General features: G+C 44.7%; 2 protein-coding genes across 2 annotated transcripts in view; both read left to right on the top strand.

The window, feature by feature from the left end:
• The first annotated feature begins 14954 nt into the window (after positions 1-14954).
• Positions 14955-60056, top strand: Soat1 (sterol O-acyltransferase 1). Its single transcript, XM_032915171.1, has 16 exons — positions 14955-15100; positions 22452-22562; positions 30214-30272; positions 42638-42789; positions 45362-45421; positions 47327-47434; positions 48476-48758; positions 49453-49531; positions 50262-50343; positions 50675-50720; positions 52113-52242; positions 53737-53834; positions 54053-54151; positions 55679-55814; positions 56253-56398; positions 57326-60056. Exons 2-16 carry the CDS (start codon positions 22460-22462, stop codon positions 57380-57382), a joined length of 1638 nt encoding a protein of 545 aa, XP_032771062.1. The 5' UTR covers positions 14955-15100; positions 22452-22459; the 3' UTR covers positions 57383-60056.
• Positions 60057-68279: 8223 nt separating this feature from the next.
• Positions 68280-70958, top strand: part of Axdnd1 (axonemal dynein light chain domain containing 1) — a 72571-nt gene continuing 69892 nt past the window's right edge. The window contains exons 1-3 of the mRNA XM_032915601.1: positions 68280-68514; positions 69567-69742; positions 70384-70487. Coding sequence (XP_032771492.1) covers positions 68421-68514; positions 69567-69742; positions 70384-70487 — 374 coding nt within the window. The 5' untranslated portion in view covers positions 68280-68420. The remainder of the gene's footprint in view (positions 68515-69566; positions 69743-70383; positions 70488-70958) is intronic.

Here is a 70958-nt window from a genome sequence, read left to right as displayed (position 1 = left end):
TCTCTGTTTTAACATCTACTGCAAATAGAAGCTTCTCAGAGGAGGATAGAAAGGTGCATTCATCTGTGGGTACAAATCCATTGCTAGTATTAGTGTTAAGGAGTGGGGGACCATGGCTGTCTTGTGTTTGTGTTCAAGAGAGCCAATCGAGGCCAGCTCATTTTACGAGGTCCCCTTCAGCCTCCATCTTCCTGCATTTTCTGACTCTTCTTATTATATCCCTGCCTTTGGCACTTTACCCATGCTCCTGGTTTGCCCAGGACTATTCCAGTCTTATCCGTGAGGGTCCTATATCCCGAGAAGCCCCCTGCAAACTTCAGCTGTTAAGACTTAGATAGGATGTGTCCCAGGAAAGGCTCATGTGCTGAGAAGCGACTGGACCATGAGGGCATTTAATTCATCAATGGGTTATCCATTAATAGATTTATAGCTGAATGAGCTATGAGGAGATGGGGCTGATCATTGAAGTCAGTCACTGAAAGTATCCCTTGGAAATGTATTGCCCTGGGATCTTCCCATTTCTATAAATCCTGCCATCAACAGGAGAACAGCTCTGCTCCGCCGGACCCCGGTGGTGAAGCACTAATGGCTAGGATGCCCCCAGTGGCCCAGAAACAATGGAGCCAGCTGTAGACCGGCATCTCTGAAAATACAAGTCAAAATAAATCCTTCAACCTTTAATCCGTTTCCTGGGGGTATTTGTCACAGCTACAAAGGTGACCAGCAAGCCAGTTAACTCTAAGTCAGGACATTTGACCACACTAACTGCCCTCCAAGCCAGGAGTGCTACTGCGAGCTTCTTCGGCTCTTTGAACTCTCACCCTTTATCTGACACCTGGCGTGTTTTACTTTACATGGGGGCCATTGGCATATAAGAAACGTTTCAAGATTTGCTTCTAACACTGCTTAAGGGCAGAATGGTGTCTTTCATCATCTCTTATTCCAGACAACGTTAAACTGACGTGGGGTATGTAAAAGTCACTCAGGAGGTGGAATGAAAGAGCTCATTTGAGGAAAAGAAAAATAACCCTCACCTGTTGGAGTTTGTCATCGGAGGGATTTCCACATCGAGTCACAAAACTGGCAACTAGGAGGTGCACACCAGACTACTTCTGCACTTAAGACTGTTTTGCTGACTTCTGGTTACCTTTTAAAATCTCATCTCTCACTCCTCCACCATGTTTCCTAAACCAGAATTGACGCAAGAATGTCCAGGAGGTAAGAGAGAGAGCGCACAACGTATTTTCCCAGAGATTAAGTCTTTATTAAGAGGTTGGTTTTTAGCATGGGTGAGTGGGATGTGTGACCTTTGGAATAATTACTGTGCTTTGTCGGGTTTCTTCATCTGGAATAATGCGGCAGAACACCTGAAAGTTCTGGAGTGTGTGCATGTGTGTGTGTGTGTGTGTGTGTGTGTGTGTGTGTGTTTGTCTGTGTCTGTGTGTGTGTGTGTGTGTGTGTGTGTGTGTGTGTGTGTCTGTGTGTGTGTGTGTGTGTGTGTCTGTGTGTGTGTGTCTGTGTCTGTGTGTGTGTCTGTGTCTGTGTGTGTGTCTGTGTCTGTGTGTGTCTGTGTGTCTGTGTCTGTGTGTCTGCGTGTCTGTGTGTCTGTGTCTGTGTCTGTGTGTCTGCGTGTCTGTGTGTGTCTGCGTCTGTGTGTATGTGTGTCTGTGTACAGGCAAGGCTCTCGAAGGATAAACTTTGGCATGCTGGAATTATTTTTTTCTTTTTTTGGTTTTTCAAGACAGAGTTTCAATGTGTAGTTCTGGCTGTCCTGGAACTTGCCCTGTAGAGCAGGCTGGCCTCACAGAGCTCCTCCTGCCTAGAAAGATGGGTTAGTGGTTAAGAGTATTTGTTGATTGCTTATTTATTTAGTGGTTTTTATGTGAATGGGTGCTTTGCCTGCACGTATACCTCCACATATGTGTCCCTGGAGCCCATGGAGACCAGAAGACTCTGACTGACCTCCTAGGAGCTGAGTTATAGAAAGTCGTGAGCTGCCATGTGGGTGCTACATGTTGGATCAGGGTTCTTTGGGATAGCGAGAGACCACTGAGTGGTCTCTCCAGCCCAGCCCTTGTTGCTCTTCCAGAGGACCCAGGTTAATCAACCCCAGTAGCCTAGTAGGAAATCTTCATCAAAATAACTTTTCTGAGGGGGTAGTTTGAAGACAGGCTTTGTTCTCTAGCCTACTCTTGCTTTGCACTTACTGTGGAGTTTGTGGTAGCCTTGAACTTTGGAAAACCTCTTATCTAAACCTCCTGGGTGCTGGGATCACAGGTATGGACCAACATGGCAACCAAGATTTAATCAAATATATAATTAAAAAAATTTGTGTGTGTGCATGTGCATAGGCTCACCCATGTGTGCCAGGGGTCTATGTCAGTCTGGGGGTCACTCAAGCTCTGGTTCTCTTGTTTGTATAGCAATTCCTTTACCCACTGACCCTTCGGATTTCTAATAGATGGTCATTGACTATACTATTAGTACTCAGAATTGCCACTTGGATTTCTGGTGGTAACTAGCTTCCTTTTAAATATTTGTTATTTTATGTATGTGGTTGTTAGGCCTGTGCATGTGTGTAGTGCCCAATGAGGCCAGAAGGTGGCATTCCCTGAAACTGGAGTTACAGATGGTTGTGAGCCACTGTGTGGATTCTGGGAATGGAACCCAGATGCTCTGAATGAACAGCCAGCGTTCTTAGCCTCAGAGCCATCTCCCCTGCCCCTTTACTGGTCACTTGACTCCAGTGGAGCTGAAAAGTAGGTCATAGGTTCTAGCGAACAGACGCTCTGTTAGAAGATGGTTTTGCAGACTGGCTTTTGTCTTTGGGGATGAAGTTTAATGTCTCCCCACCTTACACTCCAAAAGTCATCCCAAGACACATGTGTTGTTATCCCAGTGTCTCGCTCTGACTACGGGCTCTCTCACCTATATCAGTCCTTCATTGTGTGCCAAAGAGTACAGTAGGTCCAGTGTTACACATTGGGTAACTGTTCTCTGTTGCATATGCATCGTGTGTCTTGAGGATACAAAACTTGAATTTCAACAGCTATCATTCTTATTTGTTGGATTTCTTAAATATACCACATCTAGAAAGCTTCACTTTTTTTTTTTTTTTTTTTTTTGAGACAGGGTCCCATGTAGCCAGACTGAGTTTGAACTTTCCACATCTAGCTGAAGATGACTTTGTACTCATCTGGCTCTACCTCCCAGTCCTGGATTACAGATATGTGCTACCACACCAAGCTTAGAGAACTTTCTGAGGTGTACTTCCCACTTCCTATATGTGTGATTTAGTGACATTCAAAACCGGTTTATTGAGGACCTGCCTACCATTATTGTGATTGATACCATACAGGGAGGGCAGTATGGGTGAGAGCATGCATTTTGAGAGAGAGGGAAAGGGAGAGGGAGAGGGAGGGGGGGAAGGGGGGGGGAAGGGGGGAGGGAGGGGGAGAAGGAGAGGGAGAGGGAGAGGGAGAGGGAGATACATATGTGCTGTAGTGCACCTGTCAAAGTTCAACTTATCCATCTTGATTCTCTCCTTTCACTTTCTTGAGACGGGATCTCTCTTGTTTATGTCATGCTGTGACCAGACTCCAGGGTAGCTGGTCCTTGAGCTTCCGAGTGACTCTACTGCCCCCACCTCCCATCTTGAGGGAGGAGGGTAAAGGATACAGATGCATATTGCTGTGTTGGGATTTTTTTTGTTTGTTTGTTGTTTTGAGACAGGGTCTCACTATGTAGCTCTGGTTGTCCTGAAACTCATTCTGTAAACCAGCCTGTCCTTAAACACACAGAGATCCTCCTGCCTCGGCCTCCCCAGTGCTGGGGCAAAAGGCTTGCATTACCACTCCTGGCTGGGATATATATAATCGTAGACGTGTGAGAGAGAGGTGGGTTTTTGTTTGTTTGTTTGTTTGTTTGTTTGTTTGCTTTGTTTCGTTTTTTTCCCCTTGCGTGCCACAGCATGTATGTAGAGGTCAGAAGATAACTCTGTGGAATTGGTTCCCTCTTTCCAGTTTTACTGGGGCTCCAGAAATCTCAGGTCACCAGGCTGGTGGGGAAAAGTGCCTTTAACCATGGAGCTGAGGAAGCAAATAAATATTACATAGTTTTAGCCCTTATGGTGCTTAGGGTTGAACACAGTGCTTTGCACGTACTAAGCACACATTCGTCCACAGGGTTCCACAAGCCAAGGAGATGGGACACACACTTTTGATCACAGCACTCAGGAAGCAGAGGCAGACAGATCTCTGGAGTTTGAGGCCAATCTGGCCTACAGAGTGAATTCCAGGACAGCTAGGGCTACATAGAAAAACTCTGTCTCAAAACCAAAAGCAACTAACCAAATAAATGTAGATTTTCAAGGTAGAGAGGTGGCTCAGCAGTTAAATGTACTTACTGCTCTTACAGAGGATCTGGGTTTTTTTTTTTTTTTTTTTAAGATTTATTTATTTAATGTATATGACTACACTGTGTCAGACACACCAGAAGAGGGCATCAGATCCCATTACAGATGGTTGTGAGCCACCATGTGGTTGCTGGGAATTGCACTCAGGACCTCTGGAAGAGCAGTCAGTGCTCTTAACCACTGAGCCATCTCTCCAGTCCCCCTGGGTTTGTTTTCTAATGCCACAGATGGCTCACAAACATTCATAATTCTAGTCCTATGGGATTCAGGGCCTTCTCCTGACCTCCTCGGGGACACCAGGCATATCTGTGGTGCACACACATACATGTAAGCAAAAGCACTCGTGCACATAAGCCAGAGTACATAAATCTAACATTTTTCAAGACCACCGTTTCCTGCTTTGCTTGTTTTGTTTCATTTTGAAGACAGGGTTTATCTGTGTTTCTATGGCTGTCCTAGAATTCGATCTGTAGACCAGACCAGCCTCACACTCAGAGATCTGCTTACTTCTGCCTCCCGAGTGCTGGGATTACAGACATGCACCACCATCACTGGCTAGGTTCATGGGGCTTTACGTATATTCCGAGTTTTGGAATTTCACTTGCAGTCATTTTAGAAGAGTTTCATCCTTCCGTGGAGTAATGGTATCTGTGAGCAGCGATCTTCTGTTTCCTCCCAGTTCTGGGCAACTACAGATCTGCTTTCTGTCTCCGGTAGCCTGGTTAACTTTTCCGAATATTTTTTGTAAACGACTCATAGAACATGTGGTTCTTAGCGGCAGCCCTTTCCCTGATTAGCACGGCATGAAGGTTCACCCGTGGTGGAGCATGCGACAGCTCACAGTTCCTGTCATTGCTGAGTGGTATGGACGCCGCTCATGTGTCTGCTCCTCAGCTTGACATGGTGAGCAGTTCCCACTTCCTGCCGATGTGCACCACACAGCTGCGGACATCCTGGTCCTGAGGTTTCAGGGTCTTTGTTTCCAGTTCTCCTGGGTCTTCCCAGGAGCAGAACGGCTGAGCCCCATTGGCTCACCTATTGCCCAGGACACGTGCGCTGCTCTTGCGGTTTCTCCTTAAAGTCTATTTTGTCTGACGACCCATCTCCCTACAGCTACTCCGGCTTACAGTCTCTTGTTGTAGTCTGTATTTATTTCTATCCTTTGAAAGGCCTGTGTGTCTTTGAATTTCATCTACGTTTCCTGAAGATAATGCGCAGTTAGGTCTCGTTATGTCGTCTGATCATGTCTGGTTTAATCTCTCTCATTTTCAGGTGTGGCGGCAATCAGCGGCAAGTATCTTTATCCTGAGTTATCCGGATGGCTTGCTTTCTCCCCGTCTCCGCTCTTGAGCTATTGAAGCTATGTTTTGAAATTTTTATTTTTTTTTTAACCATCTCATCTATAGATACGCGATGGGAGAGGTCCACACTCTTGATTTTTTTTTTTTTTAAATAGCTGTTATGCGCTGTTATGCGTGGGTATGAATGCAGTCACATTGAGGTCACAGGTCACTGGGGAGTCTGCCTTTCTTTTCGTTGTAGGCTCTGGAGATTGAACTCAAGTCATCAGAAAGCAGCTGTACCTGCAGAACTAGCTTTTTTTTCCCTTCTTTTAAATGTTTTATTACATGATCTCCCCAGCCCTCTGTGTGTGTGTGTGTGTGTGTGTGTGTGTGTGTGTGTGTGTGTGTGTGTGTGTGTGTACACTGATCCAATGCTCACTTTAACAGCCACAGGCACCAAGTAAGCACATGGTATACATATATATACATATATACACACAAAACAATTATACAGACAGACAGATAAAATGAAATAATATTTTTTTTAAAGCTATGGTGGGCCTGGAGGGATGGCTCAGTGGTTAAAAGTGCTTGTTCCCCTTCCAGAGGACCCAAGTTCCATTCCCAGCACTCCTTGTACAGCTGGCAGTTGCCTGTAGCTTCGGGCTTAGGGACTCTGAGGTCCTCTTTGGCACTGGCATACACATTGTATTCATTCACAGAGATACACACCAACATACATAAATAAAAATAAATCTTAAAAAAACAATTGTCTTTAGATCTGTTACTATTTTTTCTTTGTACGAATGTTTTGCCAGGGGTGTGTGTGTGTGTGTGTGCATCATGTGTGTGCCTGAGAAAGTTGGAAGAGGGTACCAGATCCTCTGGGGATAGTGTTACATAAGTTGCAAGCTGTCATGCAGGTGCTGGGAATAAAGCCTTGATGTTCTGCGGGAGCACAAATGCTTTTAACCACTGAGCCATCTCCCCACCACAGTGAGAATCTTTTTTTTTCTTTTTTGTTAGTGAAAAGCATCATCGGTCCTTTAAACTTTCTCACACTGAAAGCACATCTGTGGTACCTCTCCCATGTGAATTCTTTGAAGGGAATAAGAATGAGGAATGGTTTTCCAGCACTGCTTATGAACAAAGGGCTTCTCATGACTCTGAATTCTTTGGCGTATTTGTGGGGGACCAGAATAAGTTATTATGGGGTATCCACTAGAGAAGAATGCTGGTACATGGGTTTAAGCCAATAGAAAGTCTTTATCAGTCAGCTTGCTACTACACTGGGTGTTTGGGATCTCAGCATAGCCACGAGTCTTTCTCAGGGTGAGCTTTTAAGGACAAAAACCATGTCATGGGTTGACATGATTCGGTTAACATGAACAGTTAGCCTGAAGTGGAACTACAGAAACCAAAAAGCAAGCTTAGTTCACTTAGAAACTTTCCCAGAACTATGGATTGTGATGGATTAGGCCTTTGTTTTAGCTTCGGTAGTTAGTGCTGTCTATGTGCTGAGTTTTACAGCCTGCATGGTAGGTAGTTACAGCATGGAGTCAGTTGTGCTAAGGTCTCAGGGCCTACTAAGGACTTGGGACCTGTTACAAAGTGAAGGCCTTTCCTTCCCATGTTGATTATTGATGAAAGACCTCTCTATACTAGGAAGTCGTTCATGTCTTTGAAAGGAATAAGAGAAAATGAAAGCTTCCACACAAGGCATGATGTACATGGTGTTTTTCTCACTGTAAGTCTTTTCTTGACTCTGATCAGTACAGAAATACACAAAGGCTTCATCAGGGTGGGGTGTGTGTGTGTGTGTGTGTGTGTGTGTGTGTGTGTGTTGTGTTGTGTGCCTGCACATGAGTATGTGTGTGTGCCATGAGTATACCTGGTGAGTGTGTAGGCCAGAAGGTGTGAGCTCCCCTGGAACTGGAGTTTAAGGTGTTTGTGAGCTGCCATATGGGCACTGAGAACCTAACCGGGTCTTCTGCAAGGGCAGCCTGTGCCCTTGACCAGAATGCCATCCTCCGAGCCTTGCCATTTCCTTCTGTGGATTTAGTTTCTCTCTAGTGCCACATACTGTCAGCCTAAAGACCTCTACTTGTGAGGTGAATCTGTTAGCAATAGCATCGTCTCAGTTTTGGATAATCTGGCAATGCCCATACCTTTGAAGTTTTGTTTTTTTTTCCTGACTATAAAAGTTTTGGTTTACAGGTGTTCTCTCCACTCTCCTGCAACTCAAATATGCCACCTGATGGGTTTCTGGTCCTGCCGTTTCTGACGAGCTGTTAGCTACTCATCTTTTTAGAGCTCCCACCACTTGTAAGGGTTTTGCCTTACAAGGCTGACACTGTGACTGTGCCGTGTCTCAGTGTTAAGTGTGTCCTACTCAGTGTCTCAGTGTTAAGTGTGTCCTACTCAGATCTTGGCTCTTTAGGTGCCTATTCCTAATCAGACCTGCACCTTTCCAGCAATTTGTCTTTTTGGACTTAAGTTGTTTTTTTTTTTTTTTTTTTTTTTTTTTTTTGTTTTTTAATTTCCTTTTTCTTTTCATCGCTCCTCTGGGACTCTAATACATGTATGTTTGGGTAACTTAATGGAAGGGACTTTCTTTCTTCTCATAAGCCAGTGGGGATTTTTCAATCCCATGAAGATTACAGATTCTATTATTAGATGAATAAGAGTAGCTTATTGGGAAAAAGAAAACCTCAAACAGTATATCAAATTATAAGGCCGGGGGGGAAAAATGTACCAGAAATGGTATCATTCCGAGGTGACCATTTTTAACACTGTAGTATTTGTTTTCCCTCTTTGCATCCTTTATGTCTTAGATATGCACAAATGTTGACATTTTTTCACTGATTTTTCCCATCATTTTCGTGTGTGTGTGTGTGTGTGTGTGTGTGTGTGTAGTATTGTGTGGCGTGATTGATAGAGCGTGAGTGTGTGTATGTGGAGGTCAGAGGTTAATGTCAGGGACCATCCTCTGAACTTTAATAAGGCAGGGTCTCTCAATGACATCCAGAGTTTCTAAATGTGGCTAGTCTGGCTTGCTTTGGGGACCCCTTATCTTTGTCTTCTGAGGGTGGAATTACAGGAGGAAGGTTTGAGTGGTAAATGTTCAATAAGAGACATTGCCTCAGCCCTGAGGATTTTTCTTGGCTTTTTATTTGTTCCTTGTTTATTTGTTGAACAGGCTTTCTCTGTAATCCTGAACTGGCTATGTAGACTGGGCTAGCCTCAAACTCAGAGATCTACTTTGTCTCTGCCTCCTGAGTTGCTGGGATTAAAGGCCTGAGTTGCATGGGATTACCATGCCTGGCTTTCTTGACCTTTTGAAAGATTTTTTTTTTTTTTTTTTTTTTTCCGGGGCTGGGGATTTTAACTTTTAATTATGTGAATGCATAAGTGCTTGCTGTGAGTGGCTGTGTGCACACGAGTGCAGGTGTCCACAGAGGCCGGAAGGCGTCAGATCCCAAAGAGCTGGAATTTCGGTTACTATGAACCATCATCCAACATGGGTGCTGGGAAACAAACTCGAGAGTTTGGTGAGAGCAGCGCTGCGTTTAATGGAGGCGTCTCTCCAGTCACAGATGATAAAATGATAAACTCAGGTTTAGGTCGATAGGAAAGCAGAATTCAGAGACGCCCTATAGCCCCTCCTCCCCACTCACAAGTACAGCCTCCTCCTTATCAAAATCCCCCCTAGTGGTACACCGTGTCACGTGATGCACAGACACACCCTTACCACCAACATATGCTGTTCATGGTAGCTCCATTCCCTGCTGGAATTTTCTACACCCCCCCTCAACCCCCAAACACAGGGTTTCTCTGTGTAGCCTTGGCTGTCCTGGAACCCACTTTGTGAATCAGGCTGGCCTAGAATTCAGAGATCTTCCCGCCTCTGCCACCTGAGAGCTGGGACTAAAGGCCGGGCTAGAGACTGATGACTCTTCTACCTTCTACGTTAAGTCACCTCTTTGTAGAACACAAGTGACGCAGAACTGTCAAGATGACAAAATCACCAAGAGAGGGAAGGAGTGAAACCTGTGTCTGACCTGCATTCCGGGTCCTCTGCCCTCCGTTGGTTCATCAACGCATTAACAAAGACTTAGTTTTTAAGGTGAAATACCAATGCTTTATGTTTTTTATTTATTTATTTATTTTTTACTTATTTGATAATAGGGTCTCACCCTGTAGCCCAGGCTAAATTGGAATGAGCCCGTTATCTGCTTTGGACTTCCAGCTCAGCCTGGAGAGCTGCTGGCAGTACAGGTGTGAACTACCCACCACACCCAGCTTATTCATTCATTCAGCATTTAGTGTGGGACACGCAGGTATTGGTAGGTGTTTCCAAACACTGTAAACAAGACAGAACTGCAGTCCTGCAGGAACTTTCAGGGTCAAAGAGTGTATGTGAGTATTTATGTCTACAGTCTGGAGGCCTTGGCTATCACATTTTATCTTTCTGCTTGGGTTATTTGGAGACTGGTTCTCACTCTAGCCCAGGCTGGTCTGGAACTCATTAGGTAGCCCAGTCTGGCCTCCAATTCATGGCAATCCTCAGTGACAGGCTTGGCCTGGGAGAACCGTTTACTTCTCATTTGGTGTCATTAAGGGAGATGTGTTCTTCTGAAGAACTAAGACGTTCAGTTCAGTTCTTTGTTGTTTTGTTCTGTCTGTCTGTCTGTCTGACTTTTTTTTGAGACAGGGTTCTCCCACTTCCTGGCTGGCCTGGAATTCCCTATGCAGACCAGGGTCTTGAATCCCCTGCCTCTGCATCCTGAACACCAGGATTAAAGCAGGCATCAACCTGCCCTGCTTATGTTCACATAATTTTAAAGTCCCAATTCTATTTTGGCTTTCTGTAAAACCTAGCATGTTCTGGTAAAGGGGCTCAGAGCCCAGGCTCAGCCATTGCTCTCCTCTTCCACATAAAAATTGAATTGCATCTCTAATTAAAATGTTATCTGGGGGTTGGGGATTTAGCTTAGTGGTAGAGCGCCCCTAGCAAGCGCAAAGGCCCTCCCCAGCTCAGGAAAAAAAAAGTTTAAAAAAATGTTATCTGATTTTTATATTTGCTCTTTACCTTCCTTCCTTCCTTCCTTCCTTCCTTCCTTCCTTCCTTCCTTCCTTCCTTCCTTCCTTTTTTCTATATAGTGTCCCGGCTCTTTTTTTTTTTTCTTTTTCTTTTTTTTTCTGGGGACCGAACCTTTGTGCTTGCTAGGCAAGCACTCTACCACTGAGCTAAATCTCCAACCCCCTTCCTTCCTTTTGGTTCTGGGGACTGAAGCCAGGGCCTTGAGTTTATTAGGCAAGCCCTCGCGTGAACCAAATCCCTAAGCTCTGTGCTTTTCTGTATTTGATTTTATTGCCTGTATTAAATATGCATTATTGATATAACCAGACAAAACCTAAGGCTAGTTTGATTGCCTTCTGTTCAGTTCCTTCAGATCTCAGGAGAGTGGGGTCATGTGGCTTAAACATTAACCTGGGTGAAGCCTTTCTTGTTCCTTCTCCAGGATGTATATTCTCACCTCTGTTAGCATTGAACCCTGCCACCTGCTTTCTAAGGCAAATTCTGAATACATCATTAGCTCCCACAACCGGAATACTATTTTATTCTGTCTTTTAAGATGGTTCAAATATTAGCTTCCCCATTCTTTGAGGCAGGGTCTCATGGCAGCTAGACTGGTCTCAAAGTCCCTGTGTTGCAGGGGATAACTTTGAATTTCTCATCTTCCTTCCTCCACCCCAATGCTGGGCGTGAGCACCATCTTGACTGGGTGACATGGTGCTGGAGATCCAACTCAGGATGTTTTATATGCTGGGTGGTCATGCTGCCAACTGAACTGTCTCCCCAGCCCTCTCCCCGTTCATCTGTCTCCTCATTCTTTCTCTCCCACTTGGCTATTACCTAAGCTGGCTCTTTAGCATCTCACCTATATTTCACATCACCCTTCTAATTAGCCTACCCACCTCCAACTGCACCTCTGTCCAGTAAGGGCTTCTAAGTCATGAGTTTCTCCTACTTGGCATCTATCGCTGGCTCCCCGGTCTATGGGATTCTGAATGAGGATGGCTCAGACACGCTGGCTTGCTAATTCAGCGTTATCTCTTCTTGTGTCTCAGGAAGTGCCCTGTAGTTAAGGATACCCTGCTACCTCTGTGCTCCTTGGACCTGGCTCTTTTTTTTTTTGTCTTCTGAATTTAGACCTTGTTTTCCCTTTCTTTTGAAAATTCCTCCTTCCTTTCTGTGACAACCCTTCCACTAGTTAGGAAGTTAAGCTCAGGATGCCTCTTCTCCATTCTCCCTCCCCTCTATCCTAGTTTGTCTGGTCTTACTACATCCAGAAGAGCAGCAACAGAGACAATGGGTGCTAACAGAAAGCTTTGAAAACATGGACTTATTAAATACAATGACCCTATGAGGTGGGTACTGCCTTACACATCTTTTTCTTGTAACATTTGTCCCACAGTTTTCAAATGGCTTGGTTAGCTCTCTTCCCCGTAGACGGTCTCAACTGGCTGCAAGTTCTGTAAATGTTTTGTTGGCTTTTGCTTTTGTTTTAATTTGGGTGTTTTGTTTTGTTTCGGATTATGATGAAATGAGCATTTAACTAAGCCCCAATGTCAGGATTAGGTGATGTGAGATTTTTATGGGTCAGTTTGGAGGGTACTTGGATTCTAGCCAGAGGCTCTGGAGTGCCTCTCCTCACCTCTGCACTAGATGATATTGACACCCTCCTTGTTGCTCAAAGAAATGACCTGTAGTTACCTTGTGTCCATGTTTCTTCACTTCTGCACCTCAGGGAAGTACCCTGAACTCTCTCACCTTTGATTTCTACAGTAAGCACCCTAATCCAGGTAACGACTATGATCTACCCCATGTGCTTGGCCAAGAACATCTCTATTATCTTGTTTCTCGTTGTTCCGCTTCTACCATTCTGCAGAGTTCATTCTCTATATTCTTTATAAAATAGGAAAGAAAAAAAAAAAAAAAAAAAAAAAAGGAAAGCCCTAGTTGAAAACAAACAAGAAAACACACACAAACAAACAACAAGCCCAGGTTGGCTGAGGTGGTCCGGGCCTTCAGTACCTGCTGAGGCAGGTGGATGAATGAGTTAGTGAGGCTGCGGTTCAATTCCTTCCCTTCCCCCAAGAACTCTTTATCTTCTTTCCTTTGAACTTATGAATAAGAATCCAAACAACAGGATTGGGCTCCTGCTCAAGGTCCCAACCTCTGTGTCCTTCCCCCTCCCCCCAAGTGTGCTCCAGGTTCCTCAGACCAGCCAAAGTCCTTCAGTATCAGGCTCATCCCATTCATTGTCTCCTGTCTAGAATGTTCTTCCTTCCTATGGCTGGGATTACTAATTCTTCCTTAATTTAGGTCTTAGTTCAGACCACCTCAGAAAATCAACCTTTCCTTTGTCTTTACAAAACTTAAGTGGTTAATCGTATGTAATTCGTGTCATCCAACTCTCTGTACTACTTTATGAAAACCTGGGAAACCTTTAAAATTAATTATGGCATTGTTTCACATCTTTTCCTGACCACTCTGTATTTTTTTCCTAACACTTAAAGCTCCTTGCAATTGTCTTCTTTTTCTTCCCCACTAGAAACACAGACTTGCAACACACTTGCAATTGCAGCGGCTGGTTCAGTCTTTAATTCATGGTTGTGCCTTGGATGCATGCCTTGAAGTTAATGGGGCATTCAAGTCATTTAAAAATTGTCCTTGGGACTAAATAATCAAAAGATGATTTGGATAGATTTAGGACGTAGATAAAAGAGTTTAGGCCTTGGACTTCTCAAAAGCAAAGATTTGAGTGGATTTGGGGTAAAGGTGAGTGAATGAGAAAGCTCAAAGAAACAAAGACTGAAGACACTGTCAGCCTGCAAAAATTGAACTTCTGATTCTCCTGCTTCACCTTCTGTCTGTCTGTCTGTCTGTCTGTCTATCATCTATCTGTCTGTCTGTTTATCATCTATCTGTCTATCATCTGTGTATGTATCTATCTATCTATTATCTATCTATCTATCTATTATCTATCTATCTATCTATCTATCTATCTATCTATCTATCTATCTATCTATCTATCTCCACAGGGTCTTTTTACAAAGCCATGACTGTCTTGGAACTCACTATGTGGACTAGGCTGGCCTCCAACTCAGAGATCCTCCAGCCTCTGCCTCCCGGGTGCTAGGATTAAACGTGTGTGTCACCAAGCTCAGGAGTGGTATTCCCAGCTCTGTATTTTTTTTTTTTTTTTAAACAGAGTAAATGAAAGCGAGCAGGCAAGCGTCTCTATCAGAGTCCCAACAGAAGTGAATTCCTTAGTCCCAAATGTTTTAACTGGTGAGATATTAAGAGGAAGCAAAGGCAGTTGAGCACTTCCAAATGCTATCACCAAGCTGTTGACAGAACCATTAATCACAGTTGTCCCAGAGAGGGCGAAATCTGGGCACACCCATGCAGAGCCAAGCTCTGAGGTGAGTAGCATTGCCTGCTATGGGCCAGCAGGTAAACTCCTTTTGTGAAAGTTCTGCAGAGTAGGCAATCCTTGCAAGCCTCAGGCATTGTTTAGGGTATCTGACTTGGAAAGGAATGGTTAACTGGACAGATTAGAGATTGACCGAAAGATTAATGGAGCCAGTTTAGCTGACATTTTTTTTTTTTTTGCAGGCGGACAGTGTCTCTCCGTTTAGCTTTTCTCTTTCACTCACCTTTACCCTAAATTCACATCTTTGCTTTTGAGAAGTCCAAGGCCTAAACCGCTTTATCTATGTCCTAAATCTCTCTGTATCATTTTTTTTTGATTATTTAGTCCCAAGGATGCTTTTTAAATTACTTGATTGTCCCATAACTTCAAGTGACTCACTTTTGTCTTATCTAAGCTGTGTGTTGTTGAAGGACAGACTGAGTCAAGTAGAATTTAGACCACAAAACGACTTTATAACAGGTTTTCGGCCACAGCTCCTGTCTGGTTCCTTAACGGTCAGTGTCAGACTCTCCTTGTCCATGCTACCTCTCCTGGTTGCCTTTTCAAACTCTCAGGAAGTTGACTCGCCACACTGGAGGAGAGTTGGGGTGGAGCCAAGAAAGCCAGGTAGCTGGAGAAGCCCAGCGGGTACCCTAGAGCCCGGAGAGGGCGTGGCAGTGGGCGTTGCCAGGCGCCGCAGGACCACCAATGGCATCCGGGAGCTCGGGGCGATGCGCGTGACGCAGCCGCGGGCTGGGAGGTTGGGGCGGAGAACGGGGGTGGGGGCCTGCGCTTTATCTTCCTCCGTAGCGCGGCTGGCGGCGTTGCGGGCCGGCGAAGGGACACCCTAACGCAGCGACCCTCCCGCGGCCGCCCAGCCTACCGCCTAGACCGCTGCAGCTGTCCTCCGGTCGCAGGTAAGCCCGAGCTTCCGCTCCCCTCCTCCTTTCCTGACCAGGTCCACCCTGAGCCCAAGAGGAAGGGGACTGCGGTGGCGGCGCCGCTCCGGTCTGCTGGCCTAGCCTGGGCCGGACTGTCCCGCCCAGACGCTGCCTACTGCCAGGGGAGGGTCCCGCCGAGTTTAGAAGGGAGAGCGGGAAAGTTACCCGCAGCCATCCGATGCATCGGATGACGGGCAGCCTTTTCATTACCAGTGATGGCTTGCAGTCCCCTCCGAATCATGTGGCGTCTCGGAAGCCAGTCAGTAGCGAAGAAAGTTGAGAATTAGAAGTCATCGCATTCTTTGAAAAGCGACATCAAAAAATGCGCTCTGGAAGTCAGTTTTTTTCTGATGTGGGCGGGGGAGGTGTATATATATGAGGGGAAAGATGGCATTACCAGACACCAGACTCCATATGGGCCAGGGGCGCCGAAACCTGTCGGCAAGCTGATATTCTGTTTTTAAGTAGCAGGAGGGAATTAAATTTCTGTCTTTGATCTTAAGTGCTAGTAGGCATGTAACTTAAGATATATATCAGCGGTTATTTGGGAGAAAATACTGTAAGCTCCATTTTCTGCATTTTGTATAGAACTCTAAAACTCCTTGGTCACTATAAGATGTAAGTAGTTGCCACTGTACCCCCCCCCAAACTTCTTGCCTTCTTCAAGAATGCAGAATCCAACTTGAATATTTTCTTTTCTTTTGTTTGCTTTCAACTGGGAAATATAGATGACTTGTTTTTAAAAAACTAGTTCAGGCAGCACGGGAGTGAGGCTTGCAAAGAACTCCGATGCTGTGAAGGGCTAGCGGAGTAAACGTGGAGGAGCACACGGCTTAGCCTGTCACGTGCTTGGAACCGGTCAGGGGTTTCACGTTCTTTGAGGACTCAGACCAAGCTACTGGGCGCCTGAGCGCCTATTATCTTCAAGCCTAGGCTGGTTTTCCAGGCTTCAGCTTCCTTTCTTGTCCTTGAAAAGCTTTCTCTTATCTCCTGGACCTTTTCCCCCCGGGCCTTATCCCCCTCCTCCCCTCTCCCCTACCCCCCCACCCCACCCAAGCATTCCTCAAACCAAAGATCACTTCCCTGTGGGAACCACTGGTCAGTATAAACCTATTAGCACTCTGTAAGTCTCCTTACCAGCAGTTAATCATCGGTTGTAAGTAGATGCTTTAATTCTTTTATAGTGGATTTCACGAGGTTGGTCTATCTTTTCCGTGTCTTCTCAGTGTCAGGCCCAGTACCTTGTAGGAATAGAACTAAAGAGTTGGAGGAACTTTGAGAAAAAAGACATTATCTTTAGGCATTAGCCTAGGAGTGCCTGTTTCCTATGGAAGTTCCATTTGTCAGACAGGACTCTTGGGATTTTTTTTTCCATGTTGGATAACAAGTTATATTTAAATCACTTGTAAGTAAACGCAAATATAAATAAAATTTGCCCAAGTTCTTATATTCTTCAGTCTTTTTTTTTCCTTTTTCTTTTCTTTTTTTTTTTTTTTTTTTGGAGCTGGGGACCGAACCCAGGGCCTTGTGCTTGCTAGGCAAGTGCTCTACCACTGAGCTAAATCCCCAACCCCTTCTTCAGTCTTGTTAATTGACCCAGTTCTGTTAGCTACGTGAAAAAGTTGTAAGGTTGCCTGGTGGTGGCGCAGGGTCGCAGAGGCAATCAGATCAGAGTTCTAGGCCAGCCTGGTCTGTAGAATGAGTTCTAGGAGAGCCAAGGCTATACAGAGAAACCTTGTCTTGAAAAATAAAAACAAAAACAAAACAACCCTCAATTGCCCCCCCAACAAAGCACCTCCTAAAAAACCATTTTTGGAGGGAAGAAAACACATTATGCTTTGGATTGTTAATTCCGCCCCCTTTCCTCCCTCCCCCTCTTTCCTTCCCTTCCCTTTGACAGGATCTCATGTAGCCCAGGCTATTCTAACACTGCGGAGCTGAGAATGATCTTAAACTCCTGCTTCTCCTTCCTCAACACCCCCACACCCCCAATGCTAGGATTCTTGGTGTGTCCCACTGTTTTGGGGTTGGATTGTCCACTCTATCCACAGTGCTTTTTCTTCTCCGCTGAGCCTCAGGATGAGTGAGGTAGGAATTATTCACCTGTAGTGGGTACCCAGTATTTATTTGTGGTAGAGCTTTATACGTTCTTTGGAAATCTTTGTTAATGAGAAAACTGCTGGGAAGCTAAAGTTGACACTTCTTTGGGACATGATTCTTTCGTTTCTCTAATTTTTTTTTTTTTTTTTTTTTTTGCTTTCTGGAGACAAGATGCTTACCACAGAACATTACACAACTTCCCTGTACAGATTGGTTTCTTACATTCCTGTCTAATCAGTGCGTTACATTTTAATACTATTGTGTGTGTGTATGAGTGTGTTTCTGCAGCTCCTAGGGTGGGGATGGTATACACATGCCACTGTAGTGAGTATGAGGCGCAGAGGACGACTTGGTGGAGTTGGTTTTCTCCTTCTGCCTTACGCGGCTTCCAACCATTCAATTTGGGATGGCAGGCTTTTGTGGCAAGCATTTTCACCCACTAAGCCAGCTGGCCAACCCCTCTGGTCAACTGTGTCACCTAAAAAGGAGGATAGTTCTGCTTTACAAGCCTGTATCTTAGCAAATGGAGTGGAAATGTGTGTGGTGGTTCAGGTCTATGATCCCAGCACTTTGAGGAAGAGTGAGGCAAATCTGAGTTCTAGGGCAACCAGGGCTACACAGTGAGACCTTGTCTCAAAAAACAAACTACAGAGAAACCCCCAAACAGACAGAGAAATCAACAGTAAATAAGACAATCAAATGTGAAAGGAGTTAGCGGCCCAGCTCCCCTGGAGCCCAGCACTATGGAGGGTCATTATTTTCCTTGACTGCCTGGCCTCAGTCCTATGATCTGTTTTCAGTTCCTCAATACATTTTGCAACCTACTCTAACACATTTGCTCTTCCTGAAACCAACTGTGCACGTAAGTCACCCACTTAGTATGTCACCACATTGTGAAATAACTGTTCCAAGCACCACCTTCTTGTTTTCTTTAATAATCCTTATTATTAAAAAAAAAAAAAAAACTCTTGCAAATAAATAAAAACATCACACACCTCTCTTTTTGTGCTTGCTTTTTGAGTTTTCCATGGTGCTGACCCTGGATAATCCCCACCCCCTCAGCATCCTGCGCTCCTTTTTCTCCCTTAATCTCTTTGCTGTTAAAGTTTTAAATGCCCCATAATACTGGGGAAAGCACTTAAGCATTCTAAGATGGTGTGCTAGTATCTACTGCTTTCCACGTTAACTGAGTGCTATGTAAATAGTAGCCTCGTTATTTCCCGGGTGACCTTAGTTGTCAGTGCACCGGTGCGCTGCAGATCCCTATCTTCCGTCCAGACCGGTGTGTTCAGCTGCCATTTTATACCTTGTCTGGCCAACGGGCACATAGTACCGGCTTTCTCTAAGTTTTCCTCCTCCCTGTAATTAGCATAATGGTATCCCTACCTAGCCTTTCTGAGTTAGCGTAGTCACCTGGGATCTGTGAACAACTGCCCTCTGTGTAGCCAGCCACACATCTCAGAGGCTTCTCGAGTTAATCATTTGTAAACTTATCTGATCTCCCTTATCTCTTTCCTCGTTATTTATTTTTCCAATAAACACGTGCCATGTGAGTCTTCAGGCCTTATGGCTTTGTATGTGAGCTCATTGTTGGCACTGCTGATCTCGCTTTGACTCTCCCGTCCCTTTGATGCTGAGTTAATTTTCCTCACGATGAATATTAAGTCCTTCTTTGAGAACATTTTTTTTTTTTAAAGAAAAAAACTTGGGAGGCTGAACTGAGGGCCTCCCACGTGCCAGGCGGATGAACCCGCTATTGAAGTAAACACTGAGCTCCCACTTCTCACACAAGTAATTCCAGTGCTGTGTTTGAGAGGGAGAAGAAAATCAGTAAGACTAGAGGTGGGTAGGGGGATAGTGTGATTAGGAGACTACCACAGAGGGTTGTGGAGGGGTGTGTGTGTGTGTGTGTGTGTGTGTGTGTGTGTGTGTGTGTGTGTGTGTGTGTGTGTGTGAGAGAGAGAGAGAGAGAGAGAGAGAGATCCCCAAACTCACGGCGGCTTTCCTGCCTCAGCCTCCCAGGCGCTGGGATACAGGCATGGGTCACCATGCCCAGCCTTGTGTAGTGCTTTTGACTTAAGTAGCAAATGCGTGAAGCAATTAGAATGGCTGTTGTCCTATTAACTGGGATGGAGATGACAGAGGTAGAAATGGACTGGACCTCAGTAGTTCAAGCTGGGCGTGATGGTGTACGACCATCCTAGTCCTTGGGAGGATTGCCTCACACACACGACCAAGGCAGCTCTTACAAAGGAAAGCATTCAACTGGGGATGGCTTACAGGTTCAGAGGTTCAGTGTGTTATCATGGTGGGAAACATACAGACAGGCAGACAGACATGGTCCTAGAGAAGGTGCTGAGAGTTCTCCGTCTTGATCTGCAGGCAGCAGGAGACTGTACCACACTGGGCATAGCTTGAGCATAGGAGACCTTACAAGCCCACCTCCACAGCTACACACTTCCTCCAAGAAGGCCACACCTCCTAGTATTTCCCTCCCTATGGGCTAAGCATTCAAACACACTGTGAGGGCCACACCTATTCAAACCACCACCGCTTCCTTCAGAGGAATCCTCAGCATACCTGCTTATCACTGCTCTCATCATTTCTGTGGGATGAGTGATGCTCTGTGGCTTCCTCTCAGACTGTTACATAGATGACTTTTAAATCTCCATCAGTAGCTAAGACCAAATTGTTCCTTCTAAGTTCCTCCTTTGCTCATGTGCATGTGTGTGTGTATTTTTAGATTCATTGTATGTTTGAGTGTTTTGCCTATGCATGTGTGAATCGTATGAATGCTTCCTGCCCACGGGGTCAGAAGAGGGCATTAGATCCCCCAAAACCACAGTTACAGATGGTTGTGAGCCACCATGTAGGTGCTGGGTAAGAGCAGGTCCTTTGTACGAGCCATCTCTGGAGGCCCATATCCAGCTTCTGATGAGCGCTGGGGATCTGAACTCAGGTTCCCATACATGGCACAGGAAGCACTTTACCCCTCCATCCCAGTTTTAGGTCTTTGATACATTTTGAGTTATGTTTCGCCTAGAATGTGAGATGAGGGTCTGTCTGCCTTAGCTTAGCCTTTGTCTTTCTCCTTATTCTATCTTTGAAAAATGTCGGTTGACTTCACTCCGTTCTGTCAGTCATCACTGACAAGAGGGATGCACATGACATTGTTACCAAAGACGCAAGTAACGGACTCTGACTCAGCTCTTAGCCTTATAGCTTGTAATTCAGTTTCCACTGAAAAGATGCGGAATCTGGCCAACTGGATTCTGCTGTCAACAGTGTCAGCACAGAGCAGGGTCTGTGCTGCTCTCTCTCTCTCTCGCCCTCCCTACCTCCCTCCCTCCCTCTGTGTGTGTGTGTGTGTGTGTGTGTGTGTGTGTGTGTGTGTGTGTGTGTGTGTGTGTAAGCGTCAGAATAGGGTGTCCAGTTCCCTGGGACCATAGTTGCAGGCTACCTGATGGGGGCTGGGAGCTGGGGAGCTGGGTGGTGGGGTATTCTGGGAACCAACGTGTGTTGTCTGGAAGAGCAGTAAGAACGGTTAGCTAGCCTCTGAGCCTCCTCTCTAGCTGAGAGAGTTTCTGTTTTAACTCTTCCTCACACATGCAGTGTTCTACTTCAAGGCTCAATCAATGAATGCCTTTTCTCTTGAAACCATTATCTTGATTACTGATCCAGCCTCTCTTAGAACTCTAAATGTTTGCAGTTATTTCCACTGACTCGGTTGTGGTTTCGTGTGTGACTGTTCCTAAGAGACGTAAAATTAGCACCTGCCTCCAAACTGGAATAGTACCCACAGCCCAAGGACTGAGTCACTCATGCTAGCTCATCTCTACAGGGATGGCTTAAGTAGCTGCTAAGCAAATCAAGATAGACCTGCGTGCCCTCCTCCTTACCCTGCCTGCCCTCCTCTTTACCCTGCGTTCCCTCCTCCTTACCCTGCGTCTGTTGTAAAGTCTACAGCAGTGCATGAAAACCTGGCTGGAGGGCAGTGCCCACCGTTAAGGCAGTAGAGGCGACCGAGGATCACACATTGCAACTCTCAGGCAGTCACCGTGGGTGGACGGCACTGCAGGTGACCACAGACTCAGCTCCTCAAAGGACGACCCGTATACCAAGGGGGGACTTTCCTTGTATGTGTATTTTGCTATTGCCCTTCCCAGTCTGCTGCCTTGGAAGACACTTCAGCCATGGGGGCTGCAGTCTGGCATGCAGAACAGTCAGATGGTGGCTGGGGAAAGGTGGGGGACCTCAGGCTAGGTCTGTTACTCGTCTTTGTCTTCTGCTGGTTTTTTGTTTGTTTGTTTGTTTTTGTTTTTGTTTTTGTTTTTGTTTTTGTTTTGTTTTGTTTTGTTTTTAAATTGTTGTTTTGAAGCAGGATCTCTAAATGACTGTCCTGGAATTTGGGATAGACCCGGCTGGTCTCAAATTCACACGAAAACCTCCTGCTGGGATTAAAGGCCTAGGCCCACCGTGTCAGCTCTTCTACTGATCTTGGGTTTTTATCTGCTCAATGCTTTGCTCAGTTACCTTTTCCTTTGATTGGGGCTGTGTCTAAAAGAAGGGCCCTCGGAACTAGCCAACTCTTTGATGGGGGCTGACTTTTTCAAACTTGTTGCAATATCTTGTGCTTGAAAAGTCTTAAAACTGATTAAGATGGGGTTGGTGGGGCTGGAGAGATGGCTCAGTGGTTAAGAGCACTGGATGCTCTTCCAGAGGTCCCGAGTTCAATTCCCAGCAACACATGGTGGTTACAACCATCTGTAATGAGATCTGATGCCCTCTTCTGGTGTGTCTGAGGACAGCAATAGTGTATTCATATAAATAAATAAGTCTTAAAAAAAACTTATTAAGATAAAAATCAAAGAAAGACAACACATTATTATTAGTTTCCGCCTCCTTTAAACATAGTAGTGATATGAGATTCACTAGCCAAATGAACTTTTTCTCCAGCTTTTAATTTTTAAATTAAGGTTCTCCTTTTGTGATACTATGGTTCAAATCCAGGGTGTCGCCATGTATATTAGGCAAGTGCTATTATACCTGTGAGCTTTGGTCCCCATTTTATTCAAGATTTTAATCAATACATAATTACTAGGCACGCTTGTGCTGTGCAGGATGTTTTCCTGTGCACTGATCAGTTGGGACAGATAGCCTGTCCATGAATTGCTCCTTCATGGCGGGAACACTCAGCATCTTTATTCCTGGCTTTGTTCTTTCCTAGGAAGCTCCATGGTGGGAGAAGAAATGTCGCTGAGAAACCGGCTGTCAAGATCTGCTGAGAATCCTGAGCAAGATGAAGCCCAGAAAAATCTCTTGGACACACACAGAAATGGTAAGGGTTTTAGTGTTTCTGAGGTAAATTAGTGAACTAGAGAGCAAGGTTACCATTTAGGACAGGGCTTGTAATTTGTTATTACAAATTCCTTTTGGTGCTTTTGTATATCTGGTCATGAATAAGATCATATTAATTAATTTCCTGAGGAGCTGGAGAGAGAGATGGCTCAGTGGTTAAGAGCAGTTGTTTTTGGTGAGGTCCCAAGTTCGAATCCCAGCACCCATGTACATGGTGGTTAATAACTATAACTCCAGTTCCAAGGAATCTGCTGCCTTCATCTGGCCTCTGAGAGCACTGCATACATGTGGCACACAGACACAGACAAAACCTTGCATAAAATAAGAGTAAATAAATAAATAAAAATTAATTCAAACATTTCTACTGTGTTTTAGATATCACCCATTCATTCAGCCAGCACAGCCTACCAGGGATTATTGAAATGTCCTGCTGGATCCTTGATTACAGAAGTGATCAATACATATTATGTGTTTGTCATTTATGGAGCCTCAAGTTACATGAATGGCATAGCCCTCAAAATCATGAGTCTGGGATATAATTTACCGATGCCTTGGGTTTGTTCCCTAGCATAACCAAACCAAACTAGAACAAAACAAAACAAAACGGGGAAAAAAAATCACTGTCTTAGTTAGCATTTCATTGGTATAAACAGACACCACGACCACGGTTACTCTTATAAGGACAACATTTAAATGGGGGCTGGCTTACAGGGTCAGAGGTTCAGTCCATTATCATCAAGGTGGGAGCACGGCAGCCTCCAGACAGGCATTGGTCAGGAGTTGTTGACAGTTCTACACCTTTGTTTGCAGGCCATTATAGGACACTGGCTTCCAGACAGCCAGGATGTGGGTCTTAAAGGCCACACCCATAGTGACACACCTATTCCAACAAGGCCATATCTATTCCAACAAGGCCACATCTCCTAATAATGCCACTCCCTGGGCCAAGCATATACAAACCACCACAGTCACATGACTGAATTTCTATAGCTAAGTGTAATCTCATAATGTTACTAATTCTTATATGTAATGAATGACATTGAATAGGGAGCAATGTCTGAACTGATGTATAAATATCAGGAGAGGGAAAAATTGGGGCGTTCAGTTTTTGCTTAATACATGAAGAGTGAACTATAGCTCTTGTTAAGGCTGAGGGTTATGGGTAAGATTTGGCTTTGCAACCCCGTGACGCCAATCTATTGCATCAGGATATTTATTTCCGCAATGACATTTGTATAGTTTTGCTTCCAGTGGGGATTTGAAACTAGACACTTGTTTGGTTAACAAATAGGGAAGGATTTCCAGAGACCAGTTGTTTTTGGCGTCCTCAGACGTCTCTTCATAAAGAGGCTCTCTTTAACCTTTCCTACTTTTCCTATCAGCAGCCAGATTGCGCCAGGACTCTGAAGGAGTCTGTTTAGTTTATTGACAGACTCTCAGTCAGTTATTTATGACATATTGCATGTGGCTGAATTCTAATATGCTCTAGAGAGTGAGGTCTATGAGAAGGGGATGAGGCAGCCCCGGAGAGAAGCACCCTCTTTCCTTCCATTATTCACGGTCTTGCTGTGGTCTGGGGTGTCTCCTTTGCCTGGATTTAAACAAATTAGTTTTCCACTTATTTTTTTTTTTTTAATGATACTTCTTAGAGACTGAGAAAGGATTATTGAAATCTGTCGTCATTATCACATATTATTGTTCTCTTTATATTTTGCTTTTAAAAAGCCGTTTGGTTTTGTCAAGAGGGTTTTTCTATGTCGCTTTGCTTCAGTATCCCAAGTGTAGGGATTAGAGAGGGACGTTCAGCACCAAGCCCAGTTTTTATGCAGGGCGTCCTGTTTGCTAGGCAAACATTCCATTGAGCTAGAGTCCCCGCCATGAGTTGTAATAATTCTAGGTTTTACTACAGCTGTTAAAAAAAATTACATTGTTTTGCTTAAATTCAGAAGTGTGTCACTCTCCTGGTCTTCATGCAGGTAATGCTGATTGGAAAACAAAATGTTTCCCCGCTTTAATGTTCTGTGGAGTCCGGATGAGTAAACTGTGACCTTTCAATTGCAAGGGCGTTGGAGGCTGTCAGTGTGGCTGAAGAGCCAGGCCAGCCTACGAGCTTGTAGCTTCCTCTCATATGTGTTGAATAAACATTTCATTTTAATAGGGTGCCTGGTGGATCATATATAGGTAAATATTTGAGATACAGCGTATATACATTCTAAAATGTGAGAAAATAGCTTTTCTTCATTTAGATGCCCACCCCTCCCCCCACCCCTCCCTTTTGTTTTCCGAGGCAGGCTGAGCCCAGGCTGGGCTGGAACTTGTTCTGTAGTTAAAACTGCCCTTGAACTTTTGAGTCTCCGGTTTCTGCCTCCCAGTGCTGGGATCATGGCTGTGGACCGCCACTTCCAGCTTGAGACACAGCTTTTAGCGGGCACATATCGTGGGCTGTGAGTGAGAATCACCTCTGAATGAAGAAACTATTCAGTCCAGCAGCCTGAGGTGGGAGTCAGAATCTCTCCAGGGAGGCCCCACGTTGTGAAATATGAAAGACACCGCTATTGGTACCGATTGCTTTTTGTGGTCAGATACCACCGCTCTGAGGAACTTTGACGCCTAACTTCATTATACTTCACCAATAAAATCCCACATGCCTTTAAATCCCAGCGCTCGGGGTAGAAGCAGATGGGTGTCTGTGAACCCACATTGAGCCCATGTCTCAAAAACAAACAAAAAAGATAATAATTGGCGTGCGGGGGGTGGGGCTGGGGGTGGGGCTGTAGAGATGGCTTAGAGTTTAATTAACAGCACTCATGCTCTCAGCCCCCACTAATGACTTGCAACCATCCTAACTCCAGTTCTAGAGAATCCCAGGCACCAGGCATGCACATAGTGCACAGACATACATGCAGGCAAAACATTCATACATATAGGAAACTAAATCTAGGGGCTGGAGAGATGGCTCAGCGGTTTAGAGCATTGGCCGCTCTTTCAGAGGACCCTGGTTCAATTCCCAGCAACCACATGACAGCTCATAACTGTAACTCCTGTCTGTTCCAGGGGAATCCAATTCCCTAATACAGACATATTCAGTCAAAACACCATTGTACCTAAAATAAGAATAAATACATTATTTTTAAAAAAACTAAAAAAAAAAAAAAATACTTGTATGCATATGTGGCAGAGACAGGGAAGCCGGCCAGGGATACATAGTGGGACTGTGTGTCAAAAGCAAGCACTCAAAGTGGAGAGAGCCGCTGAGGCAGAGGCTGGGACATACCTGAGTGTGGCGTGGGCTTCCAGGAGTGCCTCAGGACCCTTATCTCGAGGCACTGAGGTCCTTAGAGTTTGGCCACTTTCCCCTCCTCTTTTCCAGTAAATGAGATCATGGGGTTTCCGGAGGTGCCTTGAGTACAATTACAGTCTGATAAGTAAAACCACGGGCCAAGACCTGTTTTTACTGTGAACAAACTTCATAGTCTTGTGTTTTTGAGATTGCCAGAAAATTGTAGATTTATATCTAGGAAAGGAGTTTATGTTCTTAGGCCTGGTCTGGTGCTGTTTGAATGGCTTTTCTTGGTTTCTCCGAGACAAGGTTTCTCTGTGGCCCTTGCTGTCCTGGAATTCTGTGTAGAGCCTTGTAGATCTGCCTCTGCCTTCTAGGCACTGGGACTGAAGCCAGTGTGTGACCAGCTGCCTCTTCGGACATTTCTGATTGGAAATGTCTCTTCAAGGGATGTATTCCCTCTGTCAAGCAATCTTTACTGAAGTGTTTAATTTTGCTGGGGTATTTTTTTAAGACGTATTTTATTTATTTGTTTTTGTGTATAAGGTTATGTGCATGTGCTAGTGCAGCTACTACAGAGGTAGAGGCAGGAGAGGCAGCAGGTCAAGGCTGGTTTTATTTACATAGCAAGTTTGAGGTTACCCTCAGATAACTGAGACCTTGTTAGAAAATCAACATATCACACACACACACACACACACACACACACACACACACACACACACACACACACCCCCTCTCCTTACTCTGAACATTCCTAAGCTTAACTATTCTGTGGATTTAGAGGTGACTTTCCTATTTTCTCTTTAAAGAGTTATTTATTTTTGTTTTGTGTGCACTGGTGTTTTGCCTGGGTTAGGATGCCAAATCCCCTGAAACTGGAGTTACAGACCGTTGTGAATTCCATGTGGCTTCTTAGAATGGAACCTCCGGAAGAGTAGTCAGTCAGTACCCTTAACCCCTGAGCCGTCTCTCCAGCCCTCCACAGATAGCTTTCAAATGACTCTTATTTTCATCTCTTTCTGGCAAGCAGATAACGCTAGGATGAGAGTAGTCTGTTTTAGGAAAAAGAAATGGGAAGGTTAGGAAATGCTTACGTACATGAGTGTTTTGTTTGCCTGCATATCTGTGTACACGTGTGTATCCACAGAGGTCAGGAGAGGACACTGGAGCTACAGATGGTTGTGAGTTACCATGTAGGGGCTAGGAATTGAACCCGGGTCTTCTACGGAGTGCTCCTAGCCACGTAACCTTCTTCCCAGCAATAGTCAGAATTTTAAAGTCAGTCCGGGCCTTTAGTCAGCAACAAAACCTTGCTGGCCACTGCCTGAGCATTAGCTAATCTGTACTTGCTGCAAGCAGACAGTGTTCTTCATAAAACCCGAAACCTACAAAATCACTTGTCACCATGTAGCACTCACTCTGCGGCCACCAGGAAGAGCACTTTTGCTTCGAGCTTGAGTTTTTGAGTGGTCCCAATGCTGTGTGGTTGGGAACGTCACAAGAAGTGGCTTTCCTTAGGTTCAATCATGCACTGGCCATGTGACAATGAGCATGACACTTCTTTGAGTCAGTTCAGTTTGAAAACAAAAATGGGACAAACTCCTGCTTTTTTCCACTGGGTTTTGGTTAAATTATTGATGTGTGATACATTCTTTATAGGTTATCAGTGAAGTAATTGATTATGTGTATGGATCAGGTCTTGACAGTGTTTGCAGTGATTAGATCAGGGTAATGGCATATTTGTCACCTTATAGTTGTGCTTTCTATAGATTGCTGGTGAGTTTCAATGTAAAGGGTGGCACCACACAGTAGGATAGGGAGAAAGGTAAAATATCTTCACAGGACTTGCTAAAGGAAAACAGTGCAAGATAGTTGGGTCACAAGGGCTAAATGGATTGCTAGAAGGAGCTATTGCTTATTTTAAAGTATGGCATCTCAAGTCAGGATTTTATTTTTGTAATTTGCTATTATGTCTAAACCAAATATGCTGTTATATATCTTCTTTTTCAGTTTTTAAAGTTAATTTTTAAATTAAGACACAAAGAATGGGCCTGCTTTTCCTTTGCTCTTTTATTATTATTTATTGTGTGTGCATGATGTACATGTGCCACAGCATGTGTGGAGGTCAGAGGTCAGCCACAGCATGTGTGGAGGTCAGAGGTCAGCTTTGGGCGTTGGAACTTAGTTCCACTCTGGGTTCCAGGTACTGAAGACAGATGGTTGAGCTATCTCACAGCACATATTACCTTGAGAACGGTGTCTTACTCTGTAGTCCAGGTTGGCCTTGAACTCTAGGTAAGCTTCGGTCATCTCCCCACTGCCCCAACATTACTGTGCTGTGGCGTGTGTGTGTGTGTGTGTGTGTGTGTGTGTGTGTGTGTGTGTGTGTGTGTGGGCTCGGAAGACAAGTTTTGGGAGTCAGAGCTCTCCTCCTACCAGGTGGATTCTGGGAAGTCGGGTCTTCAGTCTTGGCAGGAAGCGTCTTTACCATCCCCAGCCCAGGTGTTTTTTGTTCTGTGTCTTTAGTTGGGTTGGTTGGTTGGTTGGTTGGTTGGTTGGTTTTCAGGGCAGGATCTCTCTGTGTAGACCTGGAACTCACTTTGTAGACAGCTGGCCTTTAACTCAGAGATTTGCCTGCCTCTGCCTTCCAAGGTTTGGGGATCTAAGGGGTGCGCCACCACTGGGCCCCCCAGTTCAGTTTTAACAATAGATTTCCTCTTAAGATGGCACCCACCCCAGCTCTCTCACTCGGAGCAGCTGAGAAGGTCCCGACAGAGATGTCACAGTTTCAGCGCGACCAGAGATGGTTTAAGGCTTGTGGGAGTTGGCTCTGGCCTGTGGGCAGACTGTCTGTTTCTTCTCACCAGGCTTCCTGGTTTACTCTCTTGATGAGGTAGGTGTGGTGAACCGTGAGGTGTCCCCTGTCCTGTTACTCCTCGTGTGACTCTCATGCTTGAAGGGTTTCAGAAACGCTTCCTTTTTGGAGCAGAGTCTGTGGTTTTTATTTTGACACTTGTACTGTGTGGTAGAGGCAGTTTCCAGTTTGCCAACTTACCTAGAAGTCTTAGTTTGTAACGTTTTAAAAACCCTTATTTAGCAGGGTGTGGTGTTAGCACCTGTAATCCTACAATTTGTGAGCTGTATGCAGGCAGATCAGGAGTTCATGGCCAGCCTGGGCTATGTGAGATACTGTTTGAAAACAAAACAAAACAAAGCTTAACTTGGCAAGTGTTGGTAATCCAAACTGAGGCAGAAGGATTACTGTGAGTTTGAGGCCAACCTGGGCTATATAATTAGTGAGTACAACTCTGGACAACACTGATTTACCATGCAACTGCTAGCCTAGAAACTAAGTATATATCTGACTTTTGGCTAAAAGAATATTAAATAAAATATCGTAAAGCAGTGTGAGCTTGACATTTGACCAAGGTTAAAGTCCCAGGAATCTAACAAGTCTTCCTACTATTTTGATTTTTTTTCTGGAAATATTATTTTAGCATATGCTTAACAATTTTTCTTTATTATTTGAGATTCTGTGTGTGTGTAATTAAACATTATAAAATATACAAAATACACATACATAAAATGTATGCATGTGTGTACATAAATTGTTTATAAATGAATTGTTTATAAGGCATTACTAATGTCTAATATTTCTTTCCTGAGCCCCTTTGTTTCAGCCCTGATAGTTTGTAACCAGGAGGAACTTCTTCCCCTTTGTTCTCAGAACTCTCTCTGTTAGAACTGTAGACGGCCTTGGCTGAGTCTGTGACCTTCCGGGAGGAATTGTATTTATCTGTTGGAAGTCTAGGAACGAGCCTTGAGTTTGGTGTTAAACAAACGCACTCTGAGGTTTGTGAGATAACAAAAGTTTAGGTTGCAAAATCCACTGAAGTGTTGCAAGTTTTCAGGGGAGACTGTCCTGGTCTTTTGAAGGAGAGACAGACACATTGCCCTTTTGCTACCTTCTGCTTGTGTCCTGAGAGCTAGCTCGGGTCCTTTGCAAGAGCAGCAGCCAGCACTCAACCACAGAGCCTTAAACCCTCCAGCCCCAGCAATGAGCCTCAAAAGCAAGTTTTTTCATTCTTAATATTTTATTCAGGATCTTCATAGTCTCAAGTGAAGGCCTGTTCTGGGACCTAATTTCTCACCTTGCCAGAAATGGACGCATAACAGTACACTAAGTCCTAGACCGCCCTGCTTCCTATCTGAAGGGCTCTGTTGTGTTTGCACCATGATGTTTGCACTGGCCTTTCTGTTTGCTTGCTTTCAACTTAATGGTTTACTGCTGCTGGGTAATCAACTTAAGGCTTGGTTTTAAACATCCAATTATTTCTATTTCCCGTAGGTCACATTACCATGAAACAGTTGATAGCCAAGAAGAGGCAGTTAGCGGCAGAGGCGGAGGTAAGAATCCTTTTTGTCCTTTTGTTTTTGTTTTTTGTTTTTCGGTAAAGTAACATGTAAATATTCCTCATTTATTTAGTTAGGTTTTATTTTATTTTTTAGACAACTGCTCACGTAGCCCAGGACTGACCTGGAGTTCCTGATCCTCACCCTCTGCTTTTTGCTTTATTTTATTGCTGTTGTTGTGTGTATGTGTTGAGCACATGTGTGGAGGGCACACAGTAGCTTGCCAGAGTCAGTTCTCTTCTTTCTGATGTGAGTCCTGGGGTTGCCAGTCTTGGATCACCCACCTTTACCAGCTGAGCCATCTCACTGGCCCAGCCCCATCTTTGTGGTTTTTTTTTTTTTGTTTTTTGTTTTTTTTTTTCGGAGCTGGGGACCGAACCCAGGGCCTTGCGCTTCCTAGGCAAGCGCTCTACCACTGAGCTAAATCCCCAACTCCCCATCTTTGTTTTTATTTATTTTTAATTTGTTGAGAGTCCTAGTCCTAGTTCAGGCCTGGAACTGTAGCTCCTCCTGCCTTAATCCGGTGTGGAATTACAAGTGTCTGCCACCTCATCCTACTCGTTAAAGAGTTACTTGCCTGTCTTATAAGCTGAGATCTTGCTGTGAACAGGAAAAGAAGATGTCCCTTTGTCATCCCACATAAGAATGCACCTTGCCCTTCTCTTCAGTTCAGTCCATCATTGTCATATCTGGCTTTTACAAGCAAATCTTTGCAGTGGTGAACCTTGAGAGCAGCTGGTGCAGGTGTGCATGAGAGTGTGCAGGTGAGAGTGTGCAGGTGTGAGTGTGCAGGTGTGAGTGTGCAGGTGTGAGTGTGCAGGTGAGAGTGTGCAGGTGTGAGTGTGCAGGTGAGAGTGTGCAGGTGTGAGTGTGCAGGTGTGAGTGTGCAGGTGTGAGTGTGCAGGTATGAGTGTGCAGTTGTGAGTGTGCAGGTGTGCGCATGAGTGCATTGTGAAAACACCTGCTGTGGTTCTTACTACATCTGTTCATATTAAATGTACTGAGTTTAGAAGCTAATTACCTGTCAGGGAAGGAGAAATAATTTTAAACACACAAGTATGAAGCCATTTTAAATGTGGACAGACTGTCCTATGAATCATATAGGCTCAGCATCATCGTTAAGTTTTCTAAACATGCATGATTTTGTTTTGACTGTGTTAAACGTGTCCCTTCTCGATGAGATCAGTAGCAAAGTTCACTGACAAAATGGAAGTTAGGCTCAGTATCCAGGGACCGGTTTTAGTCTTAGTCACCTACGCCGGGAGGATGTCATTCTCTTTCATTTTAATTTGTTGGAAACACTGCATTTTCTTGAGCCTTGGATGGTGCTGTCATTAGGAATATTAGTACAAGACCCTATGATCTTATTAAACTTTAATGCTTAGCATTAATAGATCATTTTCCACACATCAAGGCTGTGGTTCTCAACTTCCCAATGCTGCAACCTGGTAATACAGTTCCTCATGTTGTGGTGATCCCCAGCCATAAAATTATTTCCTTTGCTTCATCATAACTGTAGTTTTGCTACTGTTGTGACTTGTAATGTAAATATCTGACTTGTGACTCCAGTGGTGTTGCAACCCACTTAGGAATACACTAAGTATATTTGTGATGTCTACTGAGCTGTTTTATAAAGTGGCACTCAAAAAAGTTGCTCAATTACACTTTTATTTTATGTGCATGCGTGTGTGTGTGTGTGTGTGTGTGTGTGTGTGTGTACCCCTGTGCTCACATGAGTGTGGAGGTTGGAGGATAGCTCCTTCCATCAGGTGGGTCCCAGGGCTTGCACATGGGTTACCAGGTGTGATAGCAGCTGCCTTTACCTGCTGAGGCATCTTGCTGGTCCAGACACTGTCTTTCCTAACTAGTACATCATTGTCCCAATGTAAGGGCCTGCTTAAAGACTTACCTACCAGCCTAGGTAGGTAGCATATACATGCCTGTAATATGAAATCCCAGCAATTGAGCGGTTGACTGACACAGGAGGATTTCTCTGACTTTAAGACCAGCCTGGGCTACATAGCAGACCTTGTCTAAAAAGATGTGGAGCTGGAGAGATTGGTCAGTGGTTAAGAGCACTTGATCTCCCAGGACTCATACCAGGCAGCTTATAACCACCTCTAACTCCTAGGGGATCTGACTTCCTCTTCTGGTCTCCATGGTCCCTGGCATACATGTGATGCACATACATACACATGTCTGTACATACATACACTTAAAAAATAAGTCTTGGGGTTGGGGATTTAGCTCAGTGGTAGAGCGCTTGCCTAGCAAGCGCAAAGGCCCTGGGTTCGGTCCCCAGCTCAAAAAAAAAAAAAAAAAAAAAAGTCTTTTAAAAAGGTCACTGGGTGCCATACTTTAAGTGAATCAACTTAAGAATGGCGTTGGGGCCTAGAGTGATGGCTCAGTGGGTAAGAGCACAGGCTGGTCTTCCAGAAGACACGAGTTTGACCCCCAGCATGTCTGTAGCAGCTCATAAACTCTGTAACTCCAGTCCCAGGGGATCCACTGGCCTTGTCAAACCAGTGTCCAATGGCACTGCATCCGTGCAATGCACAGAAGTACATGCAGGCAGAATCCCCATTCATGCAGAATAATAAAACAGAAGTAGAATGAAGTTCGACTGCATTGCTAAAATTAACCCCAGTATAAGTTAGCGTCATAGGCTGGACTACAGTGAGTAATGGGCAGATCTGTTTTCCCTGAGTATTTACCGAAGTATGATAAAGATTTCCATAAGAGAAAAGAAAAAGCTGAAGTGGCAGGAACATTTTCATACAGTTTCCCAAATCCACAGGGGAAAGAATGTGGAGAGGGAAGTAGAGGTGAGGGGAGAAGGGGACTCAGGAAGAGCACAGAAGTGGGCGAAGTTCCACAGATCCAAGCTATCTTAGTTAGGGGTTCATTGCTGTGAAAAGACACCATGACCAAGGCTCTTAGAAAGGCAAACATTTAATTGGGGCTGGCGTACAGGTTCAGAGTTTCAGTCCATTGTCATCATGTCAGGAAGTATGGCAGCAAGCAGGCAGACATGGTGCTGGAGAAGTTGCTGACGGTTCTACATCTGAAGGTAGGCAGGAGACTGAATTCCACACTGGGCAGAGCTTAAGCATAGGACATCTCAAAGCCCACCCTGCACAGTGACACACTTCCTCCAGCAAGGCCACACCTACTCCAATAAGGCCTCACCTCCTAATAGTGCCACTCCTTGTGGACCAAGCATTCAAACACACAAAGCTATGGAGGCCATACCTGTTCAAACCAGCACACAAGTAACTTTTTAAGCTTGATTTTATTATTCTGGGACAAGCTCTTGCTATGCAGCTCAGACTGGGCTTGAACTCAAAATCCCCCTGCCTCAGCCTCAGAGTGAAATTACTACTCTGAGCTACCCTGCTCAGGTAAAAGCTTTTTAAAAAAGAGTACTCTATCTCTTTCATGTATTCATGAATAAAACTACTAAATTCTGGGACCTTCGAGGAGCCTTGATGAATAAAGGCTCTTGCCACCCAGTCAACAGCTTGAATTCAATCCCCAGAATCCATCTGGGAATTTGGAATTTTGGAATTGATCCCCTAAAATTGTCCTCAAACCTCATTTGTGCTGTGACACTTAAGTGCCCATACATACAATAAATGCATAAGTAAATGCAAAGTTCCTTGGTTTGGCCATCAGGAATGCGAAGGATAAAGAAATGAATGAAGAGAAAGCAGTTGAGGAGGTGGGCAGGGACTTAGCCCACAGCACTAATTAATGAGTGTAGGACAAGCTTTAGGGTTATAGGACATCTTCCCTGCTGTTAAGGGTGGGCACCCGTCTGAACAGTGGTGTGGGACAGACAACCCACACTGTCGCTCAGTCCTTTGATGTTATTTATGCTCTACTGGGGAGCAATGGAAAAGGTCATTGGAAAGTTGGCCTTACATTGTACGTTTTCCTCCCTTTCATGCCCATGTTGGTGTATCTCTTTTTACCTGCTTGCTTCGACTTTATTCCTCCACCAATCAAGACAGTGCACCATAACCCTCAAATTCTAGCTCATCCCACGTTTTGTCCTCCTGAGTTCTTAGCCTACAGTTAGACTGAGGTATAGGGGAGAAAGCGAAGGGACTCACATGCTCTCTCCCTTGAGGTGTCTGACTAGTTGACCTTGAACTCAACTCCAGCTCGGGCAGGCCTTCACTGGCAACCTTCCCCGTCTGGTTTCGTTCTGATTACAGAGCCCTGCAGTCGTTTCCTGCATTTATTCTGTAGTCCTCCATTTAATGAAATGATATGTGGTTTGACATAAATGTGTTTGAATCTGCAGTTGTAGGCTAGGGTGTGGCTTGCCTGGTAGAGTGTCTTCCTAACATGCATGGAACCCTGGATTTGATCTCCAACACCTCTGCTATAACGATCCCTTTTTCTTTGTGCCCCTGTCTTTCAGTCAGAGGTCAAACCTCACTTTCTATTTGACTGTGCAGGTCTGCTTACATTCTTCTGAATTCCCTTTCTCGTTTTATTTAAACACACACAGACCACACTCTAGTCTACCTGGGAGAATTTGGGAAAGTTGGGTCATTGGTCTTTTTGTTTCATCATTTAAAAAGACTAGAAAGTCCCTGCCCTTGGGAATGTTCAGCATTCCAGATAAAGATGAGTCGTCCATGTTTAGTGCAGACTCGCAGGACCCCGTCTATGTTTAGTGTAGACACTAACACTGGGCCACTTCACTGGCCCAGTGGTCTTCATGGCATTCTGTCCTTGTACTTCATGCACTGTACAAAGTGGGTGACAGGTAGTGTGGGTCAGGTGGTGTCCGTGAGAAGGACTTCCCCAACTTTAGAGCTGTTGAAGACTTGTTGGGGAACTCTATTTTATTATTTTGTGGGGGTTTTAGATTTTTTATTTTATTTTATTTTTGAGACAGGATTTTACCTTGTAGCAGGATCCTAGCTTGGAGCCCAGGCTGGCTTAAAGCTTGAGGTAGTCCTCCTGCCTCAGCCTCAGTGCTGGGATTGCAGGCTTACCTTGCCTATTGCTCTGTTTTTTGGTTAATGAAGCCAAAACATCAAAATTAGTCAAAGGATAATGAGTTACATGACCCTGACTGAGGAATATTTTTTCCATACGTTCTATTTAATATCTCTGAAATTGGAATAGATACAGTGGGCTGTCTGTATAATTTATGTTCTCTCCCTCTCTCCCTCTTCTTCCTCCATCCCCTTCCCCTCCCCTCTCCCTCCCTCTCTCCCTCTCCCCTGCCCTCACCGTCCCCTCCTGGGAAGACAGTCTCATGTAGCCCAGCCTGGACTAAAGGCCCAGTGAGGTTGAGGACTGTGTTTGTGACATGTGTCAAGTCTGGAGAGGAAGCTTTTTAATCTTAGTACCACACAAAAAACAGCGTCATCTGGATTAGATAGACTATAAAAACTGAGAAGAGACCGGGGCATGATGACATGCACTCATTAATTATCCAAGCTCGTGTGTAATGGAGAGAGGAGGAGGAGGTATCAAGTTTGTCATTTGAGACCCTGTCTCAAAACAGTGCAAACGGCAAAACCACCACAGAGAGGACAGTCTGATTCTCTTCTGGTTATATAACTCACTTTTACTAATAAAAGATATCCACAATTTAAGATTTTATCTTAATGTTCTATTTCCACACCAATTGGTTTTGCGAGCGGGAGGAATATATTTTATTATCCATTTTTTTCCTCACTGTAGATGTGGTATAGGCTCACTGCAGAAACATAAAAAGAAATAGCTACCAACTGAATGCCTACCACCAGGAGATAATGTCTTGGCTCATTTCCTCCTCACCATTTGTTTTCCTTTTTCTGTAGTACACACGGTTCCATGTAGGCAGATTGTGCAAGTTTGCGTCTGTCTATATAGGGAGAGCGAACACACATGCACATACACGCATATGTGTGCATGGCTGTGTGCACAGTTTGCATAGCGTCTTAAGGTTTTGTGCTTTATTATATATTTTGAAGTGATCTTAAAGTGTCCTTATAGTTCTTTGTATGGGTGTCTCATTGGTTGACTGTGTGGAATATATTCTTATTGCTTTTCTAGTTTTCTAGGATCTTTACAAAGCTAGTGAAGTGACGGAGGTAGATGGAAAAAACACAAGAAAATAAAACCTACCTTTGGTAGCTGGGTGTGGTAGCACACACCTGCAATCCCAGCACTCGCTAGGCGGAAGCATTTCAAGTTCAGGGTTAGCCTGGGCTACATAGTAAAACCCTGTCTTTAACAATACTAAACAAACTAACAAAACATTTAGAAGGTAAAGATGAATAGGATATTTAAGTGGAGGATTAAGGTGGTAATATGTTTTGACTTAGTGTGGACTGATTAAGAATATTATATAGACTATGATTTGATAGCCCAGTGTGAATTTTGATGTGAGGTCTCTGTCTCAGGTGGGCTCAAGTCTGTAGCCAAGGATGACCTTGAACTTCTGATCCTTCTGACATTCCACCCTAAGGATGGTGGAATGTCAGGCTGACAAACCACGTGTGGTTTATGCTGTGCCAAGAGCAAATCCCAGGCCTCCTGGACGTTAGGTGAACATTCTACACCTCTGCGTCCACAGCCGCGCTCTCAAACCTCGGCTGGTCTCAATCCTGCAGCAGTCCTCCTGCTCTAGCTTCCTGTGCATGGGGACTACTGTCCTGTACCACCACGATTAGGTTTTCACTTTCAGACAAAATGCTTGGGATTGACTTAACCTACATAAGGCCTGCCCTTTTATTAGATCATCTGCCATTCCAACCTGAGTGAGGCCTTCCTTCTCAGATTACCAGCCATTTTCGGGCTACAAGTGTATATTGTATACTTTTTTAAGTAGAGTCTCAGGAGATCTTGGAACTCTCTATATCGACCAGACTGACCTCAGACTCATAGAGATCCACCTCCCACCTATCTCTGCCTCCCATACACATTGATATTTTGTATTTTTTCCTTCCTGCAATTCTGGGTTGTTTTGTTTTGTTTATAGTCCTGATCATATATAGAGAAATTATTTCAGATAATGTTTGGTGGAGAGCAATGTAGTGTAATGAAGTCTGAGGGTGTATGAACCCAGGTTTCCCCCAATGCGGCTGTTGACAAGTTCTGGGATTTTGCATACACTGCTGTACCTGCTTCTTCTTCTTCTTCTTCTTCTTCTTCTTCTTCTTCTTCTTCTTCTTCTTCTTCTTCTTCTTCTTCTTCTTCTTCTTCTTCTTCTTCTTCTTCTTTTTTTTTCTTAATATGGAACGCTTCATGAATTTGCGAAGTGTTCCAGTTTTAGTGTAGGTGCTGCTGAAGCGAGCACTGCCTGCTTCTTTTAACTAACCCTCCCAACCCCAGGTTAGGGATGGAGCTCAGAGCCTTGTCCCGCTCAGCAAGATCTGTCAGAGAGCTGCAGCCCCAGCTCTTCAATCGACTTTTTTATAGCTTAGGTTTAGGCCTGTGTCACCACCGCCTGGCTTTGTTTTGTTTTTAATAGCCACTTTCTACAGTCTTTATAGCAAAGATTGAATCAGACCAGCTGGAGTGTGTATAGGAAAGCTTTAGTACTGGCTGGTTCCCCGGTTGTCTGGAAATTACACAGTCACTTAAGTGACTTCTCTTGAGTGCTGGATGCATAATATACAAATAGAGGTAGAATTCAGCTGGACATGGCATCAAGTGCCTGTAAGCTCAGCATTCAGGAGGCTGAGGCAGGAGGGTCACCTCCAGTTTGAGGTCAATCTGGGCTAGAGAATAAGACTGCTTCAAAACACCAAAAATAACCAACAGAGACATTAAAAGCTGGGAAGGCAAACAGGAAAAAGAGTTAAAAGCTTTTCAAATGGAGGTAAGTAATGAAGGAAAAGAACCAGGAACAACTTTCCAGGCTAGACCCAGGTAGTCACGGGAGTGAGTCATCAACCCGGAACCTAGGCTAGACCCAGGGAGTCACTGGAGTGAGTCATCAACCTGGAACCCAGGCTAGACCCAGGGACTCACTGGAGTGAGTCATCAACCTGGAACCCAGGCTAGACCCAGGGAGTCACTGGAGTGAGTCATCAACCCGGAACCTAGGCTAGACCCAGGGAGTCGTGGAACAGTCAACCCAGGACCCCGCCTTCCCTGTTCCTTATGTTGCTTGTTTTGTCTAGAAAGATCGGGTTTCTGTTCCATGCCGCTGTGAGGTTGAAGGGTTCTCTGTGCTGAGCCAGGCACTGAGTCAGAGGAACAAACAATTCCCAGACTATTACAGGCCTGCAGTCAGCATAATCTGTCTTAAAGTCAGCTTTGAAGGGATTGTGATTAAGTCATAGGGGGTTTTGAGGTGCTAAAAAGTGGGGCCCTGATTGGTTTGCTCTGTGTTTCTTCTCCCAGCCTACTGAAAAGTAGTTCTCCAGCCTTTGAAAGAGTTATTTTATGCATCTCCAAACTCTTTTCTTATTTCAGCACCCAGTCCAACATAGCTTCTTTCGGGAGGAGCTGCTCTCTGAGTTGTGGATCTGAGCATGTTTGTAAATCTGCCTAAGATGTCAGCCCATCCTACCCGTTCGTCTGCCCCACCCTGAGCACTTGGGCTTTCGTTGTGTAGGTCCCTCACCTCAGGTCTTTGTTGTTCTCTATTCTTGGAGTCTTTCAGGTGAGCTCCTTCCACAGCTCGTTTACCACAGGGTTCCCGGGAGCTCCGGCACACAGTGCGTTTCCTCCTGGGTTTCTGTTCTTTTGGTCTCTGTTGCTGTGAAACAGGGTCTTATTCTGTAGCCCAGGATGCCCTGGATGCATACAGAATGGCCAGCAATCCTCCTGCCTCAGTCTCCCGAGTGCTGGGGTGCTTGTTAGATTATCTAAACACCTTCATTTTCTAGTCCGTTTCTTTCTTCTCCCTCTGCATCTGCATCCCGCAGGGTCCACTAGTGAGTGACATCAGTACGAGCAGGTGCACATCTGAGAGGCTGTCAGTTGTCAAGCCTCCTCTAACGCCAAGTCCCTTCAGGGTCCTACGGCTTTATTCCGACTCGCCCGTGCTCACATTTTGAATTCTAATAACAACAGCACTTTGATGTGCTTGGAGAACTTAGAAGGCAGAGGACCTCTCTGTTAGGCGTCTTTCTGCTCCCTTCATAGAGGGGGTGACGTGTAAGTAGTCACTAGTGTCCTCTCTGGGGATTTTTGAATGGAGTTTTTTTTTTTTTTTTTTAAACTTACGGGGTTGGAGATTTAGCTCAGTGGTAGAGCGCTTGCCTAGGAAGTGCAAGGCCCTGGGTTCGGTCCCCAGCTCTGGAAAAAAGAAAAGAAAAAAAAAAAATAGATAAAAAACTTTGTGGTCACCACAAAGGAGTTTTCCTGAGTCCCACTGGCAGCAGCTTTGCTGTCTTTAGTTCCTCAGTGAAAGAAAGACATGAAGGCATGAACATGTTAGGCCCTGATCCCAGTGCTGTGTATAAGAAGCAGCGTTTACTGATTTGCTTGTCTGGGATCACACATTTGAGCTCAGGGGGAGTAAAAGGCAGGAGTTAATCCTGTTGAAATGCCTCGTGTGCCCTTTGGGGTGGCAGAGGAAACTGGAAGCCTTCTGTTTCACACTGGCTGTCACCGTGGGTGCCTGTAAGTTCCTTCTCCTGCTGTCCGTGCTGTCCTGTTACTCAGGGCTGTCGTTTTGTGTGGCACTGTGCTTTCCCTCATTGTTAGACACAGGCAAAGGTTCTACACTTACTTACCTGTAGGCACGTGATGGATGTGGAGTTAGATGTGTCATGGCTAGGTGTGGCTGCACATGCCTGTTCTCTGTATTCAGGCTAGGGTGGGAGGAATGCCTTGAATTTGGGGATAACGTGGGCTACATAGCAGGATTTTTTTTTTTTTGTCTTAAAGAAGAAAAAATAAAAGACTGATTAGTTAAAATTACTATTATTTTGTGTGTGACACGTGTGAGTGTGTGTGTATGTGTGTGTGTGTGACAATTGTGTGCTACAGCATACATCAGGAGGTCAGGGGAGTCAATGCTCTCTTTCTACCTAGGGCTCTGGGGGAGTCAGACTTAGGTTGTCAAGCTTGCACTAGAAGAGAAGGAACACTTTTGCCTGCTGAGCCCTTTGGTGACTGCCTCCCCATCCTGTAACTTAAGAGGGCCATTATTCAGCTGATACAGACTGAGGCCTGACTGGAGCAGTCCTTACTGGTTTGTATGGCTTTAACAAGCCCTCATGCTTTTATTCCCTTTAACTTGGTACCTAGGTGTGTCACATTGGTGGCAGGCAGGATGTGAGGAAAGCTGGCCAAGAGAGAGGCTTGGAAACCTTTAGTATGTCTAAGAGTCTGGGCTTCTCCTTTAATGCCAGGGGAAAGGGTGAAGCTTACCTCCTAGCCTAGGTAATGCTGTGCCGAAGCCTTTCATGGCTTGTCCCCTGCACCTTTCTTCTCGTTCCTGACTTCAGCTCTTAGTACTTGTCTGTTTCAACAATGAAGAACTCCATTCCTGTTGTTTCTGGAATGTACCAAGGGCATTGCTGCACTGTAACTTTCACAAGGACAGGGTCCTGGGTTTGTCATTATTTAGTGCCTCACTGCCCAGAATTTGTCCTAGCACTGGATGGGATCAAAGGATCCTGCCCCTTCTTTCTCTGAATTCTCCTTCCACAGGACAAAATGTTTACTCTCTAAAAAGTTTTATTTTAGGGCCTTTTGGTAGCACATTACTTTAATCCCAGCACTTGGGAGGTAGAGGCAGGTCTTATTATCTCCAACCGGATCTCCCATGAGAGCATTCTAGCAGCCTATGCTATTCTATAGCTCACTTGTGTACCTTGGGCTGGTCTCAAACTCATAGCATATTACCTGAAAAAAAATATACTCATTACTTATAAATATATTCAAAGACTGGAAGTATTTGTCTTAAAATATTAAGATCAGGGTGAAGAGATGGCTCAGACTGGCTGCTCTTCGAGAGGTCCTGAGTTCGATTCCCAGCAGCCACATGGTCGATCCTAACCATCTGTAATGAGAGATCTGCTGTCCCTTTCTGGTGTGCAGGTATACATGCAGGCAGAACACTGTATATATTATAAATAAATAAAGCTCTAAAAAGTCAAGAATAGCTGGAGGCCCAAAACAATAGCAATTTTATACACTTTTTATTTATTTTTTTTTTTTTATTATTTTTTTGGTTCTTTTTTTCGGAGCTGGGGACCGAACCCAGGGCCTTGCGCTTCTAGGCAAGCGCTCTACCACTGAGCTAAATCCCCAACCTATACACTTTTATTTATGGTGGATTTTTTTTTTGACAGAGGATCTTCCTGTTTCTGTTTCCTGAGTGTTTCCATTACATGTATGCACCACTTCATATGGTTCTACATACGTGTTCTTTAAAAAGATTTATTTATTATATATGAGTACACTGGAGCTGTCCTCAGACACACCAGAAGAGGGCATCAGATCCCATTACAGATGGTTGTGAGCCACCATGTGGTTGCTGGGATTTGAACTCAGGACCTCTGGAAGAGTAGTCAGTGCTCTTAACCACTGAGCCATCTCTCCAGCCCTACATATGTATTTTTATAAGATGGATTTATATATAAATGTACAAACACTCTTTAAGTTTGATAATTATGTGTGTCAATATTTAAATGTATAGCTATGTACACATATATTCATGTTTTATGATTAGCTAAGTACATAGTTACGGAATGTAGGAATAAATGTTGTAAGAACATAGATAGGGTACAGAGTGAGATGTCTCAGTGGTTAGAGCACTCATTGCTCTTGCAGAGGACTGGGACTTGGTTCCCAGCACCCACATGGCAGCTCACAACCATCTGTAACTTAGTTCCAGTGGATCTGAAGTCCTCTTCTGACCTCCACAGACACTAGGCAGGCACTTGGTGCATACATATGTGTGTGCATATGCACACAAACACACACACACACACACACACACACACACACACACAATACATGCATACCTACATACATGCTGGCAAAACATGTAAAATAAGATAACTCATTTTAAAAAGTTATTTAGAATATAAATTGTAGGAACTCAGGGCAAAGGGATTTCTTTAGGGAAACACATGGTAATTACATAATATAGATATGATGCACTGATTTTTGATCAAGGTCAGCTTTTTGTCTACATAGCAACTTTGAGGCCAGCCTGGGCTACATGAGATCCTATCTGTAGGGGAAAGAGAGGAGGAAGGTGGAGGGCATTCATTTTTAATGGGGCATGCATTATTCCTGTGTTTTCAGTAGCCATGTCCATCTGTGAGCTTCCTGTTGAAGCAGCTCTGTCTAAGGATTCCTTCATCCCTTCAGAGGAACACTGACAACCCACAAACATGTGCTGACGACATTTCCCTTTATTTGTTTTAAACCTCAAGGAGCTGAAGCCACTGTTTCTGAAGGAAGTTGGGTGTCACTTTGATGACTTTGTGACCAACCTCATTGAAAAGTCTGCATCTCTGGACAATGGCGGGTGTGCGCTCACGACCTTCTCCATTCTTGAAGAAATGAAAAACAACCACAGAGCCAAGTAAGTATGTGTGCACTTGTCTCTCAGTGTAGACACCTATTCCCTCACAGCCTGGCGGCCATGTCTCTCAGTGTAGACCTACTCCCTCACAGCGTGGCGGCCAGACGTGGAGAGCGGTCGATATCCCCGTCATGGGTCTCATCACTTTTTTTTACTTCATTTCATTTCATTTTATTTTCTGAGTTAGACTCTTACTATATTGCCTTGGCTAGCCTAGAACTCTCTGTAGACCAGACTGGCCTCAAATTCACAGAGCCTGCTTCTGCCTCCCAAGTATTAGGGTTAAAGATTTTTCTCTTCTTAGTATGGAATTCTGTTTGTTTGTTTGTTTGTTTGTTTGTTTGTTTATTTATTTATTTATTTATTTATTCAGAGCTGGGGACCGAACCCAGGGCCTTGCGCTTGCTAGGCAAGCGCTCTACCACTGAGCTAAATCCCCAACCTCTGTTCATTTATTATCATAGTCTTAAATTTCTTTACTTTCATTTACTGTGTACATATACATGCATGTATGTATGTATATGTAGAGGCGTACCATCACAGTGTACATGTCAGTGGACAGGTTTTGATAGTCAGTTCTCTCTTTCCACCATGTGGGTCTCATATTGAACTAAGGCTGTCAGGTCTGGTGACAAGTACTTTTACTTGCTAAGCCAGCACACTGGCCTAGTATGAGGGTTTTAAGAATTATTTATTTATGAATATGAGTACACTGTCTCTGTCTTCAGACACACCAGAAGAGGGTGCCAAACCAGATGATTGTGAGCCACCATGTGGTTGCTGGGAATTGAACTCAGGACCTCTGGAAGAGCAGTCAGTGCTCTTAATCACTGAGCCATCTCTCCAGCCCTCCAGTATGCCCTGGATGCATACAGAATGGCCATCATATAGCATGTGTACATAAGCTCTTGAGCCAAGCCCCTCATTGTGTGGTTGACACTATAGCTATCTGCAACAATCTGTAAGATCTCACACTGGGGATTTAACCCAGAGTCTGGCTTTTAACCATGCCATTCCATACCTGTTACAGTTTATTCGGTGTGTACTTGTATAAAGTGCCCTGTAGTTAGGATGTGTTTTTCCATTTTGTTCAGTCACCAAAAATAAGAGGGAAGGTATCAGTGGCTTAATAAGTGCTAATTTGCTGTTCTGGGATCTCTGCCAGTGTCTCCTGGAGAAGGATTTTAAGAAGCAATAGCCAACAGCTGTGCCCAAAGTAAGACGGTATATAGGGTGCTAAAATGTGAGTTTTTATGCAGGGTCCCCACCTTGCACACTGCTGAGGGATGATGCAGGGTCCCCACCATACTGCACACTGCTGAGGGATGATGCAGGGTCCCTGCATCATCCCTCAGCAGTGTGCAGCTGATATGATCAGGAGGCTGTTAGGAGTTGGTGTAAGTTCTTCGCCACTGAGAAAAGCGCCATCAACTTCTGGGCAGAAGATACTTGCTGCCAAGCCTGAGTTCAATCCTTGCTTTAACATGGAGGAAGGACAGAACTGACTCCTGCAAGTTATTCTCTGACCACATACACGTGCCACCCTCTCCTAAATAAAAAATCGAATGAAATGTAAAAAGTAGGCAAGCATCACGATGGTGTGGAGGACACACCAGTAGCAGTGTGCAGTATGGTAGGGACCCTGCATCATCCCTCAGCAGTGTGCAGTACGGTGGGGACCCTGCATCATCCCTCAGCAGTGTGCAGTATGGTGGGGACCCTGCATCATCCCTCAGCAGTGTGCAGTATGGTGGGGACCCTGCATCATCCCTCAGCAGTGTGCAGTATGGTGGGGCCCTGCATCATCCCTCAGCAGTGTGCAGTATGGTGGGGACCCTGCATCATCCCTCAGCAGTGTGCAAGGTGGGGACCCTGCATCATCCCTCAGCAGTGTGCAGTATGGTGGGGACCCTGCATCATCCCTCAGCAGTGTGCAGTATGGTGGGGCCCTGCATCATCCCTCAGCAGTGTGCAGTATGGTGGGGACCCTGCATCATCCCTCAGCAGTGTGCAAGGTGGGGACCCTGCATCATCCCTCAGCAGTGTGCAGTACGGTGGGGACCCTGCATCATCCCTCAGCAGTGTGCAGTATGGTGGGGACCCTGCATCATCCCTCAGCAGTGTGCAGTATGGTGGGGACCCTGCATCATCCCTCAGCAGTGTGCAGTATGGTGGGGACCCTGCATCATCCCTCAGCAGTGTGCAGTATGGTGGGGCCCTGCATCATCCCTCAGCAGTGTGCAGTATGGTGGGGACCCTGCATCATCCCTCAGCAGTGTGCAAGGTGGGGACCCTGCATCCCTCCGAGGCTTTTAGGATGGGTGATATAGGACTGACTTTCCAGGGAGGCTGGATAGAAAGTCTGGGGCTTTAGTTAGGTATCTGATGTAGGTCCTCCCTAAATAGGTATCAGTCACACACTTGAGTTCACTGTCACATGTGGGGCGACCCGAGGGGAGGGAGGAGCTCAGTACTGTTGGTTAGCCAGCACAGCGCTTGTGAGCAAGCTCCCCTCGCTCACGGGACTAAGTTTCTTACACTGTGTTTTGTTGTGACTTTTCTTCTTTTCCAGAGATCTGAGAGCACCTCCAGAACAAGGGAAGATATTTATTTCAAGGCGGTCTCTTTTAGAGTGAGTGATAATTGCTTTTGTTAATTATAAGTTTAATGTGGGAAGAAAAAAAAAATACTGTCCTGATTTATAGAATCTCTGCTCATTTTGACTGTTTATCCATCCATCCATCCATCCATCCATCCATCCATCCATCCATCCACCTTTTTACTGTCCCAAATTCATATAAATGATGAACTTTGATGTTTTTGTATTCCTTCTTATTTATCTTCTGGTTCTCTATCTGGCTTCTCTGGAAAAGATAGAAAAACAGTTCTCTGTCCTTTGACAGATTCTTTGAAATTGTGCTACAAAGAATTGTTTATCCAGAGGGGTAGCGTAGAATCCACTTGGAGAGAGTTTTAGAATTGCTGACTTCTTAATATGTCCATGTGTTTTCCCACCTCATTTTTATGAGTAAGATTCTTGATAGTTTTAATGTAACTATCTGTGTTTTCCAATGGTTTTAGGTGATCCCTGCTAGAGGGGTTGAGAACCACTGGCCTAATTTCTTTAATATTGCATGCTATGAGTGGATTGTACTGACTTATGAACCAAAAACAGAAGGTGCACTTTAGGTGGGAGATAGCTGTCTCTTCTTTGCCATTGTGTTCATTGGGATTACCCCGTCAGAATAGTAGGTTGGTGAAAATTATTTCATGTGCCAGAATGGGCCTTTGTTTAAAAATGAACCTTGCTTATGAAAATTTACTGAATAAGGGAAGTTTGTATGTTCTTCCTAACCTTGACAAGAAGGTAGAGCCTTTTAAATTCTGTTTGTGTTGAGACGGGGTTGTGTTACAGTTTCAAGAGAGAGATCTTCTTAAATTTACATCTGGAGAAAAATACAGGCTTCTTACATAAAGGAGTAGTATAAGAACTGCATTGTTAGGAGAGCTTGTCTCCAAAAAGCAAAACAAACAAACAACCGAAAAATGAAAAAAATAAAAATAAAAAAAATTAAAAAAAAAGAACTGCATTGTTGAAAACTTAATGGAATGAAACGGGTGGCAGCTCAGTGGTAGAATGCTCTGAGTGCTCTCCTAGATCTGCCTGAAGCCCGGAGTTCAGTCCTCATTAACAAGGAGGGAGGGAGGGAGAAAGCAAAGGAGAGGAGAAAAAGTATCAATTAAAATACACTTGAACTTTAAAAAAAAGAAAGAAAGACAGAAATGTGACCAAGGAAATGTCTTGGCTGGGTTTTCATGAGGTTCTGACAAACCTTTAAATAGAGGCTTAAGAATACTTTAGATTCTTCCAAGTGGTTTAGAAGCTGCACATGCGTCCCAAGGCCACGGCTCCAACCCTTGTTAGAGTTGGGTACAGAAGGTGTTCATTGGGGAGGGAGCAGCCGACCAGAATGTCATTTCAGTTAAAAGGAAAACAGCCCAGTCTGAAGTCTCATCGGCCATCGGAAAGTGGAAGGTGCTGAGGAATGGCTGTGCTTTAAGTTGGTGTCAGGGTTTGAGAGTTCGTCCTTCTTGTCAGCAGCTAGCCTTTGTGCACAGACTAAAGTGCCATGGGAGGGTTTTCTAGATGCAGATCCTTCTCTAAAAGCGGCCGTGCTGTTTGTGAGTCACTGTCCTGTTTTGGAAAACAAAAGTTTAAGGATCCATTATTTTTACCTTGATTGTGTCCTTAATTTCTGTGTATTGCAGACTTAATATTGTACTCTTTTGAGCTTTTATGTTTTGTTTGGTTGTTTTGGTTTGAGACAGGGTTTCTCTGATGGACTTGGCTGTCCTGGGACTTGCACTGTAGACCAGGCTGTCCTTGAACTCAGAGCTGGAACTAAAGGTGTTTTTTGATTTTTAAAAGAGATTCCTTGAAAAGTAGATTAAACAGCTTGTAAACGGCTTTGAAGAGTGCCTTTGCTGTGTGGTACATCAGATTATTAATCATGGCTTGCTTGTCCTACACTTGCAGCGAGCTGTTTGAAGTGGACCACATCAGAACAATATACCACATGTTCATTGCCCTCCTCATCATCTTCATCCTTAGCACACTCGTGGTGGATTACATCGATGAAGGAAGGTAAGGCAAGAGGCTGCTTAGCCAGCTGATGTGTGAAAAGTTGACTCTTCTTATTTGCTTAAAAAAGTTCTAAGGCAGCCAATTCGATGATGAATTTCTTCTCTCCTAAAAGAGTTTTATTTCTCCTATCATCATTATAATCATTTTTGAGAAAGTAGTCTAGCCAGTCTCAGACTTACCACATAGCTGACGATGATCTTGAGCTCCCGATGTGCCTTCCCCCACCTCCCAACTGCTGGGCGGACCTGTGCAGGAGAGCTCTGCTGTAAGGGTGCTGAAGCTGTGTGCCTCGGCTCTTTAAAGCTCTCTCTCTCTCTCTCTCTCTCTCTCTCTCTCTCTCTCTCTCTCTCTTTCTGTCTCTCTCTGTCTCTCTGTCTCTCTCTCTCTGTTATGCAGGACACATAAGGCACATCGTGCAGGTGTCTAATGTCCAGTGAACTTATTTTCCCGTAGAGGACGAGGCTGCCCTCCTCTCTGTACCCTCCTCTTAGTCCTTTCTGTGCCAGTTTGCTTCTGCTTTCTTGTCACAGGACATACGTGCTCTTGGGTGTCTATAAAGACTGGGGCCCACAAATGATAGAAAACATGTAGTATGTATGTATCTCTCTGAGGCTGATGTAATTCCCTTAATAAGACTTTCTCCAGTTTGCACCTGTTTTCCTGTAAATAACTTCATTTTTTATGCCAATAAAAATTTCGTTATGTATATAAACCACATTTTTATTACACGTCCGCCATTGATGGACATTTAAATTGGCTCGATAACCTAGTTCTGTGAACAGTGGTATAATGAACATGTGTGACATGCTGATACCCATGACCTTGATATGTTACTATCTCCAAAAGTCCGAAAGCTTGTGTGTGTGTGTGTGTGTGTGTGTGTGTGTGTATCTGTCTATCTGCGTGTGTGTGTGTGTGTGTGTGTGTGTGTGTGTGTGTCTGTGTGAGTGTGTGAGTGTTTGTCTCTGAGAGAGAGAGTGTTGAGTTCTGAGCATTCCTTGCATATCAAAGTTTCACTCTTTTCCCTTTTCTCCCCCACAGGCTGGTCCTTGAGTTCAGTCTCCTGGCTTATGCTTTTGGCCAATTTCCTATTGTTATTTGGACATGGTGGGCCATGTTCCTGTCTACACTGGCAATCCCCTATTTCCTGTTCCAGCGTTGGGCCCATGGTTACAGCAAGAGTTCCCACCCACTCATCTATTCCCTTATCCACGGCGCATTCTTCTTGGTCTTTCAACTTGGAATCCTCGGTTTTATACCAACATATGTTGTCTTAGCATACACGCTGCCCCCGGCCTCCCGGTTCATTCTGATACTTGAGCAGGTAAGGATTTGAGTGTTACTGGGAGTGATGTCATGCTTAGTAATAATGATGTGGTACTGTGGTACTGTGCTGTTCTTAACTGATGCTAGTGCTGGACCCATGCTCTTCAGATCTCAGTACCACCAGCTTAAGTCCTATTTTCCTGCCATTCGCTCCCAAATCCTGGGATCGCAGGTGTGCTCCACTATGGATGGCTTCAGAATTGAAGTGTTTAACTGGGTAATATTTTTAAAAAAATCACTCTATTTCAGTTATTTGGATCTTAAATACTTTTTATTGAAGTTTTTTTTTGTTTGTTTGTTTGTTTTTGTTTTGTTTTGTCTTATTTTGTTTGAGACAGGGTCTCAGTATGTAGCCCTGGCTATCCTAGAACTCACTATGTAGACCAGGCTGGCTTGGAACTTACAAAGATCCATCTGTCCCTTCCTCCCAAGGGCTGGAATTAAAGGAGTGCACCACCATGCATGACTCCCTTAAACAGATTTTTAATTTCCCATTTTTTTTAAAAAAATAAACCTATAATATTATATCTTTATTTGGAAGGTTTTTTTTCTGCCTTTATAAAGGCTAACTTGAGTTGGTATATGCAAATTTAAGTTCTTTTGTGTGGATGTTATTAGCCAATGTAGTTCTAGAGTTACTTATAGGAGATGGAGGTAGGAAATTCATTTCCTTCTGCTTTCTGCTTTTACAGATTCGTTTGGTAATGAAGGCTCACTCGTATGTCAGAGAGAATGTGCCACGAGTTCTAAATGCAGCCAAGGAGAAATCAAGTATGCAACTGCTTTCTTAGCGGGCTGTTGATGGGACTTCTGGCTCTGGGATGACATTGTGTCATGTGTGGACTGTATTACATTCTAAGTGCACGGGATCCACATTGATTTGGAAGACTCATTGTTTCCTGACGTTCCATTTTGTCCTTTTACCTATAATGAAAACAGTTATCCGAGGACTCCTGTAACTTGGCACCCATGGATGTTAATAGCCCCACCCCACTGTGTCTGCTTACATTGCAAACCCTTGCTTCCCACTCTGGGATTTTTATCTCAGTCACGGGAATGGCTTGGAGAGATTGGCAGTACTGGGCTATTGCATGAATAACAAGTCATCTTAGTAGACCAGGAAGGGGAAGGGGAGCCAACAGGTCACGCTGTTCTTCCCTGTTCTGCTCTTTTGTTTGTTGGGTTTTGGTTTTTGTGTTTTGTTTTTTGAGACAGGGTTTCTCTATGTAGCCATCAGTGTCCTAGAACTCACTCTATGGACCAGGCTGGCCTGGAACTTAGATTTGCCTGCCTCTGCCTCCAGAGTGCTGGGATTAAAGGTGTGCCCACCGCTGCCCAGCATTGCCAACCAACCTTAATCTGCCTGATATTAAAGGTGATCTGCTGGGATTAAAGATGTGCGCCACTCCTTACCCACTCCCCCGTTCTTGTTGCTGTCTTGGCTCTTCTGGTTTTCTGGGTGAAGTCAAGATCTTGTAACCCACTGGTCTTCCTTTTTTAGGCACGGTTCCGGTACCCACAGTCAACCAGTACCTGTACTTCCTGTTTGCTCCTACACTTATTTACCGAGACAGCTACCCCAGGTAATGTGAAAGGGAGGAAGTTGTGGGGCACAGAGGTGCCCAGTGAGGGACGGCTTTGGAGGCCACAGAGAGAACCGAATGCCTTCGGTGCTCATCCTAGCAGGGCAGTGCTAATTAATAATCCTTGATAGAGTTGTATAATCTTGTTATAATTTTGATGTTGTTAAAATTGAGGGGGTATTAGAGATCAGTTTGTGGTACACTGTCCTGTCAAACTATTCCTCCAGCCCATAAATGATATTCTGTGTAGAAAACCAGTGTTAGGTTATTTACATTGTAGATAAAAGGACAAAGCAGAAATAGTTCATTGCTTATTTTTCTCTCTCTTCAGGACTCCTACTGTAAGATGGGGTTATGTTGCTATGCAGTTTTTACAGGTAACTTTAAAAACGTTGCTTAATGTGTTATTGTTTGGTATATTTTTATTTTTTATTTTTAAGATTTTTATTTTATTTTATATTTTAACAAATGGGCTTCTTGTCACATACCTTTAGTCCCAGCACCTGGGAGGCTAAGGCAGGCCAGCTTCCTCTACAGATCCAGTTCCAGGACAGCCAGGGCTACATAGAGAAACCTTGTCTCGAGAAAAACAGCAACAACAAAACCAAATGGGCTTCTTTTAAAAATTATATGATTTATTTTTATTTTATATGCATTGGTGTTTTGTCTGCATGTATGTCTGTGTGAGGTGTCAGAAGCCTTGCATTACAGATAGGTGTGAGCTGCCCTGTAGGTGCTAGAACTGAACCTTGGTCCTCTGGAAGAGCAGCCAGTGCTCTGAACTGCTGGGTCCTCTCTTCAGCCCTGTACATTTTCTTGAGATAGGATTTCTCTAATCTGTAACTCTGGCTGTCCTAAAACTCAGTATGTAGACAAGGCTGGCCTTGAACTCACAGAGATCTGCTTGCCTCTGCCTTCCAAGTGCTTAATTAAAGGCATGTGCCATCATGTCTGTCTCTTTAAAATCTATTTAAAATGAGCCAGGGTTGGTGGCTCATGCCTTTGATTTTAGCCCTTGGGAGGCAGAGGCAGGAAGATCTTTTTTGAGTTCTAATGTCAACGAGGACTGAATAGTGAGACCCTGTCTCAAAAGAACAAAACAAAACAGCTCAAGAATGCTTTCCGTCAAGACCTGAGCCTTTTAAGTTCCTCCAACGCAGGCCATGGTTTGTGCTTTGCCGGGTCTAAGGTCATTTTCTTCATTAAAGAATATTTGGGTTGAAGTAATTCTGTTTGGTCATCTTGGTAAGACCCTAGATAGCTTTCCCTTTGCCTTTTCTGGGTGTTAGTGGCATGTGTGGGGTCTGCTTGGAACTCCCCAATTCTTCCTCACTCATTTTGAGAATCAGAAATCCCAGAAAATCACATTTTAAGTTCTGTTTATGTCAAATACTCAGTTGTAAAATGAGTTATTGTTCTAGGTGTCATAAACAGGTTCTTTGATAATTGTCTAAAAAGCCATTTGGGCCAGGTGTGGTGACACATGTCTGTAAATCAGTACTTAGGCTTGCCGAGGCAGGGGGATTATTGAGAGTTTGAAGCCAGCCTGGGCCACAAAGCAGTCTTCAGTAAGTGGTCAGGAAGAATCCATGGTAGATTAAAGCTTGAAACCCTCTCTGCAGGTCGGCCATCTCTAGAGAGCAACTGTGAGTTGTGCTGGGTTCAGTGGGTGTGTGTAAACGTTAGTTATCCATGCTGTTCTCTGGGAGGAAGCCATGCCCTCTCTGTCTTTATACCAAGACGCCGTGGTTTTCTCTCCTGTGTTCCAGGTTTTTGGTTGCCTGTTTTATGTGTACTACATCTTTGAGAGACTCTGCGCCCCTCTGTTCCGGAATATCAAACAGGAGCCCTTTAGTGCTCGTGTCCTGGTCCTGTGTGTATTTAACTCCATCTTGCCAGGTAACCTGGGCGCTCGTCAGTTTGTCCATGCCTGTCGATGGGAAGAAAGTAGGAGCCGCTGTCTGGAGCTGCTGTACCTTTAGTTCTCTGATTTATCTATGAACTCAGCCACACACCCTCCCGTCCACCACTTCTCCGTCCGCTGAGAAGTGAAATGCCCTTGTAGTTTCACTTCTTGCTTAAGTCTGCTTCCTCCAACTGCCTCATCTATGTCTGTCTTCCTCTTTCTATTCAGTTCTTATAACCTCTCAATCTTACCATCAAATACCCATACAGTCACTGGTAACCTCTTCCTGGTGCTAAACCCTTTAATGGTGTAGGGGTCACTCTCCAGAGGACACAGGATGCTCTGGCCACATTTAGAAGTCTTAATTTGCCACCATTTCTTACCTGTCTGCTTTTCACCAGACCATACCACATTCATTCACTCCACACTTTTTCCTTGAACGCACAAGTTCCTACTGTGCCAGTGCTGAGGACGCCGGTGTGATGATGCAGATAATCTTTACTGCAGGAGCCTCCTCGGCTCAGCCATCTTGTCTCTCCACTGGCTAAGTTTTAGCATTGTCTGTTGTCACCTTTTGTTCCTATAAGAGCTTCAGCTCCCCTGGGTAACTCACTGACGTAAGCTTCATGGGATTAAGGATCATATTTTAAGATCTTTTAAAATTTATTTTTATATTATGTGTATTAGTGTTTGCCTGAATGTATGTGTACCATGTGTTTGCAGTAGCTGTGGAAGTCGGAAGAGGGTGTCCGATGCCCCGGGACTGGGAGTCACAAATAGTTGTGAGCTATCAGTGGGTGCTGGGAATCGAACCTCAGACCTCTGGAAAAGCAGTCTGTGCTCATAACTACTGAGCCATCTTTCCAGCTCTGAGGAACGTATTTTAAAGCCACTTTCAGTTTATCCTATATCGTCCAGCAAATAGATCTTTCTGGACAAGAGAATCAAGCGGATGGGCCTGCAATGGGTGCTTTCCAGCAGTGTGGTATGATAAGTACTTGAAGGAAGAGAACAACTGTGGGGTTTGTTTCTCATGTTAGAGATGACATTTAACACCGCGCATTGGAAAATATACCCAACTAAAAATGGTTTAATTACAAAATATTGTCTATAGAAAAGTGGTGGGAAGGTTTTCAGACAGAAGGACAGATAGAAAGGCCTGGTGTACCTTGGAATGGAGGTCCTGTTGTAGATGGTGTTCACAGCACACAGGGCAGAGTTAAAGGGTCTGGGGCACCAAGCTCAGCCGCATGTCCAGGCATTTCCTTAAACCAGGCTGGAGCCATCTTAAAATTACATCGAAAATTTTTGTTTTTTTAAGTTAAAAAAAAAAAAAAACCTCCCTTTCCAAGGTGCACTGTATCACTCTGCACTGGGTGAGCTGGACTCCTGGCAGGCCGCAGGCAGTGCCCCACGCCGGTGTGTTTATGACAGCTGGTTGTGCAGGCTGCCCGGAGAGGGCCTTCACGTTGTCACTCTTGTTCCAGGTGTGCTGATGCTGTTCCTCTCGTTCTTTGCCTTTTTGCACTGCTGGCTCAATGCCTTTGCTGAAATGTTACGCTTTGGTGACAGGATGTTTTATAAGGTATTGAATGCATTATATAGCATATATACTGCGTGCGTGCGTGCGTGTGTGTGTGTGTGTGTGTGTGTGTGTGTGTGGCGTCAGTATTAATACTAACTGCCCACATGCCTTTTGGGATTTTTAGCATCAGTGTGTGGACAAACAGTTATATCAGGCATGGGCACTATTTGAAACGGTCAGGGTTTGCTCTGTGATTTGACAGCTTTTCTTTCCCCCAGGACTGGTGGAACTCTACGTCGTACTCCAACTACTACAGGACCTGGAATGTGGTGGTCCACGACTGGCTCTACTACTATGTTTACAAGGACCTCCTCTGGGTGAGCAGCAGGACCTATGGGTGATACGGAGGAGGACATGGGGATTTTGAGGGGCCTCGAGAGATGACTCAGTTCTCAGAACCCACATTGGGCAGCTTGCAACCACATGTACCTGTAGTTCCAGGGCATCAGATACCTTCTTCTGCATGGGCCAGCATGCAGGTGGTACACATCTATACACATAAAAATACAAGAAGTAAATCTTTACAAAAGGTCTCGCATGGTGGCACACAACTCCCGGGACTTGGGAGGCAGCAGCAGGTGGATCTGTGAGTTCAAGGCCAGGCTGCTGTACATCATAGGTTCCAGGGCAGCCAGCCAGAGCTACGAGGTAAGGAACTGTTGCTAAACAAAAGCCAGCCGAACAAACATGAAAAATGGGGATTCTTACAAGGCAGAGCTGCATGAACTGGAGAGAGTTGTGTTTAATTGCCTGTGAAGAAGGGGTTATGGCTTCTTGTCCATTTGCAAGTTTGCATCTAAGAACCCATATGCCAAGAATGGCACCGATGAAATGGTATACAATGAAAACCATTGTGTACGTTACTAGGACAATATCATGCCTTTCTCTGGACTTCACTACCCGTTACAAAATGACAGTTCTTAGAGGTTTGCGTGTAGGAGCTGAAGTGACCCAGCTTCCGAGGACCTTAAAGAATTTCATCGCCAACAAATAATTTCCCTCTATTCACACTTCCGTGTGCGCACGCACGTATGTACACACACGCAGACGCACATACAGTTTCACCATCCTTCACTTGTTCTGCCTCTCCCCTTCCTCCCCTCCTCTCCCTCTTTCCTTCCTCTGTAGACCAGGTAGGCCTGAAATTTGCAGAGTTCCTCTACCCTCTGTGTACCACACACACTTTCATTTGGGTTGGTTTCTTTGTTAAAAGTGGATTTGTCTCTCACCGAGCAGAAACAGGTTTAAGTGAGCCATGCTTTGGAGCGTGATGTATTTAGAGTAACTAGGTTTAGTCTGTATTTCTGGTTAGCACAGGTGTCTCTTAAGTATTTTCACTGCTAAGCAAGTGTGCCATCCGCCTCCTGACTGACGTGTTAGGCCGTGAGTTCCCCCTCTCATAGTGAAGTCCCATGTTAGGCTGAGGCCAGTCTCGTTTTTCGATCTTGTTATGAAATGGATGTCTGCTCTACATACAGCATCCCTCTGGTGATTGAAATTTGAGCTTGGTGTAGTTCTGTGAGCACTCGGAAGGTGGAGGGAGGGGAAAGGTCAGGAGTTCAAGACTAGCCTGTAGTGTATATATGAAACCTGGCTGAACTGAATAATGCTTCTGGAACGTTCCTAAAATAGCACCACCACCCAGAAACCGAGCCCTCAGCACACAAGGCCTTGGGCAGACACCTCATATCCAAACCAGAGCCTCGCATTCAGATCAGCCTAAGGGTAGCTCGGAAAGTCAAACACGATGAGCAGTGCCTTCAGCACGCGACCCTCCTGTCTCGTTATTTGTGCACACAGTTTTTGTTCAAGTTACTAACTCTGATATTTTCTTTGTGCCTTAGTTTTTCTCGAAGAGGTTCAAGCCTGCCGCCATGTTGGCCGTGTTCGCCCTGTCAGCAGTGGTGCACGAGTACGCCCTCGCTGTCTGCCTGAGCTACTTCTACCCAGTGCTCTTCGTGCTCTTCATGTTCTTTGGAAGTGAGTGACAGTGACTGCTGCAAAGGAGGAAGTGAGGCAGGAAGCAGAGCGAGAAGGGGACACCGTGTCAAGGCAGCTCGTTTAGCGGGGGCGGGGTGGGGGGGCAGACTACTGACTTGGAATAATTGCACGCAGCTGTCCCAGGTGTTTGCACGCTGCAGGGAGACGTGAACAGCTAGTGACTTGGGGACCAATAGTAAACGCCGTCACTGTGCACTCCTGAGAACGGGCCTGTGTTTGAGCATGTAGAGAGGAACCTCTCCCTGAAATACATTTTTGCTTTGTTGGTTTCCTATTGGTTAGTGATAACTAGTAGGGATAAGTGATAGATTTCAGTAGTTAGCATCATTTACTCATAGAGTCAGCGAGCAGGATGAGCCCTCATCCCTGGTAGACTGCAGCAGGATAACTGTATTTCTGTTTTCTTTCTGACTTCAGTGGCTTTTAACTTCATCGTTAATGACAGTCGGAAAAGGCCAGTCTGGAACATCATGGTTTGGGCTTCTCTCTTCCTCGGCCATGGAGTCATTCTGTGCTTTTACTCTCAAGAGTGGTATGCTCGTCAGCACTGTCCTCTGAAGAACGTGAGTTGCCAGCCCAGCTAGGGTGTCCACCGCCCCCTGATGAGGGGTGGGTGGTGATCCGGAGGATAGTACCGTGGTGGAGAGTGAAGGTGGTTGCTTGAACTGAGGGAGTAGGATATGAGCCTCGGTCTACCTCCCGGTCTGACTGCGCTCCTCCAAAGCCTGCTCCTTTCACTGGCTTCACTCAGTGCTGCAGATTCTTGATTTTCTTTGTTCTTCCCTCCCTGTGGCTTTCCATCTCCAGGGTTTTCCCAGTGACACGTGCCTCCCTGCCTCTGAAACATGGACATTTTCACCTCCATTCCCCAGAAGCAATAGCGCTTCTAAATGTCAGCCAGCCCTGAGTCGGGACTGCCGCTCCCGGGTTATTCTTTCTTTCTTTGTCTCCCTTGTGCTTCCGCTCAGGTTTTGTTTACTCCATCTTTCTTTCCTGCACGGAAAGGATCACCAATAGTCCTGTGCATTGGCCTTACTGTCTAGTCTTACCTCCGTTTAGACTTTAGGCTAAAACTGAGTTTTGCTAAAATAAGCTGTCACGATGCTGAGAGACACTGTCTGTTTCCATTTGATCCATGGTCCATGGAGCTGAATGAACCTTGCTGAAATTGAGAAACTTCTTGGCGAAGCTTCTCAGTTGAATTAATTGGTGCTGTCAGTAGAAGACATCTCAATGGTTTTTGAATTAGGGGGTTTCTTTTACCTTAAAGGTCACTGAAGGGGTTGGGGATTTAGCTCAGTGGTAGAGCGCTTGCCTAGGAAGTGCGAGGCCCTGGGTTCGGTCCCCAGCTCCGAAGGAAAAAAAAAAGAAAAAGGAAAAAGGTCACTGAAATGCTGGGAGGTAGCGTAGAGAAGTCAGTGTATAATGTTCTGCCAGTACCTGCCCCATGCCTAATTCACGTGTACTACTCTTCATTTCTCCCACCATAGCCTACATTTCTGGATTATGTCCGGCCGCGGACCTGGACCTGTCGGTACGTGTTTTAGAAGCCCTGGCTCCGCCTCCTTTCTTGCCACTGAGGATTGGATATTCTTCCTGATTCTGAGCCAGCCGTCTCCAGCAGTTACTGAATACCTATGCCACGTTGTTTGGAGCTCGCCGGCGTTTCCGATGGCTCACCTGGAGTTGGGCTGTGGGACCTTCACATAGTGATTTTTTTTTTGTTTTGTTCCCTTTGGGGGAGAAAGGAGACCAACAGCTGAAGCGATGGCAGATTTTGGCAGGGTTATCTCAGGTCAAGCCTTGGTAGTTCTGTTTATTTCTTTGATTCCGTCCAACCAGAGACTAAACATATCTTGGCCATGAATTAGCCAGAACACTTAGGAAGCCATCATCTCCGTATCTCTGAACTTAGCTTTATCATGCACACTATCAGGAGGCAATCAGGTGCAGTTGAGAAGAAATAAATTTTGATATTTTTGGTAGAGAAGAAAAATTGCCTATTTTCCAAAGATAATCTTGTTATGCATTTTGCTCCTCTCTTTTGTTGCTCTTTTGTTTTGCTTTGTTTTGTGCTGGGAGTGGAACCCAGGGTGTTGCTCAGGGAGGGCACACTGAGCCACACCCTGGCCCTTCCATTGTATTTTTCCAAAAGTTCTGGTCTACTGTTCTGTTTTCCACTTTCTGTGTAAGTAGTGATTCTTTTAAACAGTTAGTGTTCTTTCCCTTGAACTCAACACTCTAGGACAAATTCAAGGGTCAGAAGTAAGTAGAAAGAGAAAAAAGACATTTCCTTTTGAAACTTCAAAGGTCATTTTAATACAGGCTCTCTGAGCTGGCCATGTGTTTTTAATTATTCTATCATAGAAGTTCTGTGGAAGATTTTATTGTTGGTTTTTTGATTTTGGTTTTATAGAGGTGGGAATCTTGCTATGTAGCCCAGGCTGGTCTTGAACTTGCTATGTAGTCTGGCTGGCCTTGAACCCCGACCTCTGCTCCTGTCTCCGAAGTGCTAGGATTACAGAAGACATCTCCATGTCTGGCCAAGATTTTTTTAAAAAAACTTTTAGGTTATAACTTCTTTGAAGTTACTTAGAAGTATCCTTTGGTACAATTGCTTTGTCTAATGTGTAGTGACTTTCCTTGTTCTAGACTAGTGAGTCCATAGTGGAAGTACTGATCTCTACTGACAATACTAAAATGGCCACTAAGGATCCAGAAGCTGGCTTCTGAAACGTCTGCTCAGTCATTATACTTTAACAGTATATTTTTAGATGAAATAAATTACTATGTGATCATTTGTAAGGACATGTACTCATTATGGGACATTTGCACATTGTGAGGTGCCCGTTCCTCACCTGGTGTGTCAGACGGACCTGCTGTGTTTGTGTGCAAGGCAAGCCTATGTGTGTGAGGATTGTGCATCAGAAGGATATCATAGACCAGGTAGTTCAACCTCCTGCCTAAAGCAATGAGCCTTAAAAGTCGCTCACACTCAAAATCCCATGGCACAGTCACGTCGGTGGTTTCCTGGCAACTATTCAGACAGTTTTGGGAAGTCTTCTCAGAGTGGCTTTAAACATCACTGAGTCTCACAAGAAGCTCTGTGGATAGTCACTCTCCCTTAGGACCGAGTCTCTCCAAGCTTCTTACCTGCTTCCTTGACCACAGCTGGAGATAAGGTGTGGCTGTTTCTGTCCATTCCACCATCCTCATCAGTTCTTTGTTCCCCAACACTAATGTTCTGTGCTATCACAGAACCATAGTCCCTCAATAATCTGTGAATGGAGCCTATGAAGTCCTGGCTTGTGTCTTAAAGATTAAAACAAGCTGGTCACTTTTATGTGTGATGGCATTTTAAATGTGAGGAGGGAGCAGACTGGCCTGGGACTCGGTTATAAGCCAGGCTTCTGAAATAAGGGGGTGGGATTTCAGGGGGTCCCTGTCTTTGAAGGACTATGTATGCATTTTCAGGAAAGGGTGTTACTTTGTAGCAGTTATACATTCCAATTTGTTGGACTGAATATGGCCGCCCTCCCACCTCACCTGCTCTTTTTTGAGATAAGACCTTTCTCCACAGCCAGGCTGGCATGGGTGGACCACACATCCTCCTGCCTCAGCCTCCTCAGGTGCCAGTGTTTATAAAGCCTGTGCTGCCACAGAAGGCCTCTTATAGGAATTCTTTTCCTGTTAAGATTTTAGATGATAATAATGTGTGTAAGCCTGCAAACTACTTAGAATTCAGAGAGCGTCTTAGGAAAACCTCAAAAAATACAAAACCCTAAACGAGGTGGCCACTTCTGTGAAAGAAGACTGGTTGGCAGCCATGGCCACATTGCTGACTGGAGTCTTTCTTTCAAACCACGGCTAGACTCTTTAAAAAGAAAATAAAACCAAAACCTCTTGCTAATAGTGTGTTCCAAGCGGGCTTGTTCATTGTTCACTGTATGCCAACGGGAGAAAGTTGTGTTCTGTTAAAACAATTTGTCTACAAAGTAGGGGATTTAGTGTTTTCTGTAAGTATTTATGATAACCGTGACTTTAAACGACCATGCAAGAAAACTACTGTGTGCTCAGTATTTCCCTTTGCACTTGGATGTCTGCTTCGACTTTTATTACTTCCGTGTTGGATTATTCCCAGTCTCAGATAAGAGGGAGAGGGAGCAAGTTTAGGGTTTTTGTGTTGGTGGACGAATGTATTAAAATTGCCTGGGTAATGTCGCTTGCCTCGTGTTAGAATTTAATTAGAAGACTTAAGACTGGGGTTTTTGTTGTTGTTTGTTTGCTCATTTTTGAAACAGGGTCACTCTGCCTGTCCTAGAACTCATGTTGGCTGGGCTGTCCTGGAACTGCCTCCTAAGTGCAGGGTCTAAAGCTTGCACCACAATGCCCGACTGGGGCTGCTTTTAACTTGTCAGTAACCACAGCATTTGGTACCTGTTTCCCTTCTATTTGAGGTAAAAGTTGATGTTGGCAGGTTAAGACAGTACAATATAGAAATAATTGTATCTGTAAACATTGTTGCAGATCTAATTCATTTATGATATGTAACTTGTTTTGAAACTTAAAATTTGTTCTTGCCTAAAAGTTGAATATCACAGGTTTTCTAGACAAGTCACATCATGTTTGAAAATCACTCACTTGGTCTATATAACCTAAAAAGGTGGAATTTACCCCAGTAGTGAAGGTCCATGCCTTTAATCCCGGCACGTGAGAGGCAGAGATGGATGGATAGGTGGATCTTTTGAGTTTGAGGTTAGCTGGGTCTACTGAGAGAGTTCCAGGATAACCAAGGTTACACAGAGAGCCTCTGTCTCTGGGAAAGAGAAGAAAACAAAACAAGACACAGGGCTGGAGAGGTGGCTCAGCAGTCGTGTTTTGTCCTCCCAAACCACTTTAGGTTTGTCTGCCTTAACATTAGAGGAGGCGGGTGGCAAGCCTTCGGAGAGCAAGCGCTGCTGCTCTAGTTACCTGGGTACTTAGGGCACGTGTTTAGAACCAGTGTTGTTACCTGGGTACTTAGGGCACGTGTTTAGATCCAGTGTTGTTACCTGGGTACTTAGGGCACGTGTTTAGATCCAGTGTTGTTACCTGGGTACTTAGGGCACGTGTTTAGATCCAGTGTTGTTACCTGGGTACTTAGGGCATGTGTTTAGATCCAGTGTTGTTACCTGGGTACTTAGGGCACGTGTTTAGAACCAGTGTTGTTACCTGGGTACTTAGGGCACGTGTTTAGATCCAGTGTGCATATTTCAGAGCCAGGCCCCAGGACTGTTGAGTGGAAGGAACCTAATGAGGACTTGTGACAGCGTAACAAGTAGCCTTCGGAGGCAGGATCAATTTCTTTTTGTGCTGTATCAGGGAGTAAGCCCATGCATGGTCTCGTGCATGCTGGGAAGGCACTGAGCTAGAAGTCCAGCCTTAGAATAAATTTCTTTTTTTAAAAATTGAAGGTTTTTTTTTTTTTTTAAAGTTGTATTTATTTTATGTATGTGAGTACACTATAGCTGTCTTCAGACACACCAGAGGAGAGCATCAGATCCCATTACAGATGGTTGTGAGCCACCATGTGGCTGCTGGGAATTGAACTCAGGACCTCTGGAAGAGCAGTCAGTGCTCTTAACCACTGAGCCATCTCTCCAGCCCTAGAATAAATTCCTTAGTTGAAGATAGCTCACTACTTTGATTGGTAAAGGTGAGTGTCTTGCTGACTAATCTGAAGTGATCATTTCCTGTAATTTCCCCCCAGTGCTAGTATAACAACCCGAGTTGGCAAAGCGCTCTCAGTGTCTAGGCTTTTATGGCTGTGATGCTGAAGGAGACAGGGTGAGGAGTACAGCAGTGGGTGACAGTTGAGGGTTGTTGGTTTCAACATCACTACAGCTTCAATGGTTACCGGAGCACCAGGCCTTCTGTCGGAATGAGACATAAAAGCCCCGTTTACCAGAGAATAGAGACAGCTGGCTGTTGAAACAGAGATCGGAGCCATCCTCACCTTCAGCTCAACAAGAAGCTGAGATATCAGTAGATGGAAACAATTAGTTCTAAGTTGGTAGGAACGGACCGGAGTCCTCTAGTCCTTAGTGCATCCTTTTCTCTTCTGTAAATGCCTTTAAATTAATTTAGACTTGAGAAAAGGTGTATTATTTTCAGAACTGCCTCAAATTGTTTTGTGTTTAAATCGAAAAAAGATGCATGTATCCCCGTTTCCTGTATGTTTGTTCTCTCTCTACGCCACCACGTTGCCCATTTCTACCTCAGCATGCCCTGCTCATGGAGCACTTTCCTGCAGGTAAGTAGATGCACCCAGGGCCTGGTGGCGGCGTGCATCTTACTGACGGGTAGCCATAGTACTACTGGTTTTGAATATTGTTGAAACAGGCAGTACTCACACCTCGTCATTAGAGATGCAGTCTGAATGCCGGAGCATGGATGGCTCTTCTGTGTGGAGAGAGCTGGAGTCCTGGTCTACACCCTGCCATTTGGACTGCAGCAGCTGCCTTCCTGTCTTAGGTCTGCACGTCATGGGTCACAGAAGGAAAAGCTGTCTTTAAATGTGTGTGTGTGCGTGTGTGTGCGTGTGTGTGTGTGTGTGTGTGTGTGTGTGTGTGTGTGTGTGGTGTATGATTAAACATAGCTATAGCTTCTGGTCGTCTTTTTACTCCTGAATTTCGATTACCTCTTCCTGCAGGTTTTTAATCACTGGCGTGATGAATTTGTTTAATTCATATTGTTCACAGTCTCCTGAAAACTTCTTAAAGTTTGTGTTCATATACAAAATGGCAGACTACTGCATATGTGAAGAATACGGTAAATAAATTTATTTAGAAAAAGACCTTCAGTGTGTGTAGCTGTTTGCATCTGTGGTGAATATGCAGATCAGAGGACATCAGGTGTCTGGTTCATTCACCGCTGCCTTAGTCCCTTGAGTCTCCTTAACCCGGACCCACTCTTGACTAGAAGGCTGGTCAGCAAAGCCCGTGATCTGTCTTCTCAGCACCTTGGTCACAGGCACACGATTTTAATTTTATACATTAACACACTGTAGCTGTCTTCACACACACCAGAAGAGGGCATCAGATCCCGTTACAGATGGTTACCATGTGGCTGCTGGGAATTGAACTCAGGACCTCTAGAAGAGCAGTTAGTGCTCTTAAATGCTGAGCCACACTTTTGTTGATTTTTTATTGTCATTGAGATAGTCTCATACTGAAGACTTGAGTGGCCTGGAAGTCCCTACATAGACCAGGCTGGCCTAGAGATTTGTCTCCGCCTCCCCCGTGCTGGGGTTAAAGGAGACCTGGAATAGGCACAGCTCACACCCATGGGTGCTGGAAGTGGCTTGCACAGCTACCGTGTTTACCATTGAGTCATTCACTCCCAGTCGCTAGTCCCTTTAACAGACACATTCATTCAGCATCTTGGTCAGCTAACAGCATAAAAGTCTTAGCCACCGCCCCCAACGTACAGAAACAACAGAACGCCCTGGTACATGGGCACAAATACAGTCCTTGATGGGTTCCTCCCCCTGTACTCAGGAGGATCCTCTAAAACATCTCTGCGACAGGCCCTGCCACCTTGGTGCTGCTCTGAGTTGTAACCTGAGGCTTCCCCGGCTGTGCCTGTTAACTTTGCTACCTGGAAGTAATTAGAACCGTCCACCACCACCACACCTTGAAGGCCACCTCAGTTATACGCTTCGGCAACGTATTGGCCTTCGCAATCACAGGGCCAGAGCTGCTGCCTCTGAGGCTTCTACACTGTCCCAAGTCTGATGACTGAGGATATTACCACAGTAAAGGTCCCTGCAGCTCTCGCCTTCGCTGCCAGGTGCTGCCACCTCCATTATTCCTCTTGGACAGCTGCTGTCCCACATAGCTGCTGCCTGGCTTTCCATAACCCCGCCCCTGACCACCGCCTCTGCTGTGCGTACTCATTCCTCCAGAATAGCCAAGGCCACATCCTCCAGAACCACTGTCATTAGCAATCCCACGAGAGCCATTTCTATTGCCACCACCACAGCTGCCACCAAAACTGCCATGGGCAGAATTGTTACCGCCAAACTACCTCAATGAAACCACTAAAGTTTCCATAACCCCCTTGGCTACACTTGCTATCCCTTGCTTTGGCAGAGCTGTCTTCATTTCATAGCCATTCAGTTTGTTTCTGAGTGATGGTTTTTACCAGGACATCCTACTCATCAGAGGTTATACAAACAAGGCCCCTTCCCACTGTCCTGGCCCACCATGATGTCATTTGCTTCAAAATCTTTCATGCTGTGCAAAACAATATGAAACTGTTCTCCAGAGCCCTTAATGCCACCCACAGAGCTCTTTCAGTTCCTGTGCACCTGGTCTTGGAGAAAATTCTCTGGACAGTTTTATTTGGTTCCACAACTCTTCCTGTGTGGCCTTGTAGTCACAGCTGCATCTCAACTTGCCCCACAGTGTTGAAAGTGACTTTCTAAAGACCCTGGAGCAGTGGGTGGAGGTCCTTGTTTCCTCCCACATAGTGAGTGAGTGCTCCCTGCTCTACAGTGACTCCTCGGCAGACATTTCAAAGCCCAGCTCTTCCTGGAGCTCTTCAAAGCATAGTGCCTAAGCCTCTCCTGCTCACAGCTCCTATTCTCTGAAGTTTTGTTTTTTCTTGTTTTTATTTTTGTTTTTGTTTTGTTTTAAGATGGTCTCTTTGTCTGGCCTGGAACTCACAAAGATACACCCCTACCTTCCCAGGCTGGGATTTAAGGAGTATATTACCATGCTTAGTCAACTATTTTTACATAGGGTTTTTAGATCATGACTGAATGTTTTTCTAAAGATTTACTTATTTATATGAGTACACTGTAGCTGTCCTCAGACACACCAGAAGAAGGCATCGGATCCCATTACAGATGACTGTGAGCCACCATTTGGTTTCTGGGATTTGAACTCAGAACCTCTGGAAGAGCAGTCAATTCTCTTAACCATTGAGCCATCTCTCCAGCCATTGACTAAATGTTTAATAGTGCAGGGTGTAGAGTATCTTCAAAGGTTTTTTGGTTTTTTTTTTTTTTTTTTTTTTTTAGAAATTAACTGATATAAATGACTGAGAACACAGCTTTGTACAAATACGCCGATCCCAGGTTACAGTTCATATAAGTTTTTTTGTTTTTTGTTTTTTTTTTTCTTTTGGAGACATGATCTCTCATGTAGCCCAGGCTGGTCTAGAATTCAATATGTAGCCAAAGACGGCCTTGAACTCCTGATCCTCCTACCTGCATCAAGTGCTGGGGTTTCAAGTGTGCTCCATCCACCACATTCCATTTAATGATTTTTTTTTTCATTATTAAAAATGAAAATTGAGTCTGCACGTCTAGCAGCATTATTGAAAATCAACACTTTGGGGCTGGAGAGATGGTCTGGTAGTTAGGAGGGCAGACTGTTCTTGCAGAGGACCTGAGTTTGGTTCCTAGAACCCATGTCAGGTGGCTCCCAAGCACCAGAGGATCGAATCCCCTCTTCTCTGGGCTCTCTTCCCTCATACGCACATAAGCACATACACGTGACCTAAAATAAAAGTGTAAAATCAAAGTGAGCGCCATGCCAGCCTTAGGCATGGCACCCCACAGAGTGTTCTCGTTAAATTTACAAACTGTCATATCCACGTCACAAATCAGAGGCACAATCTTGGTTGACTTGAGTCTAAGTGGACCCTAAACCTTCAGAAATCAGTCCTCCCCATCTGCCATTTGCCCCTGCACGACAATGAATAGCCATTTGATCCAATAACCAGGCACACTTAATTTCTGAAGAGATTTTTCCAATCTCCCTTGCACTGCAGAAATGGGTGGCGATTTGTCAGGTCCAGCCTCAACACAGGATTGGGGTGAGTTCTCAGATGGAAGCAGGGATATCTGGAAGGCGCATAATAGACACACGCTACTTCTTGGTACAAACTGACAGGCAATTTTTCAAAGCTTAAAGCTTCTCTCCTCTCTCACTCATTGCTCTCTTTCTCTGTCACTCGCAGCTTGAGACTGCACACACTCTGCATCCTCTTGCACACCTCTGCTTTTCTCCAGTGTGATCTTCTCAAATTCCCACACTCCCACACACCTCTGTTCGTTCCCCTTTCACTCTCACAGACATTCTTCATACACACCTCACACATATCTCACACACACCACATGCACTCTCCATTCACTCACACACGTCACATACACCTCACATTCTCTCTTCACTCACACACACACACACACACACACACACACACACACTTCTCCACACACACATCTCACTTTCTCTCTTCACTCACCCACACACTTCTCCACACACACACACCTCACATTTTCTCTTCACTCACTCTTCTCACCCTCTCTCACTTTTTTCTTGCCCCAGTCTTTTTTATTGATACGCCAAAAGCAGGCAGAAAAAAAAAAAAAAAAAGACATCGTATAATCATTGCCAAATCAAATTCAAACGAATAACCATATTCCACAAAGAATTAAGGATTACAATTGTTCCCTAAAGTTTCAAGCTTCCCCAGTCCCAGGTCTGTGGCCAAAATAATAATAATTGCAAACATCTTTTTTTTTTTTTTTTTTTTTGGTTCTTTTTTTCGGAGCTGGGGACCGAACCCAGGGCCTTGCGCTTCCTAGGCAAGCGCTCTACCACTGAGCTAAATCCCCAACCCCTTAATTGTTTAAGAATCATTACATCAAGGAACATCTAGTTTCACAGAATTCACCAGAGCAGAAGAAGAACAAAATAGTAAAGTCAGATGTAATAGAATAATTAGGCAGCCAGGGCCAACTGTGAAGCAGTTGTTGTCCAGGGCTAAGGTTAGGATAAACGGGAACAACTGTTTTGTTTTGTTTTTGTTGTTGTTGTTTGTTTGGTTTTTGTTTTTGTTTTGTTTTTTTTTTGTTGTTGTTTTTTTTTTTTTTTTTTTTAAAAGAGCTGCTTTGGGCTACTGAGATGTCTCCATCCTGGCCTACTGCAGTCAGACTCTTATTTCAGATGGCAGGTCCCCTGGAGGGATGTGTCTCCTGCTTCTTGGGGTCCCAGACACTGTCCTTTTTAATAAGGAGCTGCTGCAGAATTCTGAGATGTCTCCATCCTGGCCTACTGCTGGCAGTCCCTGTCCCCACAGAGGGTAAGTCTGTTGTTTCCATAGGTGCTTCAACAGGAAGATTGTTGTAATGTCAATTACTAATCATGATGTGCTCCTACAGTCTGTAGGTTCTTTGGAGAGAGCGTGTCTAGTACACTTGTGCTGCTACAGTAGAAGATGGGTAGCCTGTGAAGAGAAGTTATTTCTTTCACAGTTGGGGAGCCTGCGAAGAGCTAAGTGCTGGCAGCTCCAGTTTGGTGGCTCATGGCAATAATTCCAGCACTTGAGAGATGGGGACCTGGGCTATAGAAACCCCCGTCTCAACCCCTACCTGGGCTCCACTTCCCAAAGAGGAATGACCACAGTATAGAGAAAGCTAGAGAGTCAATGCCACTGCAAATGCAAATTGGGGCCCGTTTATTTCTTTGTAACCTGTAACATAATTCTTCCATTAGTCTAGGTAAGAAAGTCCTGCTCAGTTATCTGTCTTCTCCTTCAGCTACTGTTGGCATATAAAGCTACCAGACACTAAGAAGATCATTGGCACTCACAAACATGAACTGAGCGCATAGAAGTTACTTCAACAACAGAACTAGGATGTATGTTTGCTACTTTACTCGTCCCCTCCTCCTTTTAAGACAAGGTTCTCACTAAGTTGTCCTGGATGATTCAGAACTCTTAGTAGACTACACTACCCTTGAACAGATTCAAGGACAGAAAGGACTCATTCCTGCATTACCCTCTCGTGTGGGCGGGGCTCCGGGAGTCTCTTCGAGAGGCTCGGGTCTGCGCTTGCGCAATCTGCACCCGGAAGCACGGCTTCGAGAGACTGTCCCATTCCGAGACAACAGCCGGATTAAATATTCTTCCTTATTGCTACTACCCGTGACTAAAGTCACACGGAAGCATCTTGAGAATGCAGAAACTGTTTTTCATCCGTCTTCTTCTGACAGCTCCTCCGGAGGCAGCTCGGCCAGCAAAGTTGCTGGGGGGTGGTGGTGGTGGGTCCTGCGTTGCTATGACGACGCAGGGCGTTCCAGAAAAGGGATGGCCGGCCGACGCCGGGTGGCAAACACAAGGGTACAGTGGAGGGTGTCATGCACTCCTACAGTGCACTTCTAGGGTGTAGGACTTTGCTGAAAGGACCGTGGGAGCCTCGCCCCACTCCGCCCGGGGAGCTAGGCCGCGCAGTCCTGCCCGCAATCTATAGGGGTCCGAGCCTGACTCTCTTGGGCTGGGCCCTGACTCTGACCCACCCATACCCTTCTCTGTCAGTCAGGTTATCCTAGAGGGCTCCCCAAAGAGAGGAAACCATGCCAGATGAATTCTGAATTCCAGTCTGAACACAAACACTCAAGAGGTCTCTCTGTTCGTTTGCTTTGTTTTGCCTACAGAATTATGGACAGATTGATTTGTCATGGCACGACTTCGATTTGTTTCTGAATTAACTTTTTGGAGGAATATTTCCGAGAGTGATAGCAGGCGTTGTTAATTATGTCTCTCCACAAAGTGTCGGACACTTCGCTGACCTCCCCATCAACATCTGAGGCCAAACAGGCAAAACTGTATGTAGGCAAGGAGGCAAAAGGTAAACTTCAAGGATGCGGTAGACAGAACCATCACGGCCACTGACAGAATTCACAGACCATTCTCCCCTTCTCCTCAGCCAGCCTGGACAGTCACCAAACTAGAATCCTGTTTCATCTTCGTTTAGATACTAATAGCTATATGAAGTTTGACTTCTTGTTCTCTGATTTTTTTTTCCTTTTTTTCGGAGCTGGGGACCGAACCCAGGGCCTTGTGCTTGCCTAGCAAGCGCTCTACCACTAAGCTAAATCCCCAACCCCTTGTTCTCTGATTTTAAGGGAGCTTTAAAAACGTAGTCCTGTGGATAAGATAAACATGGCTTAGTTCAATATGTCTATTTGTATGAGATTCAAAAATTATTTTTGAGATTCCTTAAGATTTCCATCCTTTGGGCTGTGGTTTTGTGGCTCACGCCTTTGATCCCAGCCCTTGGAAGGCAGAGGCAGGCCATCTCCGTGAATTTGAGGTCAGCCTGGTCTACATAGTAAATTCTAGGCCAGTCAGAGCTACATAGTGAGACCCTGTTTCAAGAAAAATGTAAAAAGACTTAATGATAAATGTAGACCTGTACCAGAATAAGAATCAGTCAGCCACCCTTTCATCCTTGCTTGTCAGACTGAGGCTATCTCCGGTCTTACTGTCACAGGGCTTTTTGGTTTGTTTCTTATTTATATTTTGCTTACAGTTCCACCATCTAAGAGGTAGGATTCAACTCAAGGACTTATACTAAGCAAGCGCTCTACCCTGAGCCAGCTACCTATTCACTATTTACGTTGAAGGGCAGTGGAGGGGGTGGGGTCGGGGCTGCCTGTACACTCTGTAACCCTGGTCTTTTACTTTGTATCTCTCATACATCTCATCCTGTTCTCATATGCCCCTCCTTCCACCCTACTATGGACTGTCCAGTTACTTTAAGAATTATTTGTAGCTGGGCTTGTCCACTAGAAGCACCCTTCCTGTTAGAAACACACATGACAGTGCTGAGGCAGTCTGGGAAACTTAGACTCCCCAGAACACTCCACTGAGAGTTTGTCTTTCCCACTACTTTCTTAGTGCTTCCGGAGCTGAAGGAGAAAAAATCCATGGTGAACCACCTCAAACCCCTCCCTCCTTCCTCTCAGAATGAATTCAGAATCCCCGATGAAGTTCTTCTCTCTCTGAACAATGCAGCCAACGCCGGTCCCTGTCCTGAAAACTTATTGCCTACAAAGAAACATAAAGCCCCAAAGGTTTGTGTACACACCTAGCACGTCTGGGGTCATTTTCTTTGTATTCACTTCGTTAAGTGTTTGATGAGCAGACGCTCTCTTAAAATGCAGATTTAAAATAAAAAACAATTATTATTAGTTCATGTGTGAGTTTGGGCTCAAGGTCAGAAGACAGCATCCAGGAGCTGGTTCTCTTTCCGGTGTGGGCTCTAGGGAGAAGCACAAGTCACTGGGTTTCGAGCTCTTTCAGTTGCTGCACCATCTCGTCAACTAGAAACTTCAGATCTTGCTGAGCATGGTAGGCAGCACTGATAGTTCCTCCACTTCAGAGGTTGAAGCAGGAGGATTGCCACGAGTTCTAGGCCAGACTGGGCTACACAATGAGATTCTGTCTCAAAAAAACAAAACCAAAAACCCAAAGCGAAAAATCCTCAAGTCTGTTGAAGCAACTGTTTCCACTCCTCGAATATTTCTGTTAACCTGTTTTTATGTAAATTTACCAGACATATTATCGATGTTCTCTTAATAGTCTATCTTTACGTATTTTGCTCCTCTGTAAAACATCAAGTGCCCTTGATGTAAGTAGTCAAATAAGTAGCATTTTCTTCAACCAGAGTGCCCTCTGCTGGACGTTTGTGTTTTCACTTTTTTTCCCCCCACAGGGTGCCCTTCCACGTCTTGTAGATCATGTCTGGCAACACCCTATTCGGAGGAATAAATTCAAATACCTGATTGATCATCCTGTCACCCTATCAGGAGCTGGAAGGTAAAGGAGGAAGAGAATGGGGTGCAGATAGGCAGGTAGATAGGTAGAAAACCGTGTGGCAGTTTTGAGAGGGGGGCAGAATGGCAACACTGAAGAATTATAGATTTTGAAACTTGCAGTATCATTGATAAGTGAGAATTCCAAAAGGATATGTGTATGGTTATCATTAGTAGCTATATATGTTGGCTGTATGTACTTTTGGTTGTTGAGTTTCTAAACATATATACATACATTTATTTATTTATTCATTCATTCATTCATTCGTTCATTCATTCTGTATATGCCATGTCCCATGTGTGGGATTAGAAGGCACCTTGTAGGACTGGGTTCTCTCCTTCCACCATATGGATCCTGCAAATTGAACTCAGGCTGTCACGCTCCGTGGCAAGCACCTTTGTCCTCTGAACCGTCTCCCGGGCTTGGTTTATTGGGTTGGTTTGTTTTCTTTCCTTTTGCATGCATGCATTTGTG

Source organism: Rattus rattus, chromosome 10, assembly GCF_011064425.1.
Source record: "Rattus rattus isolate New Zealand chromosome 10, Rrattus_CSIRO_v1, whole genome shotgun sequence".
NCBI lineage: Eukaryota > Metazoa > Chordata > Mammalia > Rodentia > Muridae > Rattus > Rattus rattus.
Note: the sequence above shows the minus strand (reverse complement) of the source record. Positions and strands in the feature narration are given on the sequence as shown.

What these genes read in the sequence shown, in the direction of transcription:
- Soat1 (XM_032915171.1), top strand. Translation starts at nt 22,460, where the DNA reads ATGGTGGGAGAAGAAATGTCGCTGAGAAACCGGCTGTCAAGATCTGCT. An exon ending in GATTACATCGATGAAGGAAG is followed by an intron (nt 47,435 to 48,475) that starts GTAAGGCAAGAG and finishes TCTCCCCCACAG; the next exon opens with GCTGGTCCTTGAGTTCAGTC. An exon ending in GCTCTTCATGTTCTTTGGAA is followed by an intron (nt 55,815 to 56,252) that starts GTGAGTGACAGT and finishes TTCTGACTTCAG; the next exon opens with TGGCTTTTAACTTCATCGTT.